Genomic DNA, 66188 nt, shown 5'->3' with positions numbered 1-66188 from the left:
GTAAAATGTGTATCATATCGCATATTTCATAATCAAAAGGACATTTCTCGTATTCTATGTGCACATTGGTGTGTCTGATGTGCTCTCAGGTCCCACAAAAATACTGTGCAAAGGTGGGTCTCAGAGCCTTTAAGGTTATTAATTATTTTAAACTGTTGTGATTTGGTAGTTCACAGCATCTGACGAATGGTAGTGAGCTTTGGCAAAAACTGCATTGCTCAATTTATAGCGAGCGTGTAGAAGAATCCAAATATTACAGACATATTTTTGTAGGTCCTGTGGTTCTTGAGTTATGTTGTAAAAAAGGCTGAAACAACAACACTTTTGCAAAACGTACATAATTCATTAGCAACAATAAATTAAGCACTTTTTCAAAGTATATTATTTGTAAAATGCACTTTTGCAAAACATCAAAGTGTTATTTTTGAATAATATATTGATTTAGATAATGACAATCGATTTTTTGGTTGCTTCGACCAACAATACCTCGTCAACCCTTAACATCTTTCGAAATTTGACAACTTTCGTCATAGAATTCAGCTGCTTGTAATATCCCATTCAATTAAGCACTTTAAAAGAGCATCTTTCGATGTGTCTGAAAATAGCAGTATTTTATGTCCAGCTGAATTTATACTTCAACATAGCCATGAGCGATTAATTTTTGATTAACGGACTGGATCGCACAATCTGGCCTTGATAACGAATGAATAATAAAGGTAAATGCAACATGATATAAATCGAATGAAGTATTGCGCGAGAAAAAAACGACACTGAAGTAAGCATCGGTTTGACAACCAAAAAATGCATGCAAACGATTTTACTCGCACTTTGCTACCTCAATGCTTTTGATGCACACGTATGTTGGTAAGTACCATCTTTGCTCTCATCATCATCATCATCATCATCATCATCATCATCAATAGCAGAAGTAGGAAAAGTTACTTATTCGCCGTCGAAGTGACGTCATAATCGGATTTACTACCATAGCAATTGATGAATACAATTTTTGAATAGATCACTCTGCACTACAAGCAGGTTGCACTCATCACCTGTGTAAGTCAGCAAACATAGATTGAATACAATACCGCTCTTTTCAAAGATACTAATCTTACTGGTGCTAGTGATCAGCCTTTCTTTGACATCTATGGTTCAATGCATCGGTACCGCGTAAACGTTGTAGTGCAGGGCGATATAGTCAAAATTGTATTCATGGCAGTTAATCTGATTAACTACGTCACTTAGAAGGCGAATTATTGTGCTGCGCTGTTGTTGTTGTTGTTGCACATGTTGTAAAGCGGTAGAAATAGAAGTAAACTAAGAAACAAAATTAGTAACAATTATTCGCTGTCGAAGTAACGTATTAATCGGATTAACTACCGTAGTAATAGATGAATACAATTTTTGAATAGATCGCCCTGCACTACAGCGTTCACGTGGTACCTATGCATTGAACCATAGATGTCAACGAAATGCTGATCACTCGCACCTGTAAGATTAGTATCATTGGAAAGAGTGGTGTTGTATTCAATCTATGATTGCAAACATACACAGGTGATGAATGCAATCTGGTTGTAGAGCAGGGCGATATATTCAGAAATTGTATTCTTCTATTGCTATGGTAGTTAATCCGATTATGACGTTACTTCGACGGCGAAGTGCTATGGTAGTTAATCCGATTAATACGTCATTTCGACAGCGAATTACAGCACGTTATTAAAAGCATTGCTTTCAAACGTCTTCAGAATTCTTGTATTTCTCCTTTACGAGCTCGGTCACCCACATTTGCACAGTATTTTTATGGGACCCCATGCACATCAGGCACGCCCAATTGCGTTCTGAACACGAGAAATGTCCTTATGATATCAAAAGACCGAAATATTTAGGTCTTTTATGAAACTTCATGTATATCTTCAATAAGATCGGTCGGCTTTTCATCCCAGCTACATACACTTTTAAGTATATCATTAGATTTATAAAGTTTACTTCGAAGATGCTTGAATGCAATTTTTAATAATTTGCAATAAAATTTGTATTATATCGCGAATTTCACAAAATCAAAATTATTTGATATCAGACGGACATTCCTCGTATTTAGAGTGCAATTAGGTGTGTCTGATGTGCTCTCAAGTCCCACAAAAATACTGTGCAAAGTTGGGTGACCGAGCCCTTAATGAGGCTAGTAAGCTTAATCAATTTTATATTGTTTTCGCTATTTCAGGTTTATAATACCACTTCGATTCCAGTACTTACGCTTCCCTTCGAATTAATGTTATAGAGGGCCATACTGCGGGCTGTGTGTATTGTAATGTACAAAAAGTAGCCTGGGTTCGGAACAGTAACCTCAGATCGAGCACTATCTATGGCCTTGTTATACATGTTGTAGGCAGCCTGTATGCCAATCATGGGTTTGTATTTGAAATATGGATTAGGGTGCATTGTTCTTCTATCGTTCATAACCCTATCTTGTTCTAATTACATTCCAGATGGTAATTCTGCTTTTGAATCTGTTTGGGACAGGAAAAAAATCTTTCAATATTTTGATATGCCCGTTAACATAAAGACTGTCAATAATCATTGTTTCAAACATATCTTTGTATATTATTATAACACTCTTTATCGACTAACAGCAGAAGCCGACAAAACACCGTGTACTATACAAATAGACACGGTACATGATTCGCGGTTTTCGTTTGATATTCTAGACGAGTATCTTAGTACGAATAGATCTACTTTTGCCGTTGAGCAAATTGCGAATAACAAGTCTAAAATTGTGTCGTTGTTGGGTAATGAGTGTAATGCTACTTTAGTAGGGAGCTCTCTGATATTTCATTTGATGATGGGATATGTTGAATTTGATCTAGAAGCGCACGCATTTTGGGATAATGAGACAGAGATTTGTAGTGTTAAAGATTATGCCGAAATTAAATGGTACCAACTTAGATGGGTATTGTTATACCATGTTGCAATTACGGATCCTACGAAGCCGTACCCCCTTCATTTGTCTGTATATGAGTATACCACAGTCTGCCCGGACAAGTGTTTTTGTACATTGAGTCATAAAGAGTGGATAACAAAATGCTCGGAGAAAACATCTCATTTCTTTCTTGGTTGTGACCCAAACATTGCGGGATTGTCTTTTATGAAAAATGGTCTAAACGCTATTGAACTGGATGCATTCTGGTGTTTTCCGGAATTACGTAAGTTACTGATGAGACAAAACAATCTCGAATTATTACCAAAGCAATTATTCAGCTCCCTTGAAAAATTGATCTATTTAGATATGAGTAGAAATAAAATAATATCATTGCCTGATGGAATTTTCCAATACCAGAGAAAATTGAAGTATCTGGTTTTAAGCCACAATAACCTAACGTCAATCACACCTCTGGTATTGTTTCCCCTTAAACAAGTTCTTATGTATCTTGATTTGGGGCGTAATCAAATTAACATGATATCTGATACTGCTATGTATTTAGTGAACCTTACGGATTTAGTCTTAAATAGAAATGAATTAATATCATTACCCATAGATTCGTTTCGAGCTATGTCGTCTCTGAGATACTTGCATATCAAACACAATAACATAGCGGATATACCAGATGATATATTTGCCTCATGTGATTATCTTGAGGTATTAATAATCGCTCATAATTTTATTTCGGACACTAAGCTTTATAATATCTTTACCAATTCGAGTTTTAACTTGTTTGTACTTGATATGAGTTCTATCAATCTAATTGGGTTACAGTCTACAATGTTTAGTACCCAAACCAGATTGGTACATCTTTTTTGAACAAGAACTTGTTTTCAACATTGCCGAGTGATGTCTTTACAGGCCTTGTAAATTTAAAACTCTTAGATTTGTCGAGAAACAAGATAAGTACTTTACCGCAGACGATATTTAATCCGATTTTGAATCTCCAATTACTAACACTTAACGACAACAAACTGACTACAATAAAGGCAGGGTTATTTAACAGTATTAGCAAACTATCGACTCTCTATTTGGATCGTAATCAAATAACAAATTTACCGGATGGTGTGTTCGACAATCTGTCAAGTTTAATTGCTCTTGACTTGCATCAGAACAATTTAACAAACTTGAATGCTGTGTTCGGCTTAATGTTTCATCTTAAGTACCTATTCTTAGGGGCAAACGGATTAGTTGGTGTTCCACCGGGTGCGTTTATCGGTCCCATAGAATTGTTTACTCTTGCATTGGATTTTAATGACATCAATAATTTGCCATATGATGCTTTCAAGAACATTTCGTCTCATTCACTTTCTCTAACCTCAAATCGATTAGTTATATTACCATTAGGCATTTTCAGCAACCTTACGGAATTGAGATATTTATATTTGGATAACAATCAGATAAGGGAATTACAATACGGGCTATTTCATGGTCTTGATAATCTATTGCAACTTAATCTACGAAACAATTTCATTGCCACGTTACCATCCGGTATATTTAGTAACCTTACACAATTGGAAATGTTAGATATCGGGAAGAATAAAATCGAATATCTACCAGATGACATTTTCAATGGCTTCAGGATCTTTGAGTTGAAACTCGATCTGAATTATTTGACGCAGTTACCTTTGCTGAATATAGAGACTTTGTACGTTTTTACTGTGCAAGGAAACCTATTAACGTCACTTGGTGTGGGAACCTTTAACTCGACCTTTAATTTACAGGTTCTAATTTTGTCTTATAATTATATACAAACTTTATCCGTAAATGTGTTTAGATCCTTAACACAGCTGCAATTTCTTCGTTTGGAGCATAATCAAATTGCATCTGTACATGATGAGGTTTTCAACAGCCTTGTTAACTTAGTTTTTATTAGAATCGAATACAACCAAATGACGGTTTGTCCAAATATGTCGTCATTAACAAATCTTTGGGGTTTCATAGCTTTTAATAACAAATTTGTCGAAATAAGACCGAATTCCATACCGCACTCGGTGACGCAGGTTTCAATGGGTGGTAATCGTTTACATCACCAGTTACCATATAACATATTCTACCAGATAACAAACTTGACTTATCTAAGTTTATTTGAAAATAGAATTTCTGTGCTGCATCAAGATTTGTTTGCCAATATGTTCGAACTGCGGGAATTGTTTTTGTCCTTGAATATGTTGGTCGAACTACCAATTGGGATATTTAATTCCCTATCTAAGCTAACAGATCTTCTTCTAGACTACAATTTTGTGTCTGCCCTAGATGTCACAACGTTTCAAAACTTGACTCAATTAAGAGTCTTAGATTTGTCAAATAACAATATTACCATGTTACCGCCAGAATTATTCATATCAAATGTTGCGTTGCATCAGGTTCGTTTAGGCTTCAATAATTTGACGACATTACCACATGGAGTTTTTGACACCAACGTTAGGCTTAGTGCGATAACATTGGGTGGGAATAACTTGTTAGAACTACCCAATGACTTATTGGATTCATGTCTAAGACTAAGGAGTCTAATTCTATCGATTAATGATCTATTGTACCTTAAGGAAAATGTGTTTAACGCGACTTCTCAACTACGGATACTAAGCATTGGATACAACCAGCTTGGTAATTTGCCATCGGATATCTTCAAACCATTGGCGTCCCTAGAAGTCTTATCATTGTCCAGCAATATGCTGATTCAAATACCTTCGCTCACATTGTGCGTAAATCTGATAGTTTTGCAACTTGATAATAACCAGCTAACGGAGTCAAGTTTTAAAAGTGTGAAGAATATGACAAAATTACGGTATTTGGTTTTGCATCGTAACGATATCAAACTGATACCTAATCATACATTCGATGATATTGAAAATTTGGAATATCTATTTCTTAACTCAAACAATATAAGTCGTATTGAATCCTTCGCATTCAAAAACTTACACCGGCTTACTGATCTGAATTTATCTGATAATAATATTGCTTATGTTGAACATGAGACTTTTAATGGCTTAAATAATTTAGTTACGATGGAATTAAAACATAATAAGCTTAGTAAAGTCGGTATGGAGGTATTTGGACATTTTCCGTCATTGAATCTTCTGATATTATCTGAAAATCTTATAGAAACTGTAAATTTTAGTGGCACAACAGAAATTGAAGAATCTACGCATAAGAAGCCGATCACATGCGATTTAAGACAAAATCCTCTTCAATCTTTAACATTACAGTCATTTACAAATTTGACAAATATTCAGTTTCTGGTAGATAAATTTGCAGCATGTTGTTTTATCGACGGTAATGCCACTTGCCTACCAACGACCGCGTCACGCCCTGCATTCTTAACATGTAAGCGTATGTTACCGTATAGGATACTGCAACTTACAATGTGGATTGTTGGTTTAGCTGCTGTTGCCTTCAATCTTTCTGTCGTCTGCTGTCGAATATCTAAAGGCATGGGAAATAAAGTACAAAATGTACTAATTTATAATCTTGCTTTGTCAGATATGTCAATGGGAATAAATATGCTAATTTTGACATCTGTTGATGTGTATTATGGAAAGCTTCCTTACGATGATTTGCCGGCCATTCACAAGGTCAATTTAACGTCATATCCAACTCAAGAATATAGCCTTGTTTCCGAAAGTTACATAAATGAAATTCCCTACAAAATTGCAGAAGTAACCGGTCATAGAGTAACAAGTTACTTAGCAATTATCATCTACATCGGCTTAAACTTGTGCTGTTTTGCTACCATACCTGTATTCTACATCAGAATTTTCCAAATCGCCCGAGCTTCTTCACAATCGGTTCAGAGTATGCAGAAAACGCTAGAACTGCGAATGGCCTTTAAAATGGCAGCCGTAATTTTGACAGATTTCATGTGCTGGGTACCATTAGCCTTGGTATGTTTGTTCGTGCAATGTGGTTTATTCACTGTTGGACCAGAAATGTATGCGTGGACGGTAGGTTTAATATTACCTATCAATTCAGCGATTAATCCGTTTTTGTATACTCTTGCCACTGCTATTGAGGATCGTCTTGAAAAGATCGAGAAGAGTTCCACAATTTCCCAGTTGCTGAACTGAAGTCATATGGAAAGGTTTCTATACAAAAACCTTCGATACACATGAACACACATTTTCGTCCAAGAGCTCTCAAACAAGCAGTGAATTGTCTCCGCACAGTCTTTGATTACATTATACTACGGTTGAGTGCATAGCAATGTAAGAGCTGTGGAGCTTCTAGCTGAGAAATGGGCCTCTTTGATTGGTTTTTGTCGAAACCTCAAGTGTCCCCTTCATCCAATCAGAATTTTTTTATATCAAACGAAAAACACTCTTCGTCACTAAGTCAACAGATGTTATAACAAGGCGAATGTGGAAAATCTATTGAAAACTACCTATCCAAGCACATTTTTTGACCAAAATGTAGGTTTTAAAAGTCAAAACCTCAAGTGTTGCTTAAATATTTTTCAAATATTATGTCATTAAATGAAAAGGCACACTTATATTATCCATATACTAGCGTCACTAGAATGAGCAATGGCCGATTCTCTTTAAATTGCAAATCTTGTGCAAAAAGTTACTTTTTTCGCCTGTTTTGTCATACGGTTGTAAATTCAATGAACTATGACTTTGCTAAAGAGCGCTTACAAATTGATATGTTATTCACATTTTTGAAACCATCATTCCACGTAATCTGAGCAAGATATGATATCGTTGGTTTTAAAATTAATGTTATCAATCATGTTGTATTTTGACACCCACACACACACACCCACCCCCACAGACTTCAAGGTCTACTGAGGAGGAAGTGCAACAATTTAATTTTTCATATTTTTACTTGATGAAACTACACAACCTGCGTTATATTGTGCATCACCGTCACACCTACGTAGCCCTCTTTGCAAACTTCATGTTGTACATGTTTGTAACTATCATAATCATATCTCACATAACCTCATAATTATAAACACAATTTTTACATCAAGATCGTTTGAAGACATTGCCTCATTTCAAATATATAGTTTTAGTTTTGGTTTTGGTTTTGGTCACGTGGTTTCCTATTGTCCTGCCTAACCACTTGAATCATAAGATATCGAACTCATTGTTTCTACCTTTTGTTTAAAACCGAACATTTGTGTCAGTCAGTTTCGGTTTTGGTTTCAGTTTCTTATAAGTGGTGTGGATCGTAAAATTATTTGATTTGAAGTTACTTACTCTAAGTATACAAAAGAAATGTTTAAATTTCGCAGTGCAATATTCACGAGCAGAGAAGTCGAACAAAGCAGTCTACATTTGAAAGCATTGATTTAGTTTGAAAGCATTGACTTGAGACTACGAATTAGCCTAAGCTGATTTCACTGTGAAAATATATAGACCATCGAAATATTTCCACAGACATTACAATAGCCACTTGACAGATTATGACTTCATTGATATCAACACTATTATACACAGCTCTATTTATGTGCATGTCGCATGACGGAAGATCAATATCATAGGAAGCTGGTTTAAACTAACTTTTATTCAATTTACAGTTAGCAGCCTGCACAACCGATTCTTTTGTTTGGCAAGGCTCACTCAGTCATTTAATGAGGCAATACAAACGATCGAATTTGGTGTTGAAATGAGCTAAATTTTTAGTTACACCTTTTCGATGTAAAATTAATTTTCTCGGCCAAATGAAAAGCAATCATTTTCATTTTTTCAGTAAATGTCAGGAAAAATTGTAGTGCTTGATACTGTATTTTTTTTTTTCAAATTCTAGTGTTAAACTTAGGCGTGAAATTTAGTCATTTAGTGTAAGATTTTCGATTTTGATAGGCTTAAACTCTGTCCGCGAGCCTTTTTGGGATCAACCTTTTAGCTTTTCAAAGTAAGATAGTTCGCTAATGAAGGATTTTTCCCAACTTTCTAACGCACATCACCGTGAGCGTTATATCATAGTTTTGTCAGAATTTGCGTTTTCATTTCACTATTTTAACTGCCGGCTGACCATTTTTCAAAATCAACGAGTGAAATCTAAGGCTAATACTAGCATTGTGGATCGATATCCCTGGGTTTAATAGGAATACCGGCATGGCTACAGTGTTGCTAGAACTTCAATATAGCAAAGAAATTCCCAGGCCTATAGCGCTCCTACTGATCATGTTTAACCAGAACACTCAATTGGGGATTTGGGCTACCAAATCGCTGGTCGGGCAATTTGCTTTCAATGGAAAATTGACCTGGATAAACAACAAAGGAAATATCGACTATTTCTGTTGGTTGCTCTCGAGATAAAAGTACTGAGTTAGACATTTTCGGAGTAGGAAGGGAAAAGGGTAAAATAAAAACGGAAATTCTAACAAAACTATAATATATAGACCCACACGATGTGCTTTACAGAGGTGGGAAATATCTTTCTTTAGCAAACTATATTAGTTTGAGAGGCTAAAAATGAATTCCGTAAAAAGCTCGCGTGCGAACTGAAGGCCTATAAAAATCAAAAATATCACACTAAAAGACACAATTTGATGCTTAATTTTAACACCAGGATTTGTAAAAAATGTATATCCAAGCACCAAGTTTTTAACTGACATTACTGAAGAAAAAAAATATTGCTTTATATTTGACCGAGAAAATTAATTTCATAGCAAAAGGTGTATCTCTGAATTGTGCTGATTTTAACATGTATCGATCGACTTTCAGCGCGACTAAGCATTTCTAAAGAATCGGTTGTCCAGGCTGCTAACTGTTTATTTATTGGAGAATAGAGAGAGAGAGAGAGATAGAAGAGATCGCCAGGGAAAGAGGGTATGTGTGTGTGTGAGGGGGGAGGGGTAAGGGTAAGGGAGAAGGAGAAACAGAGGGGAGAGAGCATTGGAAGTGGGAAGGGAAGGAGGGGGAGAGGGGAGCTCAAGAGTGGGGTGGAATAATAGGGAAGAGTCGATATCGAGTGTGGGGAGGGGGAGGAGGAGGTTATATATAGGTGGCGGAGGGAACATAGGTAAGAGGTATGGGTTGTGCTTTCCGGGGAATAATCTAATTCATAATCAAATCATCTACATCATCATGCATCGTATATATTTCAGACAAATAAACAAAACACCCCCACCCCTCAATATATGCACATGATTTCTACATGTAGGCCTAGGTCTCGTATATATCCAACGATCTCGGAACTCGGTGTAATTTTATGGTGTCATGGAAGTGTGCCATCTACGGCAAAAGTCGCCCGCGTTGATAGATATCGATAATGAAAATGTGAGCACAATAGGCTATTATATACGTATGGTTATAGGCCATTATACTTTTGATTATATATACCCTCTTGTGTCCTCCCAGCACAATAGTGTTATGATTGCATACCACTTCATCTCCACATTTTAATCCCTTGATTTTTGGTTTCTGAACAATAGAGAAACCAAAACTATATATTTGAAATGAGGGATTGCCACGTGGACATTTTGACCACCGTTAGGCTTAGTGCGATAACATTGGGTGGGAATTACTTGTTAGAACTACCCGATGACTTATTGGTTTCCCCGGAGGAGTCTAATTCTATCGATTCAAGATATATCGTATATTCTACCTCAATCGCGTCACCGTCATGCACGCCCTCTTTGCAAATTCACTATCATATTCATATCTCACATAACTGTTAAAAATCTCAGAATCATAAACAAAATAATTACAACAAGAAACCTGTTGAAGTGTTTATTAAAATACGTTTTCTTGGTATAGGTCTTTTAAACATAATCGCCTCCTTACATCCACTTGAGCAATTTTGAGATAACATCAAAAAAAATTATCAAAAAAGACCTGATAAATGGGGGTTTGCAGCAAAATTGGCGGGATGCTTGGGTAGGAACAGCATCCCGTCAAAATTTCTTTTGTTGAAAAACCCCTTATATCAGTGACTTTTTGATGATTTTTTGATATATTCTCAAAATTGCTCAAGTGGATGTAAGGGGTTTGTAACAAAGCTCTTCATATTTAGAGTAGAATTTATAAAGTAATAAGTGTATAATCATAAATTACTATCATTAAGTGACTATATTATATACGGTCACATTCATGAACTCGATATACGAGTACTATTCGCCGTCGAAGTGACGTCATAATCGGATTAACTACCATAGCAATAGATGAATACAATTTTTGAATAGACCGCCCTGCACTACAAGCAGATTGCATTAATCACCTGTGTATGTCAGCAAACATAGATTGAATACAATACCGCTCTTTTCAAAGATACTAATTTTACAGGTGATCAGCATTTCTTTGACATCTATGGTTTAATGCATCGGTACCGCGTGAACATTGTAGTGCAGGGCGATTTAGTCAAAAATGTATTAATCTATTGATATGGTAGTTAATTCGATTAATTACGTCACGTTAGGGCGAATTATCTTTGCACTGTATAAAAGTAATCGGATTAAAATTAAATAAAATAACAATACATTCGTGTTCACACGGTCGGATATAAGTGAGTTATTACCGGTAATAAGCGACTTATAGCCGGTAATAGTGACTTATTACCGGTAATAAGTGACTTAAGTCCGACCGTGTGAGCACGACTTACGTTACAAATAATTCCAATGCGTCTTGACAGTTTACTTCCAAAGAATTCTTTTCCTGTCCCTGAGATGACCATGACGATCATGTTTACCAGTTTGTCATATGACCAGGAGCAGTATGACCATGATGACCCAAATAGGGTTCAGTCCTCTTGACGTAAGATATTCATGAGGGTACATGAGACACACTACAGTCTATGGTCACACTAGAGTAAAGACTTCATTCCGAACTTTAAAACTGTATAATCAATCAATATAATATTTCTTGGCTAGGCTAATTCCGTGCAGTTGTGCACGAATGATACCTCAGATAGGAATCAGTTACATCATAATGACTTTGTTCAGTCCCGCTCCAGCTTTCCAGAATGTGACCTTCGTTTGAGGCAATTAGTCGTCAAATGTGGACAGTTGGTAACATGTGTCATGCTGGAACCATTTTTGAGCTAAACGTTGGTAAATTAAATGCCATTGTTTGTGAAAACTATAACCCGCCGTATTCGTGTTGATTGACGTGTTCTATCGTCGTATTATTGTGTCTATTTGATAGAGACTAACTTTATTTTTAAAATCTAAAAAAAGGTAATGCATTTTAGTGTAATAGTGTGCAAATGAATAATGATAAACAATAATTGAAGACCTGAGCGCAAGTGGACTTACGGTCTTCTTGCGCTCAGGTTTTGAATTGCTGTACCTTTCTGTGGCGGGGTATGTGTATGTTGGGGTGTGGTGATGTACGCAAGCTTTTGTGTATGTTTGGGGTGCAGAAACTCAGTAATATTTATCAATTAAACACTACTATGACTTTGGTGCTGGAGTTCCGCAACTTTACATCAAATGTCTTCAACACGGCCCAGAACAAGTGAGTCCAGTACAACATCTATAATCTCTGTACAGCTGGTAGCCGCAATGGTCATTGGTTTGCCCACACCATGAGCGTGTTGAGCAACATGCTGCAGGACATTTGGCTTCTTGACCATTGGCAGAGTGATAAGAAGGTCCACAATGTTTATCGGCACGACACCAGTCTCCTGAAAAGTTATAATAAAGGTTCTTCGATAAAGATTGCTTCTCGTTTACGAGTATACCCACCTCTCTCCACCCAACCCCCCTACGAAATCAGTTCAAATCTCTATAGACCACTTGACATAAAAATAACAATTATTATATGGAAATGTATAACGCGCAAGTATCCGTCAGAGCCGCGCACTGCGCAACAACAAGAATTGTTACGTCATTGCCCGGCAGTATGCGCTCGAATAATGGCAATTTCCATTTTTCTTTGCCCTGCAGTGTGCGTACGCATCGTAGTTTGCTCAGGGCATGTGCATTTTAAATCGCCCACCACGTTTCATATAGTACAAGAAAGCCATTGAGCAGTGTAGTGGTTCGTTCAAGCGTATCGATAGACCAGTCCCTCGCCTTTTTTGATAAACAATGATGTCAAGCGATCTATAAGTAGATGAATAATCACTAGTAAAAGGAGAACAACATAATCCATGTTACTATCATTTTCTTTGAAAACGAGTGTTGTTTCTAATTTGTACATGTACCGTTATGAAGCAAATTATGATCATTCTTATAAATTCCAACGATTACAGCAATAAATTGGCTTCTTCATATTTTGTGGGGAATACTCACGTAGAATACACGATGATGATTCACTATCTTTACTAACTGATCCGGGACACGAACCAGGGCCATGCTTTTCACAGGTTCTGGTTCTTGTTCGAGTTCCCCAGCCACACCCTGCGTTACAGTTGCTCCACGAACCCCATGTGCCCCAAATCACTATTGAAAGAGAACATTTTAACAAGTGTTTAAGGCCCAGGTCTCATAAACCTGAGGTCGTGGGTTCCATTCCGGGAGTCACTTTTTTTTATTTGTCTCCTTTATTATTTGCGACGGCGAACCTGGTGGAAATTGTGTTCAATATATTAATTTCCGTACTGTTTTTCCTGTAACATTGACAATATTACAACATTTATATCCTATTATAATGACTCTTCATTTTAACCATTTTAGACATTTTCTTTAAGGTGGTACTACACCTCTTGATAAATTTGTGACTATTGAAATAAAAAAAAAAAATAATAACACACAGATAATTAAAAGTTATGTATATTATAGGGGCGAGTAATCCAGTTACTACACTGGAATTTCAGTGACTCAAGACAAGCAGTACGTTATTTATGATAAGAAAAGAGGTACCGCTAGAATGTACCTCATTTCTTAAACCACTTGTCTTGAATCACTGAAATTTCAGTGAAGTAATTGGATTCCTTGCCCCTAATATACCTACATGTATATAACTTTTGTTACCAGTGAGCAGTTACTTTTTGAGAAAAATGCAAAATTAGTCACAAAATTTCAAATTTCAATTTTGAGTTATGGCGGAAAAGGTCAACTGTCGAAATTTGGATTGCACAGGGGGACAAAAATTGAAAAATGCTCTCATTTTGATACAAATGGTTTCATATTGCTCCGCTTGCAGAAATATTTTAAAAAGAATAGTTTGCCATATCTCAGGTGGATTGTTACCTTGGTAACATGACAAAGATGATCGAATTCCATTGAGCCCTGTTGACCTTGACCTATTTTGTGACGTTACCTATGTAAAAAATCCAAGAAATGCAACTTTTCTCAAGGGAACGATTTGAGACCAGTTTGATTAAAATTGGAGCATATTTCCATTGTAAACGACTGTGGACCCCAAAATTTTACATTTTTTTAAAATAAGAATTTCTTCGGAAATACATTAATTTGGAACATGAAATTTCAGGAAGATAATAAGAATAATATGACATATTTATATGATATCTCATCGCTTACAATAAGGTAAATCGGGGGTGCGGTCGATCGGGTCACGGGCCGTTAAAAGATGGATATGCCCAACGCTACTTCCACAAACAGCAGGTGTAAAGTTACATTTTTTTATGTCAAGACATATCAATGCATTAACAGCTGTTATCATTACGATAAAGCTGACGGGTTGTCGCCTAGATAGCTATTAACCTCCTTGGTGAGCACTAATTGCGGGTTAGTGCAGTGGTCTTCTCACCACTGTGGCCCGGGTTCAATTCCCCGCGGTGCCACATGTGAGTTTGGTTGCCGATCCATGCTCGTCCTCGCAGGTTTTTCTCCGGGTGCTCCGGTTTTCCTCCTGCTTCTAAAATCGGACCTCTTCCCATATCCCTGTCCCGTCATATCTGGAGGCATCCCTTGAATTTAGTAGCCTCTGAGCACTATTGGGTTTAGCCTGGCTTCGGCCGAATGATATAAATAAAAATAAAAAATTGAATAAACTTACCACATAACCCAGTTCTTTCCAATAACTCATCCAGTCTTTCAACCGTCCAATTATCTCTGAAGACTAGAGGACCGGGATCATTGGTATACCAAAAACTGTCAGGGTTGTCATTTCTACAGTCACTTAAAATATCAGGCGCTACCACACCTTGACAATAACAGCGTTCTTTGCGTGAAAGAGACCATTGCAATTCACCGGTTTGGTTGTGTCTTTTTATCAGAAAACATACGTGACCTTTTGATGAGTTTATGGGAAACACTGCGATAATAAAAAAAATTCAGTTCAAAGTCGATTTAGAAGCTATAATGGTAAAGGATTTCGACTACAACCTTAAATTTTTACGCCATTTTAGGGTAAATGGTTTTGACCTCAACCTTAAATTTTTAGGTCTAGGGGGGAGGAACAACTGTGTATCTTCAATACGGATGATCAAAAGGTTCATATAATGGACGGTTTTACCTCCCAGCTATTTACACTTTAAGTACATATCTTTAGATTTCTAAAGTTTATTTCGAGGACTGTAAAATATCAAAGTTTAAAGAAATAGAAATTTTGATAATTTGCCATTTTTCAAAAAACTTCAAACTTATTTGATGTCAGAAGGACACAATGCAATGTCCCACAAAAATACCGTTCAAACGTTGGTATCCGATCCCTTAATGATTTCCTGTCGCTAAAAATAAACTATTGGAGAAAAGTATTTTGAAAATATAAGTGTACTTACGTATTTTATTGATTTGCTGGATGATATAAAATCATGAAATAGACTTTGGCTGTGTTGACACCATGGAATGTATATTTCGAGGGTTGACAAACAGAAGGCCTTAACTCACTTTTGGGCATTTTGAGATTTTGGTACCAAAATAATCTGTAATACCCACAGATTCTTAAAATCATAAAGCCTTAACTCAATCAACTTCCTATTGCATCTATAGCACAATAATACTTGGTCACATTTCAATGCAAAATATTATTTTTACTCATTTTTCTCAAAAAGGCACTTTTTGAGTTAAGGCCTTCTGTTTGTCAACCCTCGATTTATTCACATTCCCAAGAGATGGTAGTCCCACTAAAGCATTTCACCGTGTCGTCTGACGATTGCCTTTTTGGCTTGAAACTGAGACTAACAACTACCTATCCAGGAAGGTATTTTCTCTGGATATTTACGTTTATCAGTTTTAAGCACATAACGGGTGTTATTTATAATTTCTGCATGAGACTAACTGAACGAAGAAAAAGTTTTTTAATAAGATACAAACTTACCAATGATGATTGTTAGAATTAAAGAAACGTTTAAGTCCATTATAACTTTCAATTCTATTTTTCAATTTCCACACAGTGCGAGCGTCATAAAAAGAGCCGAAAATACGACTCCCAATTTTATCCTTTATTTAAGTACGACGTTGCAGTGCTTGTTTAATGTTGAAAACTAGATATATGTTACTTTTTCATAATGACTAGCAATTTTCATAATTTTGGCGGTTGCTATGGTTTTAAGATATGGAACGATGCGATTTAATTTATTAAAAACAGTAGATAATTAAGAATCCGAGTTACGTTTTTGTTATTTTAGCCATTAGGAATATTGATGCCACCTGGTGTCATTTTATATACATTGATCTCTTGAACATTCATGCCAAAAAAAAAAGAAAAGAATCACGATTGTCAATGTCCTCCATTCCACCTTTGTCGATGCCCAGTATATATATCATAATTATTATAGATTTATATTCGGTTAATCAGTCTTATTGGGAGAAATAATTCAAAATTAATGTTGACAATTTGTGATGAAAATTCTAATTCTCTTCTTATGGCAACACTCTATTTTCTATATAGTACATATTAAACTTTGTTTAGAACCTAATCCCTAAATTTACAGCAGAATATCTACCAATTCTTAACATCTAACCCACCTAAAACACATGTTACTGGTTTCGCGATAAGTTGTTTTTGACCAAGTACATTAGAACTTCCATAAGTAAAGTATACAAGCATAAAGTGTAGAAGTTCTTCAACAGATTAACTAAATAAGTTCATCAGGATTGTCCGGGCAGGATTGTCAATAGATATAATTTGTAAAATTTCATGTAAACAAATCCAATTGAGTATTTGGTAAAATGATGTTAAGGGACGGGGTATGAACGTTTGGACAGTATTTATTGTGGGACATTAGAGCACATCAGACATATCGAATTGCATTCTGAATACGAAGAATGTCCTTCTGATATCAAATAATTTTGATTTTTTGAAATTCGCAATGTAATACACATTTTATGGCAAATCATTAAAATTGATATTTTTGATATTTAACAGTACTCGAAGTAAACTTTATAAATCTGATGATTTTCAACTTTCCTGTTTATACTTAAAGTGTATGTAGGTGGGATGAAAAGCCGACGATCAATTGAAAATTTTGACCTTTCGTATTGAAGATATGGATTTTTTTCCCAAAACACCAAAACAAATTAGGTCTTTTTGGGAAAAAAATCCATATCTTCAATATGAAAAGTCAAAATGTTCAATTGATCGTCGGCTTTACCTCCCAGCTACATACACTTTATATTAAGAATATATCATTAGATTTATTAAATTTACTTCGAGGACTGTTATATAACAAAAATATGAAAAATATCAAATTTTAATAATTTGTCATAAAATTTGTATTATATCGTGAATTTCAAAAAATGAAAATTATTTGATATCAGAAAGACATTCTTCGTATTCAGAATGCATTTCGATATATCTGATGTGCTCTCATGTCCCACAATAAATACTGTCGAAACGCTAAAACGCTCATTCCAGATCCCTTAAATATATACCTAAAATGACGTTTCGTGCTACATCACATCACTTTCTCAAATCAACCTTTCAGTTCACTACTGAACTCGCTCCCATTAAGTGAAGACACAGCTTATTTTGCTCTGAGTTTGCTGTCTTGTTTACTACTTAGTTCAATTTGAACTTGCCTTCAATTTTTGACTTGAATTTGTTTTTAAACTACAGTATATAGTTCTTGTTGTTTGTTCTATATTTTGTTGTCTGTCCCTGAAGAAGAGCAGTTTATCTGCTCGAAACGTCGGTTGTGGGTTTTTTTCTGTTTGGTGTTGTTTGACTGCTATGTGCACAGTGATTTTCGTCACTTCCAGTGTACTGTTTTCCTGACACTTTTGTGGCAATTTTTGGCCATCGAACTTTGCCTGTTTTTGTACCTACATTGGTTGTTTGGTTTATCGTATCTGCTTATATGCAGTGATTTTCATCACTCGTTCTAGTGCACTTTTGTATTCCCATTGATCATTGTTGTTTTTGCAGGTTCAGCACTTCTGTGGGCCTTGGATCTACATGGGCCTTGGAATTACATCATGTTCAGTCCAGCTCCAGCTTTCTAGAAAGTGACCTTCGGCTGAGGCAATTAGTCGTCCAATGTTAACAGTCGGTATCATGTGTCATGCTAGAACCACATTTAAGCTAAACGTTGGTAAAATCCCGGCGGGTTCAGTTTGTATTTAAAGGTAGGACGTATGACCGTTCCAGGATTTAAAAATGACCCTTATTTCACGAGGAATCGAGGACATTTGCAGCAATTTTACCCCCTATTTTGCGCGAAATCAAGGAAAATTTGCCCCAAATACCTCCCCTATTTTTATCATTTTGAGGACGCATTTTCATTTCCCCCCCTTTATCACGAGGAATCAAGGACATTTTTTCGAAATAAATACCCCTATTTTTAACATTTAAGGACGCTTTTGAATTTTTACCCCTATTTCACGAGGAAATGAGGACAATAACAAAAACTGTAACGGTAAAACACAGACGAAAGTCCTAGAAATATACCCTATTTTTCATTTCAAGGACAATTTTGCTCCAAAACACCCCTAATTTGGACAATCGCGAACAATTTTGTCCTCGAAAATTCCGCGGACATTTCTTGAAAAGTACCCCTAATTGGAACCATCATGCGTACACATTGTCAGTGAAGACTGAACCCACCAGGGGTAAAATATGGACTGCTTTATAGCGCCGGAAGTGGGTAAGTGCAAATTGCTGCCCCCTGTGAACATTTGGGAATTTACATACAGTGTATTGTACTCATCTAACGCATGGCAGCTATTTCGCCTTACCCATTTCTGGCACTAAGCAGTGACAGAAGTGGATAAGTACAAATAGCTGCCCTGTGAACATTTGGCAATCCTCCTCATTATGTTGTACTCATTATTTTTACACATTGCAGTTAAACATAACAGCTATTTCACTTACCCACTTCTTGCACTAAGTAGTCACAGAAGTAGATAAGTGCAAATTGCTGCCCTGTTTCCATTTAGTAATTTCCCCACAGTATATCTACTCGTTTAACACATGGCAGCTATTCCACATACCCACTTCTGGCACTAAGCTGTCACCACAGAAGTAGGTAAGTGCAAAAAGCTGCCCTGTGAACAATTTGCAATGTCCCCCATAGTATATTGTAAACAGTTAACACATGACAGCTACACATGGCAGCTTTTAAACTGTGGCACTAAGTAGTCCCAGAAGTGGGTAAGCGCAAATAGCTGCCCTCTGAACACTTTGCAATGTCCCCCATAGTATACTGTACTCATTTAACACACGGCAGCTACACATGGCAGCCCTAAAGAATATTCTTTAGTTCCAAAAGGAAATTGTTTAGATTTTTCACAATACTATCAAGTATACATAAATATACAAAAAAGATATACAAGTTTTTCACTATTCTTGTGTGCAGACTACTGTATAACCCACCTTGTTTATTAACGAACTCTATCGTCTATCTGATAGAGACAAACTTTATTTCTAAAATCTAAAAAAAATTAATGCATTTTTAATGTCCTTAACCTATGCCGTTCACTCCAACTGGGGAATGGTGGCATCCGCATCACAGTGTCCCGCGAAACTGTTCTGTCTTCCGCTGTACGGTTGGCATTTACTATGGAGTTTATGTTGGCTCTTTTGCAGTCAGCATGGTCAGCTAGTAGGCAGTCTCTCCACCTCTTTGGTGGTCTAACTCTAGGTCTGACTCCCTGGATGTGACATTCAAAGGCCATCTTGGGAAGGCGTGAGGGAGGCATTCTCTGGATGTGGCCAAAATAATACATTCTCTTCCATGTTATTCTGTCCAAGATGGAAAACTCAACTCCCAGGGTTTTGCGGAGGGTGGCGTTTCGGATCCTGTGTCTCCGTGTTACTCCCATTATCTTCCTAAGGCACATCATCTCGAAAGTGAGCAGTCGATTTTTATCCTCTCTTTTCAATATCCAGGGTTCTGCTCCGTAGAGTAATATTGATAAAACAAAGACGTTGTAAAGCTCAATTTTTAATGTAATAGTGTGCAACTGAATTATGATAAACACTAATGACATTGAAATCCGCCATTTTGTTTCTGACGGTTAGAATCAGAGTTCAATCATCTAGATATAATGAAAGACTGAGATAAAAAGACTAAATCGCGTCTGACGAAGGGCAAAAGCGCGCCGTCATTGGTTGCTGACCTGCGCAGTACGACATTTTCTGTATTTTTTTTTTCTAGTATTTTTGTCACTGTCTTTCATTATAGCAGAACATTAATAGTTATTACATGCTTATAAGGTTTGTTTTTATTATTAGTGTATGAGTGTATAGCGATCCAAGCGCAGTGCATCAAAAATGCTTATAACCACACCTAATAACGTTTCGAGTGATGGTCTAGAAGAGATCAGGCGCTGATCCAAATATTCTTTCTCAAATCATATACAATATCTGCACGTTTCTGTGTCAGGGTGGTACGGGGTGGGGGTGTGGGTGATGTACGCAAGCTTTCCTGTATGTGCTTAGTGTTTAACCTTGCAGAAACTCAGTAATGATCAAATAAACACTTCTATGACTTTGGTGTCGACGTTCCGTCAACTTTACATCAAATTTCTTCAACACGGTCCAGGACAAGTGAGTCCAGTACAACATCTATAATCTCTGTGCAGCTGAAAGCTGCAATGTGTACTGGTTTGCCCACACCATGCGACAGTTGAACAACACATGGCAATACATCTACCTTCTTGACCATTTACAGATGGATAAGAAGGTCCGCAACGTCCATCTGCTCGACACCAATCTCCTGAAAAGAAATAATAAATGTTCATCATTATTTTGTTTTAATTGCAAAGTGTATTAAAGTGCCTTTCGCTCTCGACTATTCGCCAATCGTACGGTCATCTCAGAACGAGGTTCTACTCGCAAAGTGTGTGCAGTGTGTGCGTACGCCTGTCAAACGCATGATTTAATTACCGCTTATGCGTTGAAAAAAGCGCGAGAAACAAAAATGCACATTTTTGCGCATGCATTTGCAGAAAGAAACCTCGTTTTGGTCGTTGGCGGATCCGTTCAAAGGGCGAATGTATATTTTTTATAATCTACAATCCTACAAATGCATCTAAATTATTTAGCGTTTATATATAGTTCGTATGATATCGTTATTTCGAATTACTGTATGAGAAGGTGAATAATCACTAGTAAAAGGTGAACATAATCCACATTACTGTACTATTCATTTCTTCGAAAACGAATTTTATTTCTAGGGTGTAAACATGCTTAACGTCATGAAGTGAACTAGGATATTCTCAACACTTCCAACGATTAGAGCAACACCTTTGTTCATATTTTTGTGGGGATACTCACGTAGAATACATGATGTAGATTCACTAGCTGATCCAGGACATGAACCAGTGCCCTGCATCTCACACGTTCTTGTTCTTGTTTGAGTTCCCCAGCCACATTCTGTGTTACAGTCACTCCACGAACCCCATGTGCCCCAAAATGCTACAGAATAGAAATATTAACAAGTGGTTACGGCACAGGTCTCGTAAACCTGAGGTCCAGGGTTCGATTCCCGGGCGGGATTACTTTTTATATTTCAATCACAATAATACATTGTTCTCTTAGACATGTTAGAACCAGATGTCTTGAGTACAGACGTTACAGCTCCACGTCTTCCAACATGGTAACAGAGTCACCAGGCCATCACGTTGACTTGGACAATGTTAAAATCTTGGACAGGGAGCCTGACACTTTGACATGTTTGAGAGCTAGAGAGGAATTACGGAGGCCATCTAACAGGGCACGTACCAACTATTGAAGTATCTCTGAAAAAGAAAGGGGGCACTATAAGTTACCTAAGGTTCATGACTCGAACATCATGTTACACGACACCAGATGTCCAGCTGTCATGGCTGTAGTAACAACAGCTTACAATTTCGGAGGTAAAAATTTGTATTGAGGTCAAGAGATTTTCTATTGATCATCTTACGTTGTATGACTGTTATTCCAAAATCAGCAGTAGCGATATTGTCAGCACTATCGGTCGCCGTATACGTCACTGTTGTTGTGCCAACTGCAAACAATGTTCCAGAATTGTGAGAAGATACCAGGGTAGTTGGAAGTCCAGAATTATCTATTACGTAGGGCTCCGTCCAGGTAACAGACGCCGTTGGTGCCCCGTCTAAAGTGTATGCAGTGATATCACTTGGTATATTATGAATAATTGGACTCTCATTATCTGTAAAAAATAAATGAAAGTTGTATATAATGCCTGAGGAACGAACAAATGATTACATGTAATGTATAATCAACTATGGTATAGCTTCAAACCTCATCCGCTTGTCGATCACCGGCTAGCCAGCAAAAGCCAGCGGAACACGTCCCTAAATAAGCAACCGAGACTGCCAGAGCAAACTGTTATGGCGCTATTTTCTTTCTATTTTTCACTTAGGCTATTTAAATATATCGCTGCGCGGTTTTTCTATCATCAATCACGCTCGCCTCCGACCTTGTGTAGTCGATAGCCAGTTATTGAAGGAGACGGACCGCAAGCGTACTCAATCCGTAATCTATATTATGTTGTGATACTTTGTTGATTTGATGATGCGGAATTAAAGATTATTGTGAAGGTATATTTTGTTATCCGTCTATTTCTGTTCGAGTATTCAGCGAGTCTTTCCCCGTGAAACTTTGAGATCCATTGGCCATGTATATGGATGATTTCTAAAACCAAATAACTGGCTAGTGGATTTCGTATAAGTTTAGCTCCATATCAAAACTGAACAAACAACATAATCATGCCGATATCTAAAGCATTAAGATTATGCATACTAAATGTCACACATTGGTGTACCTTTCACAGTCACGCTAAATATCTCCTCCACAAAATTTCCCGCCGAGTCCATTGACGTGTATTTTACAATGGTAAGACCCAACGGAAACATCGATCCAGAGTTATGAGTAGAGGTCAGTGTTTGAGATAGTGAGTTGTCTGACGCAGTTGGCTCCGTCCACCAAACTGTAGCACCGGACGCACCAGTGTCTGTGCTTTGTGTAATGTTTGCTGGTATGTTGAAAATTGCTGGATTTTCCGTATCTAATCAGAAAATGAAAATTATATTAAAGCCCAGAAGTAATATTATGGAAATAACAATGTTCTGTGTCATGTACACAAGGTTTTGTGTGTGTGATAAGGTACAGAAAATAACATCTACTGAGAAACCTAAACAATATACCGATTTCACAGACGACGCCTTGAAATCCTCTTGCGCATGTGCAGACGTAACCATCAATTTTATCGTAACATGTCCCTCCGTTCTGACAAGGGGTAGAAGCACACTCATCAATATCTGTATTTGGTAGAAAAGTAGTACAACTGGAATGAATCAATGCCTTGATATCGGCGGTTAAGTAACATAATCTTTAAAAAAAATCGCAAAATGGCAAATAAACACCAAAGAATATTTACATTTATTTGTAGTTGATGAATTTTGAACATTGTCATGAAATTTTAATGCTGCTGTCACTCAATAGTCATGATTGTTTTCTTTGTTGGACACTTGGAATTTACTGCAGGGTGTCTCTGAAAGAGCATTTTGAGTATTTTCATGCCATAAAGAAACATGCATGTATTGAGTAATAAAGCAACTACCACGCACTTTTACCCTTTTTTAATGTATTGTACTACACTACAAGTAGGCTGTACTCATCACTTGTCATGTCTGCGTATGTGTGCAATCATAGAATTGATACAATACCGCTCTTTCGACCTAATCGTTCATGTGCGAAACAATCGTATATGGATTCTGCATAATGTGAAATTTCCATAGAATTGCGAACCAGGCCTTTATGCCTATTCATAAATTGGGCAAATTTTTGCCCGGAAAGATGCTTTTCAGAGGCAATGACACTCAATTTTAGCGTTCCCACACACAATCAACCACATTTCCTTGGGTCACCCGCCTTTATTGATAGGGCCGGATTTACCATTGGACCAGATGGGCCCGGGCTCAGAGCCCCAACATTTGTATGTTCCTTTTTAGCCTGAAAACACAATGTTTTGGACCAAAATATGGCACTGGCCCTTTTTATAGTAAAATTCACCTTCATTTTGGGCTAAAATAGTCTGAAATTGACATTTTTCTCACGCAAATGTCCTGGTAAAATCAAAACAAAATATGCTCGTCGCCCTCTAAATTCCGCTGCCATGTCGATTTTATATGGCGCCAAACTAGCTTAGTTCGTTTGGATTGCGATCCAAGACGCTCACTATCGTGAGCGCATCGGAGCACGTAGCACTTGCGCCGCGTCATGGAAGCGGTAAACACTGCACGCCTATGATACTGGCGTCACATAAATGGATGGATGGCCCCAGCTATGGCCGTCAATGAGGTGTAGGAATGTGGCTCGTCGGATTCGTCTATAGTAGGCCCCTATTTGTATAAACCCAAAACTTGGCCACTTGCGTGCACATGCCTTCCCAAATTTGGCCTGGCACAGGGCCCCAAAAAGATAACCCCGGCCCTGTTTATTGAGTATTAATTATATAAACTTACCACAAAAGCCAGTTCTTTCTAATAACTCATCCAGTTTTTTAACCGTCCAATTATCTCTGAAGACTAGAGGAACGGAATCATTGGTATACCACAAGCTGTCAAGAGTCTCATTCACTGGGTTCTCATTCCTACAGTCACTTAAAATAACAGGCGCTACCACGCGCTGACAATAACAGCGTTCTTTGCGTGGAAGAGACCATTGAGATTCACCTGCGTGGTTGGGTCTTTTTATCAGCAAACATACGTGGCCTTTTGATGAGCTTATGTATAAAACTGCGATAAAATATACAAGAAATTTCTGTTCAAAGTTGAAACTAAAAGGTATAAGGCTTGCAACTATTGAACTATTATACAAATATTGAATGTTTATGAATACAATGGTAAGAATATTTTCATGAGGTAAAATATGGACTGTTCCATTCAATGAGGCTTTGCCGAGTTGAATGGAAAGCCTCGCTGAATGGAACTGTTCAAATTTCACCGAATGAAAATACTCTTTCCATTGAACGAATAAAAACATTAAATTATTTGTTTTATATAACTCATATAAAAATTCTTTTTCTTCCACTTAATTTTGTAAATCACCAGGAAAACAGAATAAGTTAAATAAATATTACAAACTGTATTTAATTTAAAAGCGATATCAACACCTATAATTGGCGAGTCGAGGTGATCACCGTGCCCGCTATACGCTCCCGTCTGTAGCGTTGCTATGGTAGCCTCGCGTGAGTGCAATGGAAAATGGACTATTGCACGGGCGCGGAGTGCAATAGTCTCAAATCTATCAAGCCAAGTAGTAACCGCTTTATCGATCTCTATCGGTCAGCATGAGCTGTGGCACAAATAATAAATCACATTCCCTTGTGTAACGACTGAATTGCCGGCATGTGAGTATGTAAATTAATTACGTACATGCAGTATTCATTTTGTAATTTCCAGCGTTTGATATAACCAGAAATGTAAAAGAGTGAACTAAAAGACGGAGTATTTATTCACTCCAAAAGGAGTGAAAATTACTCAAAAAGAGTGCAATTTTCACTCCCGAAAGAGTGCATTTCACTCCAAAAGAGTGACTTTTTCACTTTTCTAAGGAGCCATTTAAAGGATCATTCAAAAAAGAGTTATCCCTCTCGTGGCTTCCTAAAGTATCACTCTTTTAGAGTGAAATTCACTCTTCAAAAGAGTGAAATTCTAAAAGGAGTGAATTTCATAGCTCCAAAAGTGCAAAATCATTCCAAAAGAATTAAATGACCACTCTCTAATTAAGGAGTCATGAGAGAGACAGCTCTTTTTGGAGTGGTCCTTTGAAGAGTGCAGATGTCATTCTTTTGGAACGATTTTTTTTACTCTTTGGAGTTAAATTAACTCTTTTAGAGTGAAAGTGTTACTCTTTTGGAGTGATTTTTACTAGTTTTTGATCACATAAATATTCACTCTTTTGGTTCACTCGTCAACCCATTTTAAACTGATATCTTCTTCTTGCTCCCTTCTTCTATATCTTATTTAAATGCTTTTTCAATACCAAATCCAGCTTTTATCAAACGGCAAAACAACAAATCGTAGTACTACCATACAAAGAGTACACACTATCAATTATTTATAATGTGGTTAATGAAAATACGAATTTTAAAATCAGTTAAGAGCCTTGTCCTTTAAAAAAAAAGAAGCACTGGAATCGTAGAATTATTTATTATTAATTAAAGGTTAGTGCGACTGCTTTGAAGTTATGACTGCATTATTTATGCACTCTTGTTTCATTAATAGTTAATCAATCACAAAGCATTACTTGCGTTTAGCGTTGTCTTAGGAGTACGCGCCTTTTCTGACTGACAAAATCGAGTTCACAAATATGCCTACAATGCTTTAAAATAATCAAGGTAAATAAATGTCCTTGACTACTCTGGAGATTTCATAAATACATTATACAATATAAGAATATAACGTGGAATCCTCTTGATTTTTAAGAGCCTAAATATGTACAGACTGTGACATTATACAATAATGCATTTTCTTCTCTCTCAAAAAACAATTTATAAACTCATGGCAATAAGAATTACACAAAAAGAATACAGCGTGGAATCTTCCTGATTTAAGGTGGTACTACCCCTTGATAAATTTGTGACTATTTTTGCATTTTTCTCAAAAAATAACAACACACTGGTAACAAAGGTTATGTATATTATAGGGGCAAGGGGAATCCAGTTGCTACACTGAAATTGCTACACTCTGACTCAAGACAAGCGGTACGTTATTCATGATAAGAGGTATCGCTAGAATGTACCTCATTTCTTAACATATATATAATGAACCACTTGTCTTGAATCATTGAAATTTCAGTGAAGTAATTGGATTCCTTGCCTCTATAATATACATAACTTTTAGTTATTTTTTGAGAAAAATGCTAAATTAGTCAGAAATCAGGGGGTGTAGTACCACCTTAGGAGCCTAAATACATGTATACATAAATACACACGCAACATTAAATTAATACATCTTGGTTACTTGTGAGAAGCGTACCGAGCTGGGAAAGGGGGACAAGTATGAGAGAAATTCAGACCTGATTTAGACTTAAAACTAACCATATTTTGGGCCTTTCAGTATCAAAATTGCGCAAGCATCCTGGTCAGCGGAATGACTCGGCAGTTTTGCCCCCTTGTTGCTACTGTTTATGAAAACCAAGCAAGCTTTTCTGTATCGCTTTAAGGGGGTACTACACCCTTGACCAATTTTGTGCCTATTTTTGCATTTTTCTCAAAAACTATAGCGCATTGGGGACAAGTAAGATATGTATATTATAGGGGCAAGGACTACAACTACTGCACTGGAAATTCTATTTCAGCACAGACAACAGTTGTGGAGTTACAGTCAAAAATGAGGAAAACCAATATTTGATCAATAAATCAATAACTACTTGCTTTGAGTTGCTGAATTTTCAGTACAGTAGTTGTGGTCCTTGTCCCTATAATAAACATATCTTACTTGTCACCAATGTGCTGTAATTTTTGAGAAAAATGCAAAAATAGGCACAAAATTGGTCAGGGGTGTAGTACTCCCTTAAAGGCTTAAGGGAGCACGACCTATCGGTTATTGCACTCAAATATTGAGACAAATAAAGCTGACACAGTAATATTAACATGGGTTCTAAACATCTCAAAAAAGTAACTACCCCCCCCCCCCCTTAAATAATAACCATTGTTCAAAAACAGGTGATTATATTACAAATCTGTAAAATGCGTTGGAAGCAGAATTTATTTCTGCACATTTTAATACCTCATTTGTAGCAATTGACTAAATATTGACGTCACAGCGTACATTTAAATCAATGTAGCCCAAGATTTGAAAGTTGCAGTAAATTCTATTGATTTTGCATTCAGTGTAATGAAAGGAAATCTGTGTAATGATATCTGAGTGTTTTTGTATTGTAAAAATTTGTATGTAAGTGCAACTTTAAAATCTAGACCTCACTACATTAAATTGACCGGCGTTTTATTGTTTTCTGAGCTATCGTATCAAATGAGGTGTCGAAGTGCGCAGAAATTAAATCTGCTTCCAACGCATTTTACAGATTTGTAATACACTAGCCCCTTTTTTAATAATGGCCATTATTTAAGGGGGGATAGTTACTTTTTGAGATGTTTATAAAGGAAATCCTAAAGCTTTATATAAGGGGTGTCACACCCGCCCCATGATTTTTCTCGGGAAGGGAAAAACACCCATGACTTTTGTTTGTTTTGATATATCATTGAACTAAAAGAAGTATTTTGTGATTCTAGCACCCCCTTTTATAGTATGTTTCAGTAGATATATTCCCATATAGCCAACTACAGTTTTTTTAGTTAAGGTGGTACTACACCCCTTGATAAATTTGTGACTATTTTTGCATTTTAAAAAAAAAATAATTGCACTGGTAACAAAAGTTATGTATATTATAGGGGCAAGGAATCCACTTATAACTACACTGGGATTTCAGTGACTCAGGACAGGCGGTATGTTATTTATGATAAGAAAAGAGGTACCGCTAGAATGTACCTCATTTCTTAATGAACCACTTGTCTTGAATCACTGAAATTTCAGTGAAGTAATTGGATTCCTTGCCCTATAATATACATTACTTTTGTTACCAGTGTGTAGTTATTTTTTGAGAAAAATGGAAAACTAGTCACAAAATTGATCAGGGGGTGTAGTACCATTGGCTACAAAATAGACAAATATGACTGTTGTTTGTCTGGAGGTGTCACCCCGCTCTTTTGAAACAATAGACTACAATAGGCTCACATAATCGATAATTAGCTATTCGATTCAACAGTTGTATTAAAACTATGAATCTTTCAAAATATAACTTACCTCCTAAAATGACAAGCAATATAGGACTAGTTGACATGCTTTCCATTCTGCTTACAATCTAGATCATAACATAAGTCTATATATTTCTCTCAAATAAATTACTTACACGCTCACATTGAAAACAAAAAACGCCAAATGACAATGGTAATCTGAAAGGTACATTATTATTCTACTTAACTCGTATATCGAGCTGCTATTATATATTGATGTTAATCGACGTCTTCTTTAAATTATTTATAGTTGGATGTTGATGAAGCAAAGGTCGTTTTGCTCTTATGCCGTTTCATATTATTATGCCGCTTGCCGCTAGCGAGCATTTCAGACAAAATCACACAATCAATCAAGGTTTTTCATTGGCTGATACGTCACGCCGCTGCGGCAAGCGGCGTGAAAGTCTGACAGGAGTATTAGATGACAAATGTTCATGTCAAGGGGAAATACGTGACTGAGAGTACAATGGAAGATCAATACATTTTCAGAATTTAAAAAAAATAAATTAATAAGAATATTGTACAAGGGTCGGTCAGTATAGAATTGGCTTCCATATAATTATGTGACCAGCTCCAACAAAACCCGGAACAAGTCGCCAGGCATGTTTTTTAATTAGCCTTTACAGATGATATTCTTATTTTTTTTAAATCAAATTTTGGAATTCTTAATTTCATTGTATTTGACTGTGGGACTAAGTGGAACATACAAAGCGGGGCATCCCTGAAGAACTTGATATTCTTTAGTTCCCAAAAACGAAAATGTTTAGATATTTCACAATATCCTCAAAACAACTGATGCGTAGTAGTCATTAACCTCCAAGCATGCATAATACACAATCATGTTTATTGATGCATACTATCATATCGTAATTTGGTCAATGATACACAGAGAAAACATTATGTAGGAATAAATATGTACATCATTTATGTAAAAATAAAATTGAACAAACACTTTAAATTACTTCATTATTATGCAATCCTGCTAGTGTACTAAATTTAGGTAAATCGTACACAGTATTTTGAAACTGTAAAATGTAAAATACACAATAACCATACAAAGCACGCTTTTACATAGCCTAATTATGTAACATAATTTTTTTTCTTAAACGAGCGACACGTAATTATTTGTGTTGTATAATGTGACGCAGTCTTTGTCCAATGCCGACGGTGAGCAGTTCATATCACCGCTGCGGCGTGAACATTCGCCTCAATGTAATTGATTATAAAGAATCATTTAGAATATCTGGGTGGTTTCAATAATGCCAATGATGGTGATGGTTAATAGAGAGGTTGCGATTTCCATATACCGTGATCGTACGCCCGTGTACGATCACGGTATATGGATATATATATATTCTATCTATATATTCAAAACACCCGATACACACATAATTTTCATAATGTACACGTAACACATTGTGTCAATACGGTCGTATTGGCACGGTAAATACTGTGCTGGGATGATATTGTGTATTACAGCATACGTATGGTCATGGTGTACCCCGTTGTCAAAATACCACGTACAGTAATAACTCCCTCTGTTGGTCATAATTCACTTTAGTACGTATATGGGGTCGCATATTACCTCAAATATTTATTCACTACGTTGAAAATACGTACTAAAGTGAATTATGACCAACAGAGGGCGCTATTATTTACTGTACTTAAGTACGTGGTATTTTGACAACAGGGTACACCGTGACCATACGTATGCTGTAATACAGAATATCCATCCCAGCACAGTATTTACCGTGCCAATACGACCGTATTGACACAATGTGTTACGTGTACATAAAAAATTATGTGTGTATTGGGTCCTTCAAAACCATTCTCCTTTGACGGAGCAAGGTTGCTTATTTAGCCAGTTTTGAACATTTTGCACGTATGAAATGAACGTGTGGACAACATCAAGAATATTAAACATACGAAGGAATGTCTAACAATTCATATGATCCTTTTGTTTATAAGCAATCATAACAATAAAGCAACAGTGAGGTGTGGAAATTTGACTTGGTTCATACGTGCGGTTCATACGTACAGATTGTCCATTGACATGCGTGTGAGATCGGCCATATGAAAAAGAGATTGCGATTTAAATCTTTGATGCTGCGGAGTATATAATATACCCATGGTGGACATTGAAATTGACAGTTTTTTACGGCGTCGACGTAACGATAGTTTATGTAACGCGACTAATTATCACCACAAAAAATAACCAATTTGAGAACAAAGTCATGATTATGCATGTAGTGGTCCTTCATCCACCGAAATATTTTCGAGTTTTTTTTACATCATAACATTCGGCAAGCACTAAAAACAATTAATTTTAAGCGACAAGTTTATAGTCCTATTTTATAATCAGACTAAATTAAAAGAAACCCTGTTTGTCGCCCTCTTGTGACCAAATTTTGAGGGTCAAACGCCGTACTTAAAATCGTTGTTTGAGTATGTACAGCCTCATGCGATACATGAACGCACGTACCGCGTATGGAACATCGCAATCTCTCTTCTGAGTTCATTAAAGAATTATGGTGAATCGTAGTTTTCGTGAATTGCGACCATGTCCTGAAGTACTGCATACATGTGTGACCAGGCATCACGCAACGTTTTGTGTATGTATGGGGGTGCTTAACATAATACAGATTGCAGAAACTACGCATGTAAAATGATCAAATAAACACTTTGGTGCCTGCGTTCCGACAACTTTACATCAAATTCCTTCAACACGGTCCAGTACAAGTGAGTCCAGTGCAACATCTATAATCTTTGTACAACAGCGAGGTGCAATGAGACCCTGACCCACACCAAGAACGGGTTGAACAACAATGACCAACACATTTAGCCTCTTGACCATTATCAGATGGATAAGAAGGTCCGCAACGTCCATTCTTTCGACACCAGTCTCCTGAAAAAGTTATATAAAGGTTCCTCGTTTGTTTTAATTGCAAAGTGTATTAAAGTGTCTCTGCTCTTATCGAGTGTTCATAAATACTTTGGTGGCAGGGTTGGAAAAGTTGGAACCTCTGACATCAAAAAAGGTTAGATCCCCTGAATATTTTATCCCACTTTTTATGGTCTATTTTTTAATCCCGCCTCCCACCTTCATGTCCTACAAAACAAACCAAAAATATATTTTATTAACTCATTAGCTAAAATGACCATTTGGCGTTATTATACATTGGAGTTATAGTGTTACATTTTAATTTTAAAGTGCGCAAATTTTGTTGATTTGAAGCTTGAAATAAAATGTATAATATGTACTCATATTATACATTTTATTTTATTTTACCATAACATTTTATTAAGGTCCTATTAAGAATAGAATTTTTTTGATCCCCTCTTTAGGACCCAATTTTTTTTGATCTCCCTATTTTTCAAGTATTTATGAACACTCCCTTATAATGTATTATTGGGCTATTATTATGGTTCAATACCACTAATTCTATAGACGAATCCAACGAGCCAAGTGATGGTCAGAATTCTTTCGGCCATTACTGGGTCCCCCTTCGCACCAAACTGGTGTTGTGACTGCCTAATTGGGTGGATTAAAGCCGCTTAAAATCTATTTTATATTGTATTATTATGTTATAAACGTTCATCATTCTTTTGTCTACGTGCAACACGGGTGATGGAATGCAGTTTAAAATTCCCGTTAAGGCCTCATCATTTTACATTTTAGGTGGGATGAAGCCAACGGGGACCCAGATATGGCTGCCATTGAGGTGTAGGAATGCGTGAAATTGGATTCGTTTATATAACACAGTTTCATTTGAAATATGTGATGCGATCAAGCAAAATCAGTCGGAACTCGAAAATATCAAATTTTCAGTTTCTTATAGGATAGTCAAAAGCATCTATAAAGCTGCATTTTGCAGAAAACCCCATTGAAATTGAACAACCGTTTCCAAAGATAAGAGTAATTAAAGAGTTTCCAAAACAACAGGAAACTTAAAGGAAATAATTATTTTCTTTCTTTGGCTATATCTCAAAATCAATATTCCCGAGTTATTCCCTGATTTTGCTTGATCGCATCACATATAGGTAACTTCAAGCACGATTTGCTCATACATTTAACTCTCACAGTGAAAAGGACATTATTATCAACTAGAGCATATGAAGTTGAATCCCCAAAAATTTCAAATTATGATGACCTGAGCTTGTTTTTCTTCTTTTGTTTTTGGGACTAAATGGGAGTACACAGCCTGAGTGGGGGAAATCGATGTGCAGCGGATTAATTTGGCGGAACTTTTTATCAAAACTGCAAAATATTGGCAGAAAACATGTCATTTCTGCAGGTTACTCTGAAATTGGCATATTTTGGCAATACAGCTTGGTTTTTTTCAGTGATTTTTGAGCACCTTTTTTCAGATACCATTCAACATGTTCAAGAAAATAGTCCCTCTCTTTTTTCTTTTTTCAAGCACTGTCTAGCTCAAATTAGTGATATTTAACCATATTCAGGTATTATACATTCGGGTATAATAATTGTACGAATTCGTTGCAGTTAGAAGAGATCACTATTCAGAGAAAGTGAACATTCACTATGAAAAAATGTTCAAAATAATCTATATTTACTATTCATTTAATTAAAAACAAATTTTGTTTCTAGTTTGTACTGTGCCGTAATGAAGTGAACTACGATCTTCTTAAAAGTTCCCAATAATTAGATTAATACGATGGCTTATAGCTCATATGTTGCGTGGAATACTCACGTAAAATACATGATGTAGATTCACTAGCTGATCCGGGACATGAACCAGTGCCCTGCATCTCACACGTTCTTGTTCTTGTTTGAGTTCCCCAGCCACATTCTGTGTTGCAGTCACTCCACGAACCCCACGTACCCCAAAACGCTACAGAGTGGAAACATTGTTAACAAGTGGTTAAGGTACAGGTTCATATTAATTTGTAAGCGCTCTTTAGCAAAGTCATAGTTCATTGAATTTACAACCGTATGACAAAACAGGCAAAAATAGTAACTTTTTGCACAAGATTTGCAATTTAAAGAGAATTGGCCATTGCTCATTCTAGTGACACTTTTATGGAAAATATAAGGGGCCATTTCATTTAATGATATAAAATTTGAAAAATATTGTAAGGAACAGAGGTTTTGACTTTTAAAACCTTCATTTTGGTCAAAAAATGTGCTTGGATAGGTAGTTTTCAACAGATTTTCCACATTCACCTTGCTATGACATTGAATTGCGTTATCTGTTGACCTAGTGACGAAAAGTGTTTTGGGGGGAAGTGTTAGTTTTCGTTTGATATAAAAAAAATTCTTGATTGGATGAAGGGAACACTTGAGGTTTCGACAAAAACCAATCAAAGAGGCCCATTTTTCAGCTAGAAGCTCCACAGCTCTTACATTGCTATGTACTCAACCGTGAAGTGTAATCAGAGACTGTGCGGAGACAATTCACTGCTTGCTTGAGAGATCTTGGACGAAAATGTGTGCTCAGGTGTATCGAAGTGGAAACTGTGCGCATGATGGTTTATAAGAGAATCGTTTTTGTATAGAAACCTTTCCGTTTAGAATAAAGTTCAACTAGGACATTGCATCAATTTTGAGTGGGATCAAAAGACAAAACAGAGAAACAGGACGTCATTGGTCCAGTGTATATGATTCCGTGCTAGGGACATATCACAATACATCAGAAGCACTGAACGCCCGGGGATGCACTCACTAAAAATGGGTGACGGGGATGTGTGGCCACATTGACTCCCATTTTTGAAATCCCGCTCACCCAATGGCCCCTTTTTTGTTTTACTGAACTCCCTCTCACCCTATGACCTCTTTTTTGTTTTCCTGTCACCAAAAGACCCCCTTTTTTCAAGATTTTTGGACAAATTTCTGATAATCTCTCACCGAATGACCCCGTTTTTTCATTATTTTTCTTCCAATTGTTCAAAAAACTTTAAATTTTGATGATGTTTGACAATTTTGTATCAATTTTTATATTTTGACTAAAATATTTTCACAGTATTACGGAAAAAACCCGTTTTTTGGTAACATACCGTAAAACCTCGTAAGCATATTATAGTGTTTTGATGAAATTTAAAATACGTAACATGCGTAAATATACCAATACAATAGATTGGTCTTACAATGTTTGTATATGCTTGGATCTGTAATTTATTTGCTCTAATTCCATAATGGCGCCTGGAATAATTTAGCTTTCATCAGAAGCACTCTATATGCGTATGCGTGTAGACGAGGTTTTGCGGTGTTAACCAGCCTTCTCACCAAAAGACCCCCTTTTTTGGTGTCTAGGCTCTCACCGAAAGACACCTAGATTCGAACTGCTGTCGGCACATCCCCGTCACTTCCGTTCCAAAGTCGAGTCCCCCCGGATTGAACGTTCTCTCAGAACCAGATATTTTGAAAACAGACGTCTGAACTCCACTTCGTCCAAGGTCATCCAACTTATCCACGGAGTCACCAGGTCATCACGATGACTTGAATAAAGTTCTTGGATAGGGCGCCCGAGTTGCGGAGGTCATCTACATCAGAGCTCGCGCCAACCAACCATCCATAAGGACGGCGGCACTTCCAAGTTACCAAATGCCTCTGACCCCATCATTTCGTCACGCGACACTAGATGGGGTCATTCCGATGAAGAATGCTGTAGTAACAATAGCTGAGTGACAATAATTTCGGTAAATATTTTGTATTGAGATCAAGGGTTTAATTTTCTATTCTTAAACACTTTAGAAAGTTCCTGTGTCAATCTTATCATGCTTATTGGTTTATAACCGTGTGATATGACACGATATAACACGGTTCAGCGCGCGCATATCGACGTAATACGTGCACTCAGTATTTGAACCAATCGGATGGCAATAACGAGACTGGTCGACTCTGCACCTTTGTTTCCAATGGACATTTTATTGTGAAATGTCATTGTACAAGGAATACATAAAAAAAAATTCCACATAGCCCCCGAATGAAAAGTATTAAATTATCTTTGTAATCACTCAAAAAGCATTTTGTGTGAATTTTACATCCGAACTAGAGGCTATTAAATTTTTACGAGCCTTTTTATTTTACATGTAAAGCCTATGGGGGTGACGATTAGAAATGGACGGCAATATTGAAAAACCCTCATTTTGGGCCATTTTAGACACTAAAATGCCCATAAAAAAAGAATAGCCTCTAGTCCGGATGTAAAATTCATACACAATGCTACCTGAGTGAGTACAAACATAATTAAATAAATTTCATTCGGGGGCTATAGCAAAAAAAAAAAATGTCCTATACCTTCATGGTTATGAAACAAAGGTGTCTGGCTAAAAACAATACCTTTATTATATAATTATCATCTTACGTTGTATGACTGTTATTCCAAAATCAGCAGTAGCGATATTGTCAGCACTATCGGTCGCCGTATACGTCACCGTCGTTGTGCCAACCGCAAACAATGCTCCGGAATTATGAGAAGATACCAGGGTAGTTTGGAGTCCAGAATTATCTATTACGTTGGGCTCCGTCCATGTAACAGACGCCGTTGGTGCCCCGTCTACAGTGTATGCAGTGATATCACTTGGTATATTATGAATAATTGGACTCTCATTATCTGTAAAAATACGAAAGTTGTATCGCGGGATATATGGTTGTATAAAAAGCCTGATATTAGCATGATGAACGAACAAACAAAAAAGCGCAGTGACCTATATTGCGCTACGCACAGGCACAACGCCTAGACGTTGATCCACCAGCCTCGGCCCACTTTACAGGTTGTCGCTGACCACTACGGCCCCACTTCATTCCATAAACCAATAAACAACAATTCAGGGACTTTGCTGCTTCAAGAGCGTACGACATTCCACAAATAACTTTCGCAACCAGGATCAGCTTCCCGAGTTTCGTACGGGTTACAACGAGACAAATTAGCAGTAAGTTCCTTGTCCAGGGGAATTTCAAGCTAACTCAATATTTTTCACGAGAGCGTACTAGGCACCGCCAGGGTTCGCACTATAGTCGAACGCCTTATCGATTGAGCTAACTTGACTGCTTACATGTAATGTATAATCATGTAATGTAATGTATAATCATGTATAATCATATTACATGTAATGTATAATCAGCTAAGGTATGGATCCCAACAGGAAAGTTGAGTCAACTTTCCTGATCCCAACCACACCCGCCTGTGGACCGCCCGGCACCCGAGCAGAAGCCAGCGGAAGCCATCTCTATAAAATTTAACCGAGATTTAACTGAACGTATGACGATATCTAAAGCATTTTAAAGATAGTTTTTGTTGTTCTAAATGTATACTAAATGCCACACTTCATACCTTCTACAGTCACGCTAAAAATTTCCTCTACAAAATTTCCCGCCGAGTCCATAGACGTGTATTTTACAATGGTGATACCCAACGGAAATATCGATCCAGAGTTATGAGTAGAGGTCAGTGTTTGAGATTCGGAGTTATCCGACGCAGTTGGCTCCGTCCATGAAACTGTAGCACCAGACGCACCAGTATCTGTGCTTTGTATAATGTTTGCTGGTATGTTGAAAATTGCTGGATTTTCCGTATCTAATCAGAAAATGAAAATTATATTAAAGCCCAGAAGTAATATTATGGAAATAACCCTGGTCTGTGTTATGTACACAAGGTTTTGTCTGGGATAAGGTACAGAAATTACATCGACTAAGAAACGTCAGAGAATGAAAATGATAATATAAAAGCACAGAAGTAATATTATATAAATAGCACTGTTGTATGTTATGTATACAGGGTTTAAAAGGTATATTCTTTGGTTCACCTGAAGTTCGGTAGTGACGTCATTGCTCTTTCGCGGTTGCGCTACAAGCGTGCCGACAAGACGCCCTTGTACGCGTGCTTGTACACTGTGTGCGATTAACATTACAGCGAAATACGCACCTTCGTCACTACCGAACTTGAGACGGACCAATCATAACACCGATAAGAAACGAAAACAGCCTACCGATTTCACAGACGACGCCTTCAAATCCGCTTGCGCATGTGCAGACGTAACCAACAATTTGATCGTTACATGTCCCTCCGTTCTGACAAGGGGTAGAAGCACACTCATCAATATCTGTAGAAAAGTAATAATGTACAATTGGAATGGTTCGATGCCTTGCTATCGGCTATTACATTATCATAACGTAATACATGCTTGTGGTGATTTTTAGTTTATAAACAGTATAATGGTGTACACATTGAGGGCGCTATTTACTTATATATTAAATTTGATTTATCCAAATAATAATTATTAGTTACTCCTTACATTTCATGATAAAAGGTTACTTGAAAATGTCCTTCCTATTTATTACTCTTTTTCTGATGTTTTAATTAGCGTTTTCGAGATATGGCGTACACAATACGAGGCCAGTCTTCAATATGGGTTAAACCCGGCAAATTCAAAAGACTTAATCCATTTCGTGCAGTGCTATCCTTTTGTGTCCGCCATATCTCGAAAAGGCTAATGCCATTTTACCAGTGTCTTTCCCTTGATGAAAAGACGATTTAAGATAGCGCCATCAGTGTTCACTTTTACTTTAAAATGAAGTAGGTTTACATACCATCAAACAACCGTGCCTGAAGTTCGGGTGTGACGTCATTGCTTTTTCACGGTTGCGCTGCTAGCGGCCGACAAACCGCCCTTGTACGCATGCGTGTACACTGCGCTATTAATATTCGATACTGCGACCAGCGAAATACGCACCTTCGTCACTACAGAACTTGAGGCGAACCAATGTATAGAAATAACACTGATACGAAACGAAAACAGCCTACCGATTTCACAGACGACACCTTCAAATCCTCTTGCGCATGTGCAGACGTAACCACCAATTTTATCGTAACATGTCCCTCCGTATTGACAAGGGGTAGAATCACACTCATCAATATCTGTATTTGGTAAAAAAGTAGAAATGTATAACTGGTATGGTTGCCGTTAAGTAACATTATCTATTCATACCCTTTTGGATAGAGAGAACCAATCAAGGCAACCGTTAGAAAAATGCAAAACATGCATTAATTGTATTACAGGGTGTATCAAAATGATTGGTATCTATGAATATCCAATGAGCATGACAAAGACTGCCACATCAAAATGCAGGATAACATCCACCTTATTTATAGATTATGTTATTTTTAAATAAAAAGGTCATGATAAAACTCTAGATATCAACAGGATCTAATGTTAAATGTGGAAGAAGCAGGCGTTTCATTCAACATCAAAGCTGATGAGTACCAATCATTTTGATACACCCTGTATATGCACGGGCGCGCACTCCTTGTACTACTTGCAGTGCTTTCGTATGCGTTCATTTTTCTTGTGGGTTGATGCATTTGTATTTGCTTGTATTTTCCAACATTTTTAGTGATAATTTGTACTGAGATGTTGATGCGTAGTGCACGAGCCCTGACGGGGAGTGCATTAGACGCATCAACATCTCAGTACGCGTGCATTATTTTGTATAATTTCACTCTCAACAAGTGATACGCATTTATTAAGCTATAAGTAAATTTCGCAAAATATTTACATTTATTTGTAGTCATATTGTCATGAAATTTTAATGCTGCTGTTACTCAATAGTCTTGATCGTGTTCTTTGTTGGACATTTGGAATTTACTACAGGTGTCTCTGAAAGGGTATTTTTAAGTATTTTAATCCCACAAAGAAACACAATTTGAGTAATAAAACAATAACCACGTACCTCTATCTTTAAAAACTCGACAATTGACCCCTCCGTTCTTAAATTATTACATTTTGAAAAAATCCATACCTCATTTTAATCCAGTACAAGTGAGTAAATTTTTTTGCCCAGAAAGTTATTTTTTCACGAGCAATGTCACCCAATATTTAGCGTCCAACACATAATGATCCCCATTTTCTTGGAGCACCACTAAATGACACCTTTTTTGGACAAAAATCTCCACCGATAGACCCCGGTGTCCTACTACAGTAGGCACAGGTACCACAGTTTCTTATTCGAGTACCCCCGGGCTGGTGACCACAATTCGACGTTTTTTCACGATTTCTTAGGAAATACATAGATTTGGAAAATGAAAATTCAGAATGGTAAAAAGAATAATAAGATCTATTATAATGATATTTCATCTCGTACAAGGTATATCGGGAGATGAGGCTGTCAATCGGGTCACTGGCCTTTAAAAGTTGGTTAGGCCAAGTAAAAAATAAAACATGTTTCACGTCCGGGTTTTCAAAAAAGGAGGAAGAGGGGCTTTTTATTTTCTATTTTTTATCGCAAAATTGATGTAAATACCCATAATTAGAGCTGTTTTAGCGTACATACAATAATGCCTGAAAAAGGAGGAGGTCCTTTTTATTTGTTGATATGAGAGTTACACCCCCTCTAATGATCACAAAACCTTCCTAAAATGTTTCTTGTATCTTAACAAGGCTACAGAAAGCATCCCAACTTCCTAGACATATTTTTTTGAAAAGTTATAAGTGAATTTCAAAAAATAAAAATATATTTCAGGAAACCTCAAAAAAGGAAGCGGGAGGGGACGTGAAACATGTTTATTTTTTTATTTGGCCTTATATGCCCGACGCTACTTCCACAAACTATAAAACTACCTTTGGAGAGTAAATTATATAAACTTACCACAAAAGCCAGTTCTTTCTAATAACTCATCCAGTTTTTCAACCGTCCAGTTATCTCTGAAGACTAGAGGATCGGGATCATTGGTATACCACAAACTGTCGAGTGTCTCATTTCCAGGGTTCTCATTCCTACAGTCGCTTAAAATAACAGGCGCTACCACGCGCTGACAATAACATCGTTCTTTGCGTGAAAGAGACCATTGCAATTCACCTGCTTGGTTGGGTCTTTTTATCAGTAAACATACGTGGCCTTTTGACGAGTTTATGGAAAACACTGCGATAAAATAACATAAGAAATTTCAGTTCAAAGTCGATTTAGAAATTGAAAAGGCTTTTGACTCTGTGGACTACAACATAATAAAGGAGAAGTGGTACCGAAAAACATGGACTGGAAACTTCCGGGTCATGATGCAGGTCTGAGACGAATATTCGTCTCAGATGAGGTGGCGTCTACAATCAGTCACTCTTTCAGGCCAGGTAGTAACTGCTTTATCGATCAGTATCGCTCTCTATCGGTCAACATAAACAAACAAACAAACAGTGAAGCAACATGTTTGTTAAAGTGCAATCGTTTAACTACCATACAATGAGTAGACACTATTAACATCAAATGATCGATATAATAATTTGCCTGCGGACCTTGTCGACAATCACGGGCCATAATTTTATTGAAAGTGGTTACGAAACGATACAAATTGCATATTTTTATATTAAAATGAGAATTTCTAAATGGGACCAAGTTCGAAAAAGGATGAAGACACACATACTATTTTTCAACTCCGCAGTTGCATCGGCAGATAGGCGAGGTCTGCTTGTTTTCTGTTGACAAGGGCAGTCTTCAGTAAACGGCCCTTTTCAGAGCCACCAAACCTTTAAATTTAGCAGATAGGCGAGATCTGCTTGTCCTCTGTTGCCAAGGGGCAGTCTTCAGTGAACGGCTCTTTTCAGAGCCATCAGTCATGTCAGTAGGCAAGGGCGGCCTACATGTCTCTTTATTAGGTACTTTGTCCTGAAGAAATCAGTGCTACTCCTGACGAAAGCTTGCCAGTTCTAAACTTGTCGAGGGCGAGCTATTAAACCCAGTAATTGTTATGAACTCCCGTCGTAAAAGCCTATCCCACAATTTGGCATCTTTTATGCTTATGTGTTTTTTATTCGGTAGATTTTGTTACTTTTTGTGAAAACGCAGTGACTGAAAGGCTCTTGCCCAAGCACCGTCCGTTATTTCATTCCTTAGCCAAGTGGCATTTGGCTAATTTTTAATTATTTCATTTTAAAAACCTATACGCTGTGTGTCATGCATGCATGCATGCACAATGCTCATCACATTCTTAATCACTCAGCTATTCAATAAATTATGTACGAAGTAGGAGGTAATAATTGCAGTAATGGAGAGTCCATCATTAATTGCTATACCAATATCTTCATGCAAATATTACCACGCATCTAACGGATAGGTATTAACCGTTGCGGGAGAATGACGTCAAACATCAAGCAAGCAAAATGGGATGGAATTTGTTCACAGCGGCATTCGTTGTCGCACACCGACATCGCCCGGTTAATAATTACATTATACAACCAGAGACACTGAAATGAATACACGGGATCGATACACGTAAATATGCTATGCACGATTGATATTCAGACGATAAATCTTTGGATACCGGGGTAGAAAATGATGAATATCTCCCGTAAATGATTTCGTATAAAGAAACCAGATCTGGTTCCTTGCACTTGAACATATATGTTCAACGGATATTATCGTCGTTAGCTAGCGTCTTGAGAAACTAGCGTGCGTCTTGAGCTGAAAAAGTGACCAAAATTCAGATTTTAAATAGCGCAGCGTAGACCCTCGTGGAGGTAGTCTCGGGCCAGACTGTATGTGGCTATCACGAACATACAGGATCGACGAGTGTCAGACCGACTGACACAAACTGGCTGTGTAGGAGACTATCGTAGAGGCAGTCTAAAAGCAGATGACCATGGCGTATGTATGCTCGCTGACCGTACAAAGGTCAGTCACAGGCTAATGTCATTAGCCTTAGTCGGATGTCCTTCAGCCCATTATGCGTTTAAAACTATTAAACAGGTCGGAACACAATGGCCATCCTACTTTACTGAACCGAGTACCCACCGGATAAGGCGTATCGAAGGTGTTTGCGCTCAAATATTGTAGACAGATAAAGCTGACACACAACAGGATTGGTATCGGCTCTATAAATGCTATTTTAAAGATTGATATAAGGGGGGGAAACGTCCATGACTCTCATATCACCAGCTCTCTTTAAACGACAGGAAAGCAAAAACCAAGTGAAACGGAAAAGCAAAAAAGTACTAAATTAATACTTTTAGGACAATAAAAGACCTTTTTAAATAACTATTTTAAAACGTTGATAAATCCATCAAAATTTGACTTACCTCCAAAAATGACTAGCAATAGAGTTGATATGCTTTCCATTCTGCTTATAATTTCGATCAAAACATGAGTTTATATCTCTGAACCAAATTTCTCACATTGAAAACTACAGTTCTACTTCAGAGCTATGACAAAATCCCAACTAGTCAAACATCAGTCAACATCAATTGCCAGTAGTGACCAGTCAGAGATACGCGCTCGGTGCTTGCTCCCGTTAGTACAACAACCTTTTTCAAGGTTTTTACAGAATTAAAATTAAAAGAGAACATTAATAGATTAATAATATTGGCAACATTATATTGTTGTCTTCATGCTCTTGGCTGTTATTAAAACAAGCGAGTGGAAGTGACAGCGACGAATTATGAAACTTCTATAGTAAAGACTTGCATGCTTTTGCTGTATGTCTAATTCTAGAAAAGCCCCGCAGGGCTATAGTAATGCCAGATGACTTAAATAATGCATCGGATATCTCCCTCCGCGCGACCCACACGGCATCTGCGCGGTTTGTCCTACAAATATGGCACCATACAAACCCTTTTCGCACCTTTTCCTTGAAGTCTCCAATATCACCGTCGAGTTAATGCCCACATTAACACCAGGCCTTTAGGTTTCAAACTTATAGTCGTCCCCTGGGGTTGCGCTTTTTAAACTTGCAAATTTTGCAATTTATTTTTAATTAGAAGTATTTCATTAATATAGTCTTTTAATAGCTTTACTTTGCGAAATTAATTAAACCATAGACAATAAAACATGCATGATTTAATATTGTCTTACTTCAGGTTGATGGAGGTGAATTGTGTAAGCCTACACACTTAAAAATACGGGGTCAAAAATAACCCCAAAAGGGTCATTTTTGACCCCGCAGCCGACTGTCAATTATGCACCGACTAAAGAAGGGTCAAATGAAATTTGACTACGGTGATCTAATGAAAAATATGACCCAAATTGTTGTTAAAATGACTCTATTTGGAGTCAAAAAATGATTTGACCCCTAATATAGTCAGTTGAAAAATAACCCTTTTAGTGTCAAAAAATGACTATATGCAGGGGTCACAATTAGAAAATGACCCCTAATGAGGTTGAACCGACTATATCCAGGGGTCCAGGTTAGAAAATGACCCCGGAACGTGGGTCGAAAAATGATTATATTTGGGGTCATTTAAATATGACCCTTTTAGGGGTCAATATGATATGATGCCAAAACACAGAAAATAACACCGACCGTGGTAGATTTAACCACAAATAGGGTTAAATAAAACTGACCTCGTAAAAGGGTTGATATTTTGACCCCATCGTTTTAAGTGTGTACAGGTACGCCGATATATGCACTGGTTTGCTGTGGGTACCTATTGCAAATTACACATGCGAAGAACTTCAATACCGAACAAAATTGTTGGGAGACTTTGACATGGGTAGGCCTACTTTAAATGTGTCCTTCTCCCCTGTCCCATTGCCCCATTGCCCCCGTTCAATGTTGTAACCTGTTTATTTGGTCTTGAGATATCCAAACGGGGAGGGCTGCACTAGTAGGAAAGGGTTCAGACCAAAGAAAGTGACATTTTTAGAATGTCAAATATATAACGGAAATACGGTTTAAAACAGTCCTATTTTTCAGTGCTGTAGTTTGAGTTAATGACTTGACTCGAGTCACGATTTTGTAGTGACTTGACTTGTTCGAGTTCGTGAGTCTAAATGACTTGACTTGACTCAAGTGGAACACTCATATTACAAGAACAGTGAATTTAAACTTATGCACTAAAGATACTAAGGAAGCCGCCACAACAAGGCCCCGGGAACAAGGCATTGGAAAGGCCTACTCTAACTACTCTAGAATATTGTTCCGGGGTTTTGGATCCCCACACCAACTTAATAAAGAAAGTGTGTAAGATCATGCACGCAGCGAGGATGGTATTAATGACTTCGACTGGAAGACGAGTGTCACAGATCTACTGATCTTGATTGGGAGATCCTTTCCACAAGAAGAAAGATCCATCCGGGACTCGTACTTGTCGCCAGCTCAACGGCATAGGCGTTCAAACGCAAATTCCTTCACGCAACTCGCACCGACATCAATCAATTTTCATAATTTATGTGCTATGGATAAAGATAATGATCTACTCCTACCATAACTCTAAAAAAACATCTCCCAAAACGCAAAATCTTTCTCTATCTCTCCCTCTCCTCCTCTCTCTCTCCCTTTCTTTAAGATTGTCTAATTCGCTTCTTCTGTCTGATTGTCAGGTCTCTTCCCTTCTTGTTGCACTCCGTTTTCGAGTTTGCGTGTGTAGAACTTCATAGGCCTACCCCTCTTTGATTTATAAAATCTTATATTAGGCCTACCTTCATCAATTGAAAGTGTATTTTCCTCCATTTAAATAATAAAAAGCTATGTTCCCCTTTTCAATGAAACTTTTCGAAGTCGGAGACGTCAATTCCCCTCCTCCGTGTGCGTAAGCCATGCCTAGTAAATAATGGCATGTAACACGCGTTATACGCCCTAGTAACACTTACACTTACACTTACACTTAGGTTGATGGGCAATAGTTAGGTTAATTAGCCTTTATGACCCCATATCCAAATATCTTATTCTTGAATTCATTTACAGATTTTGCCATCACAACATTTCCTGGGAGACTGTTCCAGTGTGGTTGACAACTCTTATGGAGAAGAACTTGCTCCTACAGTTCAGCCCTTTCTTCAGTGCTGGTTTAAACAGCTTGTCACTGTGTCCCCGCAGATGATTCTCGTCTCTTGTGAACATAGTCTGCTCCTGAATGCCCTCCAGACCGTTTAAGATTTTGAAGGTCTCAATCACGTCTCAATCGTCTCCATTCTAGACTGTACAACTTCAACTCTTGATCTTTCAGCCTTTGGGTGTATTCTTTGGTTCTCAGACTTGGAATCAGCTTTGTTGCCCTGCGCTGTACTTTCTCAATCATGTCTATATCCTTCCTGTAGTTTGGGCACCAGGCTTGAACGCAATACTCTAGGTGGGGGCGGATGTACGTCTTGTAGAGCAGACTAAAGCTCTCCTTGTTGAAATACTTAAAGCTCCTCTTGATTATTCTTAGCTTGGTCATTGCTTTGTTGGTTGCTGCAGCACACTGCTTACTTGCCTTCCCATCTTCTGTGATTAATACTCCCAGGTCTTTCTCCTCACTATCATGGGGTATTTTAATAATTAAATAATTAATAGCCAATGGCAATTGGGAGAACTTTGTTCTTGGCCAAGGATCAAGCAGTACAGTCACCTTAAATAAGCTGCGATCGTGCCATGACCTAGTTGCTGTCAAGCGACTCAATCCAACGGAGCACATCGACATCGCCTGGCTAATAATTATTTGGTGCAGCAGAGACATTAAAATGAATACACGGGATCGATACACGTGAATTGCTATGCACGATTTTGATATCAGACGAAAATCTTCGGATACTGGGTTAGAAAATGATGAATATCTCCCGTAAATGAATTTTTCTCAAGAAACCAGATGTGGTCTCATACACTTGAAAATACGTGTTGAACAGATATATGATAGTCGTTAGCGTGCGCTTTGAAAATTGGCCGTGCGCTTTGAACTCAAAATTTGACCAAAACTCTAATTTTATATTGCGTTGGTCCTGTATGGACTACAGCGCGCAGCAGGCTATAGCGGCACTCACTCAAGTGGAGACAGTATAGTAACCATTGACCGCAATGTCGTATACAAGCTTACTCACACAGCGAGAAATCAATTACCCCGTCTATTGTCAGTAGCCTTAGTCAGGTCACTTCGCTAATTATGCATCTCATAAGGTCCGAATAAAATGGGCATGGGTGGCTGTGGATTCAACCTACCATGGCGATTTTTACCATGAAGATATCGGGGCGATGTCACTGTGCGGAGCCTATAGATCCATACTGATCAAGGAAGCCGAAATTCTGCGGAAGTTGCATCACTGCATTGCCTTTCCCGAACTGATCGGCTTCATTGACCACGATACTTCACCGGCGATCATTCTTGAATTTGTTGGCGATAAGAGCACACTTACATCGACTTCAGGGAAGAACATGGCATGCAAAACTCATTGACTTTGGGTCTGCAGAGCCCTTGGATACTCCGTCATCGTCAGCTCCGTTACAATTATCTGACCAGGACAAGGCTGTATATAGAGAGAGCTTACCTTTCAAAGCACCAGAATTGATCGACGGAATAACAGGACAAACCGAGGCTACTACTGACACCTACGCCTTCGGGTATCTCATCGATGATATAGGGCATTTCTGCAAGAATGACATCCTAAGGGCTCTGGTCAAAGGATGTATGGATAAAGATCCAAGTCAAAGGAAACAAGTAGCAGTAGTTGCCAGCGAGCTGTCATATATTTACGCAAAGCGATACCAGCAAAAAGAGAAACATGAAGAAAAACCGTGTGGCGGTGGGCCATTCGGTTATCAGTATCTGGGTTGGGTGGATGCATGGGAGGCGAGGACGGGGCGATCCTGGAAGAGGAGCTGTCAAACACGGCAGTGACATGCATGTGCCACCATAATGTAAATAAAGACAATAAAATAGGGGTCATTGGGTGACGCATAAAAGTGGAACATTGTAATTACAGCGCCAAAAACAAAGTCGGGGTGTTATGGGGAATCTGTGAGGGAGGGGGCAGTTCTGCCGTAACATTTTGTGACCTATGTATAAACCATAACCGTATAATATTCATCTGATCTTGAGTAAAAAAAAGATTAAAAAAAAATGACAGAATTTAGTTGTCATTGTATAGATTCTTTCTAACCTGTGTGCCTAAACCAGAAAGAAATTTTGCTCATTCCAATTCCAGAGGATCCAATGTTGCAGTTGTATTTATAGAAGAAACTGTCTTTCACCAATATTTTTAATTTGATTTGTTCGGGTTTTGACAACCCTGGATAACCCAAGAAAGCCTCTATTGAAGCTTATTTCCATTGGGGTCCATTTGAACACCGGGGTGGGTTGGGAACAGTCAGGGGTTAACACCCTACTCTTTTCGAAACTGACTGCGAGATACATGTGCAGTTATGGCTCTCTATACACGGGACCGACGGCTTAACGTCCCCTCCGAAGGACGGAGTACTTTCATGATTCATTTACCCAATTCTAAATGAACCATGGGGAGAGCGGAAATCTGAATTTAATCTACAGAAGTTGCCAATTAATTTCAGACTTTTTTTTTTTTTTAAATATCCCAGCAAATCACGACCGCCGGGAATCGAACCGGGACCTCATGCACTAAAGGCAAGTACCCTAACCATTGCGCCAAGTACCCTATTCCATTGTGTGAAAACTGATCACAGAAGTTAATGATCGAAATGGTATTAGGTGATACGTCCTGTAGTAGGTTTCCTAAAATGACAGATACCTATTATATAGGCTTTTGAAAAAATAATATATTCATTACCGGTACTGGAGTAATACAAATTCATGAAATCTTGGTTGCTGTTCTTGAAACGCTCAATGCTTTGTGTAAATCCTTTGGTTGCCAAGTCATATTGCAGTTGAAATCCATAGATCCTGTGTAGAAAAACATTGTCTTAGTTTCCCATGAAGCTAAATCAAATATGACTTTTCGTGTGAGTGTCGGAGAGACCTACTGTAAATTCCCATTCCAATTTGCAGTAAAAAGGGTATTTGTTTTTCATTTGAGGACATGGATTAAAAACAATAAAATAACGCATTTCGCATTTGACTTTTTAGACCTGCTATACAGGAAACAAACATGTTTTTTTAGGCGGGTTTTTAGGGCCTTAGTCACAGTAACCATGGTAACTGTAACTGCATATAACGCCACTGACTTTACAAGAGGATGGTATACGATCTTGGCCCTCATCATACATCAGCCCTTCCCCCTTTTTTGAATTTTGCGAAAATGTGTCCATTGGCAGTGTTTCCATCAGAAGTAGATAGCATTATGCTATACAGACCGTGTACTATATTATACCCATAGGGAGAAAGACTGCTGGGTACCTCACTTCTCTCGGCATAGCATTGCTAGTAAGTTATCAATGCCGCCATCAGTAGTAGATAGCATTGCCAGTAAATCATCATTATTAGATAGTATTGCTAGTAAGTCATCAATGCACCCATTAGCAGTATATAGCATTGCTAGTAAGTCATCAATGCCACAATCAGTAGCAGATAGCGTTGCCAGTAAGTCATCATCAGTATATAGCATTACTATTGCTAGTAGGTCATCAATGCACCCATTAGCAGTAGATAACATTGCCAGTAAGTCATCAATGCCACCGTCAGTAGCAGATAGCATTTCCAGTAAATCATCATTAGTAGATAGTATTACTATTGCTAGTAAGTCATCAATGCACCCGTCAGCAGTAGATAACATTGGCAGTAAGTTATCATTGTCACAATCAGTAGTAGATAGCGTTGCCAGTAAGTCATCAATGGTAGATAGCGTTGGTCAGCAATGCCACCATCAGTAGCAGATAGCATTGCTAGTAAGTCATCAATGCCACCGTCAGTAGCAGATAGCATTTCCAGTAAGTCATCATTAGTGGATAGCATTACTATTGCTAGTACGTTATCAATGCACCCATCAGCAGTAGATAACATTGCCAGTAAGTTATCATTGTCACCATCAGTAGTAGATAGCGTTGCCAGTAGGCCTAAGTCATCAATGGTAGATAGCGTTGGTCATCAATGCCACCATCAGTAGCATATAGCATTGCCAGTAAGTCATCAATGGTAGATAGCGTTGGTCACCAATGACACCGTCAGTAGCAGATAGCATTGCCAGTAAGTCATCAATGGTAGATAGCGTTGGTCACCAATGACACCGTCAGTAGCAGATAGCGTTGCCAGTAAGTCATCATTAGTATATTGTATTACTATTGAAGTCATCAATGCACCCGTCAGCAGTATATAGCATTGCCAGTAAGTCATCAATGCACCCATCAGCAGTAGATAGCATTGCCAGTAAGTCATCATTAGTAGATAGTATTACTATTGCTAGTAAGTCATCAATGCGCCCTAGCAGTAGATAGCATTGCCAGTAAGTCACAAATGCCACTATCAGTAGTATAATAGCATTGCTCGTAAGTCATCAGCAGTAGATAACATTGCTACTAGGTCATCGATACTTCCATCAGCTGTAGATAGCATTTATTTGTAAGTCACCCTTAATGCTCCCATGCAATAGACAGCATTGATGTTTAGAGGTTAATAACTGCTGACTGCGCATCAGTTGTTTTGAGAGTATCGTTAAATATTTAAAGGGACACGGCCCAAACATGAAAAGCATCCTGAACTTTGAAAAGTGCTACAACAGCAAATTTGGTATCAGATGAGAACACAACATGTTTTTTTTTATATTTCAAATGAGCCATGTTAGTCAAGTTAGTGACAATGATCATGATGATACACAACGGCGTAGCTGGGATTTTTTTTATAGGGGGGCCTGCATGGGGTGGGGGCCCAAATCCACCAAATTTCCATGCACTTGGGGGGGGGGGGCGGGGCCCAAATAGACAATTTTGCCAGGCTTTTGATAATAATCGTATGGTATTGCATATCGTATGGATTCCCCATCTCTTTGCCCCTCCTCTCCCTCTCTCCTCTCTTTTTTCCTCTTTCACCCCCAGTTTTCCTCTTTTTTTTCCTTGCACTAGAGGGCGGGCCCAAATAGGCCATTTTTGCCAGGGGTCAATTGCCCCCCCTCCCCCGGCATATACGCCACTGATGATGCACGTATATGCGCACGTTTACCAAGAAACTTTCGTCAACCCTATTTTAGTCAACTCTCTTTAACACATCCTCATGAAGGTTTTGTTACATGTTTTTGTTCAAACTTGTTCTATGCGAGTTGAAAAATTATATATTCTGTTTAATATAGGCCTAATTATAATGTACCCAGCAACCACAAAAATGTTTTAAGGGGGCATGTAGGATCACTATAAAAGTGGGAAATTTAAGACATTGTTTTGTATTGTATCTTTGAAAGCAATGATGGTACGTGCATTTTGTTGTTTTTGAGAAAAGCGCCAAATTTGATTTTCCATGCCAATTTTTGTTCGTTCACCATAAAACTTTCCATAAACTTCCAAATCGTTGATAACAAAACTAGAAACATTTTTTTGTTTAAAATATTAGAATTTTGTCTTCTTTAAAAAATGGGTCAAAAAGGATCAAAATTTGATATGCTCCAATTTGGACTAAAATTGGGGATGAAAACAGTATACTGTCCTGATTTTAAAAAAATTGAGAAAACTTTTTCTAATTTTGTGTCTTTAGAACATAAAAATGCTGTTTTCATCGATTTGGAAAATCAAATTTGGTGATTTTCTCAAAAACTGCTCATTTTGACAGAAATCTATCTCGTGCTGGCTGGATTCCTTGTATATGGTCCTGTGTCATAAACTGGGGTACCTTTGTGTTACATTTCACAAATTGTTGAAAATCAGAGGTGGTGTGGCATAAACTGCTGTAACATTTTTTCCATAAATCTGACAAAAAAAGTATATATTTTCGGATAGCTTATAATATAGGGATAATAACTTTTTGAGTTTCAAGTTGATATACAGGGTTGCCCAAAATATATACAGGGTGAAACAAAATAAAGTGCTTGAAAACTTGTCCATGTAATTTACCTAATTATTTTTCACTGAAATGATTTTAGCAATAATTGTGATATATTTGAATAGTATACTGACAAAGCTTTCACAAAATATACAGTTTGTTTAAGTTTTACCTAAAGTTAAAATATACAGGGTGTGCCAAATACCTGTACAAAATTTATATAAAATATTTAGATAACTGTTTATGTACACATTATTTGGCCAAGTATTAACAAATGAATACCCAAATATACTCCACAATGAATGTTGCAGATTACAGTAAAAATGTTTAAAATGCCAAACAAAATTATACAGGGTGTCATTAAAAAGTAACGTAACGCAACAAGAACCCTAAGAACCCTCCATTATTATTATTATTATTACATAATTTCTGCTATTTTAAATGTAGGACATACAAATATGTTGTAAAAAGAAAAAACAGGTTTAAAACATGAACATGTAATAAAATGTATTAAAAAAATCTCGGAATGGTTCGAAATGAGCTCTCAAATTGAGGATTTCCGATTTTGAACTATTTTTCTGCTGGATATTTTCGCCTTTGGGCACTCTAAAGGTTTATTTCCAACAATAACGACTCGACAAAATGTCCGGAAATCCTAACTCCTCTGTCATGGATAAGGGGTGTGCATCTATTTTCTGGAATAGTCCATTATAGTTTCAGTGTATAGCTTTTGAAAATTTGTCAATAAAACTGAATCTATAAAGATATCCAAAATTGAAGTTTAAATTAAAATTGCAGTCCTTATAGGCCTACAAGGATTATGTAAAAATGTGAAAAATATTGTCACGTAGTGCAAACATAGCGTAAAATGTGCTTTTTAGTGGAGACACTATTTGGTGGTCTGCGCCCTTAATGGGAACTCCGCTGACGCTGCTGGGTCATTAAAGGGACAGTCAGTGATTTTCTAAATCACATTGTTTTGGATCCGGCATAAAAGTATTATTATGCCTTTCAATTGACTATTAAACATAAAACATCTATGGCACGTATTTTGCACAAATAAAGGGAAAACCCTGATTTCTCGATTCGAAAAATCTAGTTTCTAGATTTGAGAAGCAAAGTTTTTTTGAAAAACAATTTAAGTTATTATGTAGGCTATTTTTTTTAATGTATTTTTCTCTCATAAAGTAATCGAGGCTGTCGTATCAAAAACACTATATAATTATTTAGCATGGTTATTAAATTAATAACATGAAAATAAGTAAGGCCTATATGCAATGTAATGCAGTGGCTCCGGAACCGGGGTGGGGGGCTGGGGGGCCGGTCCCCTCAATAATTTTGGTGAGGGGGCCCAAGTACCCTAGAGCCCCCCAATAATCTGAGGTAAAATTCATAATTTTAAGGTAAAATTCATAATTTTAAGGTAAAATTCATAATTTTAAGGTAAAATTCATAATTTTAAGGTAAAATTCATAATTTTAAGGTAAAATTCATAATTTTAAGGTAAAATTCATAATTTTAAGGTAAAATTCATAATTTTAAGGTAAAATTCATAATTTTAAGGTAAAATTCATAATTTTAAGGTAAAATTCATAATTTTAAGGTAAAATTCATAATTTTAAGGTAAAATTCATAATTTTAAGGTAAAATTCATAATTTTAAGGTAAAATTCATAATTTTAAGGTAAAATTCATAATATTAAGGTAAAATTCATAATTTTAAGGTAAAATTCATAATTTTAAGGTAAAATTCATAATTTTCAAAATGTTAGGTACAATTCATGTAAAAATGTATGCATTTCAAAAGATAGGGAAGCCCCCTCCCGCACCCACCCCTTTAGCGTTTCGCACCTTGGAGCGGACGAAAAACTTTGGGCCCCTCCCCCATATTAAAAATCTTCCGGAGTCTATAATATGATCAGGCCTATTCCGATCTTGATCAATTGGTGAAGAAATTGATAAAGCAAAATATTCTGCATTGAAAGTAGCTAAGTCCTTTCGCCCTTTAAATCACGCTTGACATGCCTAACAAAGTTCAAGTTCAACAAACTTTCAGTTACATGGTACGTTTCCTAGGTTTCATTGTATTTTTACTATAAACTGAAAGGCCGGTATATTGTAGTGCCTTGGTATACAAGTAGGCCTATGCGTGGTAACTCAAATAATAATATTAAATACAACCTGCAATTTGAGCAGCAACGCGCAGTATTATGATATCTGCAAACAATCAGACAGTGGCAAACAATTCAGGTAAATATGATGTTGTTGTATAAAGATTTTAAGCTATCATGGCTTGAAAACAAAGTCCATGGGTCAATCTGTAATCGATAATCTTTATATGAAGCAACTAAAGCAGAACAAGTACATGTACCGGAATATTTAGCACGTAACTCTATGCATATAAAACTGAACTATTTTGGTTTGCATTATTCGCAACAGAACTTCAATCGACCTTTAAACTTGAACCACTGAGATTGCTTTGTACCATCGACCTCGGACTCTTCTACACCGTTGCGTTGGACTTTGAAATCAAAACTTGAACCCATGGAACCTGCACATACCAATAGCACTTCAAAGAGCGAGCATCGCACAAACTGGTTTCTCCAATGCGTCAATTTTTTCAGCGAAATGTTTAGCGGACTCGTGAAAACAGCTGCGGCTGTTGGTATAGGAGCGGTGGTAGCACAATGGTCCGCAATGGATACCAAGTCCAGCTCAATCTTGCTGGCTTCTCTAGGAACAGCAGGAGTTGCACTGACTGTGGTGTCTAGAGGGCGGATGTTGAAGGCTCATGGAAAGGCTGTGTTTATCACAGGTAAGCTGACTGTACAAGTTTGTTGAACTGAAATTCCCGGCTGCAGTGGCGCGGCGTACCGTGGGTTTCAGGCGGAAGCGCCCTGAAAGCAGCACATTTTGATGTACTAGTACCATTTTTTCAAATATTTTTATGCTTTATCAAATTTTTCCGCCCTTTTTATTTACTAATTCTTTTTGCCCGCCCCTTCGTTTTTGCCGCCCCTGTTTTTGCCGCCCCTTCTTCTTCTGCCGCCCCTTCATTTTGGCCGCCCCCTGCTTTTTTACCCCGGGGCTGGCGCCCCAAAGCCCCCCCAAAAAAAAATACGCGCATGGGCTGGGTAGGCCTACTTGTAGCACTACGGGTGAACACAAAGGCCAACTGCAGCCCTAACGCATTCTATTGTGTGTTATTAAGGAACACTATGTATGGATTTCAACTGTAATACCTGAGACCATAACACCATAATTTAGGTATTATGGTCTCAGGTAATAACTGTTTCTTATGATTGCGTTACCCATAGGTTGTGACAGTGGATTCGGTAATGCCCTTGCTAAACAACTCGACAAACAAGGCATGCGCGTATTTGCCGGATGTTTATTTGCTGATGGTCCTGGTGCACAAGAGATGAAGGAAAGTTGCTCTGACAGGCTAGAGGTTATCCAGCTGGATATCACCAAGGATGATCAAGTGAAGAATGCAGAAGCAGAGGTCAGAAAGAGACTCAATGGTGAAGGTAAGCGTTAGTCAAGGAAGATCAAGTGAGGAATGCAGAAGCAGAGGTCAGAAAGAGACTCAATGGTGAAGGTTAGCGTTAGTCAAGGAAGATCAAGTGAAGAATGCAGAAGCAGAGGTCAGAAAGACACTCAATGGTGAAGGTAAGCGTTAGCTAAGGAAGATTATGTGATGAATGCAGAGGCAGAGGTCAGAAAGAAACTCAATGGTAAAGGTAAGCGTTAGTCGAGGAAGAGCGAGTGAAGAATGCAAAAGCAGAGGTCAGAAAGAGACTCAATGGTGAAGGTATGCGTTAGTCAAGGAAGATCAAGTGAGGATTGCAGAAGCAGATGTCAGAAAGACTCAATGGTGAAGGTAAGCGTTAGTCAAGGAAGATCAAGTGAAGAATGCAGAAGCAGAGGTCAGAAAGACACTCAATGGTGAAGGTAAGCGTTAGTCAAGGAAGATCAAGTGAAGAATGCGGAGGCAGAGGACAGAAAGACACTCAATGGTGAAGGTAAGCGTTAGTCAAGGAAGATCAAGTGAAGAATGCAGAAGCAGAGGTCAGAAATACACTCAATGGTGAAGGTAAGCGTTAGTCAAGGAAGATCAAGTGAAGAATGCGGAGGCAGAGGACAGAAAGACACTCAATGGTGAAGGTGAGCGTTAGTCAAGGAAGATCAAGTGAAGAATGCAGAAGCAGAGGTCAGAAAGACACTCAATGGTGAAGGTAAGCGTTAGCCAAGGAAGATTATGTGATGAATGCAGAGGCAGTGGTCAGAAAGATGGTGAAGGTAAGCGTTAGGGACAGACCAAAAGAAAGCTTCCCACTGATCGAGTTAGCTCTTGTTTTGAATTATACATTTGATAATTGATATCATCTTAATTTATAGGCGTGGATTCTGCATAACGACTCAACATTTACCTCTACTTTTTGGGAAATTGGCGATATATAAAAAGGTCCGATTTTCGTGTGTTTACCTGTGGCCTGCTGACCACGTTGACATCGTGTGTTCATGCAGATTATCGCAAACATCACTCCAATGTTCGCGTTTTCTTTTCAAATAGATCATTCATCGTATGCTATCATTGTTATTTCCTCCTCCTTCTGTTCCTCCTCCTCCTCTTTCTTAACCTCCTTTCCCTTCTCCTTCTTCTCTTCATCCGCCTCCTCCTTCTTCTCCTCCTCCTCCCGGGCCTTCTCGTCGTCCTCCTTCTCCTTCTCCTCTTTTCCTTCTTCTCCCCTTCTCCTCCTTCTCCTCCCCTCGTCCTCCCTCCTTCTCTTCCCTCCTCCTCTTCATCTTCCTTTTCCTCCAGCTGAATATTCCAATGCTTTTCAACAACTTGTTTTTCCAGATCTTTGGGGTCTTGTAAACAACGCCGGTATCATGTCCTTCTGTGACGTCGAAGTGACACCAATGAAGGAATGGCAACGTCTCTTTGACATCAATTGTCTGGGCCAGGTCCGGATGATCCAAGCCTTCCTGCCTACCCTTCGACGTAGTAAGGGACGTATTGTTAACATCGCCAGTACACACGGTAAGTATCTGAATCTGTAAGATCAGACATAGCTGGGCTTCTGAGATGTTAAAGCCAATAGGCCAGTAATATTATAGTTCGTCATTTTTACGGGCGCTTTGCCGTTAATTAGGTCTTCAATGGTCTCTATCCTCGACTATTGCGTTTTCCGCGGTTGTCCGCAGCGATTTCGGTTCTCCGCCGAGAGCTTCGGTTCTCGACTGCGCGCGATTTTCCACCTAAACGATTAGGTTATGTTCTCCTCCTGGACGTTTTCTGCAATGGAAGACGTTGTGAAAAATGTTTGCCGCTGCCAAAGATGCTGGCAGAGAGTTTGCCGCTGGCGTCCCCGGAGGGGGTTCTCCTTGGTTGAAGGTATACGGGGATGTGCCACAGTTTTGGGTTACCTTTTCAGCAATTTTGGTATATCAATGGGTGGGTTTTCAGTGGAGTCCAATGCGCCCAATTTGGCGCATTTGGGCAAAAAGTACCCCTAAAAGCACCCAATTAGGGCAAATTTGGGTGCTTTTTGGGTGTTTTTTGTGGAAAATTGGTATACTGATGGGTGGCAAAATCAACAAAAAGTAGGTATAGAGAAAGTTAGCATCCGAAAGTCTACATGGCACATCCCCGTAAAAATTTTTCGAAGACCCCCCGGGCTGGCGTCTGTCGCAACGGAAAATGTACCGTATAAGACTGACCTATCTATCAAATCCTTGGATCTTTTAGACGACAAACTTTAATAATGACACTTACACCTTGGGCATCCAGAAAAATGAGAGGGTAGTCCTCTTTGGACTTTCATCTCTGTATATAATATCTTATTGTTTAATTTCATATTAAACATGTTTAATAAAAATTAGATCATAACATATTGTATAGGAGATGTAAGAACTTACCTCGTATTAACTAAATCATACAAAATTCTTGACTCACTTATTCATTTATTTGCATGCCGTTCTTTCGCCTTCCCATTTTGCAGGACGTTCCTTCATGCCTCTGTACGGTGCGTACTGTGCGTCTAAAGCAGGTGTGGTCATGTATTCAGAATGTCTACGACTGGAGCTCATGAAATGGGGAATGAATGTATCTATCATAGAACCTTCTGGATTTGCTACCAGTAAGTTAGTTCTATTCACTATTAGAAAAAAGGTGCAACTTAGAACCGTTTTGGGGATGATACAGCACCCTGAGCCAGGTTCAACAAAAAAAACCATAGCCAAGCAAATGAATCTTGAAGAACCTTAAGGAACCATTAACAAAAAAAAACCTCAAAGGGTTCCAAGTAGAACAGAAAAAAGTTTTTTAATCAAGAAACCTTTTATTCTAACAGTGTTGGGCTATTCCAGAAAATAAGTGCACACCCAATAATAGAGGAGTACCTTTTCAATAAAAGAAATATCGATTTCCAAGTCTGGTTTCTGAAAACGAATGGAATTCCAGTTGCCAATGTTATTTGAAAAAGCTTGGAAATGCAATTAAATTAATGAAAAATCACGGAAATGTTCAAAATGAGCTCTTTGGACACTTTTGGACACTTTAAAAGTCTGGATTTCCAACAATCACGACTGTACAAAAGTACAGAAATCTCTATAGGGTGTGTGCATCTATTTTCTGAAATAGCCCAAAATGTCTTTCTGGTGTAAGTCTTGGCCCTTTTTGGGGTTTTTTTTCCAATGTTCAGGAAATTTTTTCAGGAAATTGGTGTAATCTTGTCAACCACTCTCTAAATTCCAGGGACTTATTAAAATAACAAAACTTTGAAAAGACTTAAAATTCAAATCTAATGGATTTGAATTATACTCTAATAAAGATTTGAATTTTAAGTCTTTCAAAAGTTTTGTCATTTTAATCGAGGTTATCCGTGTTCTATAAGCTGCATATTCTATCAGCGACTGCTATACCTTGTTTAGGACTTTCAAAAGAAGTACCTGCATGTGCAACCATGACTGTTTCAAAATAGCCCGCCAAAGTCATGCAGGTAACTCCGAGGTCATGCATTGAATTGTTGTGAATAAGGAATACTATACGGGAATCAGCGCCTTTTGTTAGAAGTCACACATGAGTGAAGTGGATAACCTCTATAAAGCTAGCTTCAGACTCCGTGTATTGTACGTACAATATTGTATGCAACATATCTACGTTATTTAATCTATTGCCATTCTATTTCCAGTAATGTTTAAGTTCTAACGAATGTATAAAAAAAAAAAATCGATAATATGTTACATGTAATATCTAGTAGAAATATATTATCGATTTTACGTCATCAAACATTCGTTAGAACTTAAACATTACTGGAAATAGAATGGCAATAGATTAAACAACGTAGATATGTTGCATACAATATTGTACGTACAATAAAAAGTCTGAATACTGCTTTAGTCTCTTAGACTTATTTTTAAATCTTAGGAATTTAGAGAGCATGAGCCAAAATATACAAACATTTAATATTAGAAAATGTGTTAAATTAAGGAGTATAAAAAATGTGTTCCTTTTTGGCGAAATATTCATATAGATCCCACTTTCAGGATCAGAAAGAGGACTTTTGATCTTGCCGAATAAAATAGTTGCACATCTACCTCGTGCCGCAACATCGATCGAAAAAAAAATCTAATAAATGTTGTGTCACAAGAATCACTATGGACCACAATAGCCTCATCCCAATGACATAGTTCAATAACCTCAATTAAACAATCATAGTGCAAAATATGACCTCAAAGTTGCAGAGTATGAGTTTTTGTACCTAAATTTTCAACAGTCATTCAATAAATGTACAAATATATTGTGGTTAAAGAACTGTGCCCTTGGTAGATGAGCATGTTGTGGATCCTAGTGAATATACCACACCCAGCTTTTATATTGTTTAACTTTAGCTTATATCATTTATATTTTACCCTACACAGATCTAGTGGCCAACTCAGGACGACAAAAGGCCTACTTTCAAGAAATCAACGACAATCTTACGGAAGAACAGAAACTTTTTTACAACAAGGACTATTTCGATACCGTTGTCCAACGATTTTACTACCCCAAAAAGCGACACGTTTCGGAAGATCTTCCCACTGATTTCTCCCCGGTAACTAACGCAATAACTCACGCCCTCCTCTCTACAAAGCCTCAAGTACACTATGTAGCTGGTAGAGGTGGGGGATTTTTAGTGTCTTTAGGAACAACTTTCCCATATTTTCTGTCAAATCGTATTCTTTTGGACGTGGTAGAGATCAACAAAGCGAAGGGTTTGCAACCGACGGTAGAGCAGGTTTATGGTAAAAAGTAGACTCTGGGATGACACCCGAGATGACACCCGGGATGACACCGGGATGACACCAGGATGACACCAGGATGACACCCCAGGATGACACTCTGGGATGACACCCGGGGATGACACTAAATAGGCTTATAGCTCGATGTTTAACCATGTTAATATAGCAAACACAAAAATGTTATCAAAACGTTACAAACGTGTTATAAACGCGTTTGGTTTGATTCAAAACGTTTTAATAACATTTAAAGGTCTGGTAAAACGTTTTATAAAAACACTACAAAATGTTGTTGTAAAGGTATTTTTTGCAAAATATTTTGTCAGCTCTTAAATAACATGTTACAATATTTCGCATCAAGTTTTCAAAAATGTTTTTGCAACGTTATTTAAACGTTATACCCTTCATATAACCCGACAATAAAACGTTTTCTGTTAAACATTTTATATTTGCTGGGAAAATTCATTACAACGTTTTAAAGCAGATTGAAGAGGGTGTTTGTTGCTGCAAAAATGCACCAGCATATTGTTTATAATTATAATCAAACGAGGCTCAGCGAGCAACATCAATGCAATTGCAAACCATGCATAGTATTAAAAATGATTGTAATTACAGTGTATAATAATTTTTAACTGCAATATAAAATTCAACATTTTGTGTGCCTTGTATTCCATTTAAATCTACACTCTCCCTCTGGAAGATTTAGGAAATATCTCCCAGGGGGGGGGGGGAGTATGAATTTCAAATGGAATTAACACATTAGCAGCTCCCTTGTAAACTCACTCGCCCTCATGGGTAGATTCAGATTGAATATTTTCTCAAAGGGTGTATGAAATTCAAATGGAACTGCTAATGTGCTCTTTCCATTTGAAATTTATACTCCCTCTGTGGCAGATATTTCCAAGTCTTCCACAAGGGTAGCGTGGATTTTAAATTGAAAAGCCCATTTCGCCGTTGCCACATACGCAGCGGCAAAATATTGTCGTAGAGTCTAAATGTCAAGAAAAAGACTTAAGGCTGAACATCTTGTGGGAGTTTTGATGTTTCCCAGACAAAATAATGACAGACGCAGCGGTTTACAAATCCGTAGCGTCTCTTCTGCAGCGGCTACAATATCCGGCAACGTCTTTTGCTGCGGAAGTTGTCAAATGAGGCGAGCGAACAAAGCCCAAAGCTGAACATGAGCACTAAGCAGACACAACCGAAGCTCGTAGCGGACAACCGAAAAATCGACGTCAGGCTTATGGTGGTATATGAGGATATTTCTGGAAATTAAGGAAATGTTCTGAGCATGTCGGGCAAAGAAAACTGATCAAAATGCCTTTTGTTTGAAGCAAATCGTAATATATCATCAATTTAAATTGTATCTTATTGTTTTTATCAATGATTAATGTAGTTAATGAGCTAGAATGATTGAAAAGGCTCATTTATATGAACATTTTGCCAATATTTTCCTTAAAATCCATGCATTATGTTCAGGGTTTTGCATATTTTTGCCTTGAAACTTGGTCCAAGTGTTTATGTTCTAATGTATTATCTTGGAACGTGTCAAAAGGCAGCGGAAAACTTCCCAAGTCACCAATCCATATTTTTCAATGTTGACCCCCCTGTTTATTTTCTTACAAATCGTATATACCTAACCCAGCGAAAAGGCATGCACATGTGACGTCTGGTTTTTCCGCTGCCTTAAGGGTATACGATGTATTGTTGGTCGAAGCAGCAGAAAAAAAGTAGTTCACAGCATCTTGCGAATGGTAGTGAACTTTAGCAAAAATTGCATCGCTCAATTCATAGCGAGCGTGTATAAGAATTCAAATATCACAGATATAGGCCTACTTTTGTAGGTCCTGTGGTTCTTGAGTTATGTTGTAAAGAGGGCTGAAACAACAACACTTTTGTAAAACGTACATAACTCATTAACAACAATAAATTAAGCAAGTTTTCAAAAACAATTTGGCTGCTTCGACCAACAATACCTCGTATACCCTTAAGTAGGTATTATATTGTCTACCCGCCATCTAATTTGCAGAATTGCATAAATAATGAGCTAATTTATATAATAAACGTTTTATATCAAGAGGTCAAGTTGACTTAAAACTAATAAACACACAAAATAATTCAAACACAAACTGATGTCCTTTTTACCGTCTACAAAGCACCATTTAATAGACACATTCACCAATATAAAAACAGAAAAGGTTTATAACCAGCACAAGTATTGAAAACAAAAAACAATACAAAAAATAAACCAATGAAAGACTTCTGATGACAAAGGGGTATGTACGAAAGTGCACAAAAAATAAGACATTTCAAGTCATATTTCGCACAGATTTTTTTTTTTTAAGTGAGAGAATATTGCTCTTTTACCCTGAAAATTCTTGCATAATTCTGAGCGGAGTAGTTTCATACGAATATTCACCATACTCGTTTGATATACCTGTATCTTGCCGTAACTATTATGATAGTTAGTGAAAAAGAAAGACGTGGTGTGGTTTCAACCTAAATTCTTTCATTGAAAAGCCATAAAAATATTCTTATATTCAGCCAAATAAACAAAAAAATTCCCTTCTTTGTATTGCGTATTTTGTTGTTTTCATTCAAAATAGTTTCCTACAAAAGACTTGCATTAAACAGTGCTAAATGCTTATTTACATGCGACAATAAATATCTTGCTTTAAAGCCGAATAATTCCTTACTGAAATAAAGTTTTTTTAAAGAGGAAGCCCCACCAGAGCAGTTCTTCTGGGGCGATCCAAACCTGCCTGGTTATCATATTAATCAGTGACAAGGTTATCTCGGAATTTGACAAGTGCTAATTGATGTTTTATAATGTTATTGCATCAATTAATACCTGTCAAAATCAGAGATAACCTTGTCACTGATTAATTTGATAACAAGGCAGGTTTGAAATCAGATTATAAGGTGCGCTCATAGTTTAGTGTTCGGATTTTTTTCCAAATTGAGTGCATTATGCCTACTTGGATTGCCGAAAGCTGAAGATAGGAAATACTTCCCATCTAAAATCCCTCAATTTTGAATAACTTCAGGATTATCCAGTGGCCTTATGAGTAGAAACTGCGAGTTATCATTTATGCAGGATTTCCGCCTAAAAGAACATTATTTCATTTTAGTCAGAACTATTTCAAACTAAACGTCAAGATATTATGCATGAACTAAATTAGGCCTACTCTATTCTATCTTAACTAATTCTATATGTAAAATATGACCTAAACTCAAAATGACTTCCAAAAACATATCAAAACTTTCTTGCGCTCTACAGAAAACAAAAGGTTGGTTCAATATCTTCCCAGAATGCATCATAATATCTTCCCAGCATGCAGCGTGATAAACGGTCAAAAAACACAAGGATGACAAAAATTAGTTTAGACATGTTAAAGGATATTTTAACAATTTTACATTAAAATGAAATGGATCAGAATGTTTTTTTAATTATTTTTTATAGTGATGCAAAAAAAAACATGTTATTTTGGAAAAAATCTCGAACATAAAATGTTGAAAAACATTCGATAAAACCAATAAAGGTTCTAGCATGTGCATACATAATGCCTATACAGACAAGTAACGTACCTTCCTGATGTAAGTCATCCTGATCAACATGAGTTTGATACTACCCAAATAACATTCAATTAATAACATGTCTTCAAACTTGTGGTTGGCGGCAGCAATCGCAACGCATTCTGGGATTCCATTGAACCCACCTCTGACATAAAACGGTGCTTTTTAGTCTCTTTATGCAATGAGATATGTGGGATATGATGTATAAAAATAAAAACATGTGCTGATGGTTTCGAATACATTGGAATATTGAACAGATTAACATACACACATAGACACGGACAAAAACGCGAGCTAGGCTATATAGGCCTATACCATGTAGGCCTACATTGAATGAACATTATAGGTAGGGCCTATAGCAAGTTGCACAATATCTATTCATTCCTGATCTATCACTAAGCGAAACCACTGTTTTATTTTACATGCGATGTAAATATTTTTTATAATGAAAAATTATTACATTATATCAAGATTGATAATACATATGAACACATGAAATATTTTAGTTTTTAGTACAAAGCAGGATTTTGGTCGACATTCCACGAGATCTCGCGAGGATATTCGGCGAGATTTTACGAGAACCCGTGAGTTAATCAATAGATTCAAGATTCATTCCGGTCTTGGGTTTTGTTAAATTCAACATGACCTCCAAAATGACCAGGAAATCATTATCTTTTTCTGTTACCATATCATTAAACTCGCAAACCATTCAATCGATTCTAGAATGGAGTACATATTCATACTCAATGATGCTATGTGGTACCACAGGGTTCAATCTTCGGCCATTAATTAGACCTTATTCACTTACCGTCTCAATAAGATTCAAAATAATCAAAATGGACCTAAATCCTGCTTTGTGGATTAAAGTCTTGCATTACATTTTTACATATTCCCATAATAAATTATGCTACATTGTTTTCAACATTTTCACTTATATATTTACATATTTTCATTATCTGAAATCTAAAGTAATCAAATTGTCGGTAACCATGGTAACGAGAGGGTCGTTCGCTTCCTTATTCATCCATTACCGTTTTTAAAAGCATCATAACTTTCCAAAACAAGAGACTTAATAGTTTAATATTAGTACTATAATTGGTGCAGTATTTGGTCCCCGTAACTGTGCAATGTTTAGGTAACTGTTTAAATAATGTGGTTATACGTGATTGCAGTATGGTCTTTTGTCAAAAATAGTGTCACAAGCAGTACTTGGGCATATTTATGCATAAACATTTCAATTGAAACATCGTCAACAAAAGACCATATTTTAATAAGGTGAAGTGTACATCTGTGCTTTTTGATAACTGAAGTAATTCCACAAAATCAGGAAAATTGAGATCGCAAATACTTGATACATCACATCGAATTTAAAAAAATTGGTATTTAACATGTTTACTCAAAATATTTCACTCCGTGTATATTTGCTACAAGCAATTCTATGCAGTGATGCACATTTATATACAAGTCTGAACAAATTGTATAAAAATTTCTGCACGCTAGAAAAGTTTTGCCGTTACCTGCTACTAAATAATTAACATGTCAAAATCTGGGCCAAAATGCCACTTTCTCAGTCATGAATGTATCAAAGTTTTATTGTGTTCTGCTAATACTTGACACAATAAATTCTCTCTATCATAGTCAAGCAATATAAACCAAAATTTACTTTTTTGGCAAGTTCCTGATTTTGTGAGATTTTGTAAGAAGAAAAAAATCAAAATTTAAGTCAAAATGTACACGAATGTTAGTTCACCTCAATTCATTTCATTCTTATAGTCCTTTCTCTTCATCGGCAGCAGCCCTAATCAAACAACATGCAAAGATTAAGGCCAAAATCTGTGAACGAAAGAGAACAAAAAGAAAGGACGTGTTCAGAAGAAAACCAGAAATAGCCCTGTGGTAGTGTGATTTGTAGTCAGAAAAGGTGGAGTTAATTCTAAAAAATATCATTTTAAAGAAAGTTGATGTTCACTCACATCAAGACGTAAGAGATTATTTTTTTCATTCACAATTAACTCACACCATAATGTAAATCAACTCGTCAAAGAGAAGGAGTAGCAACTTTAGTAAATCGGTTTTGACTTTTTTTACACGAGGTTTGAAATTCGTGAACTCAGTATAGATTATAGTAGGCCTACTTCAATTTGCACTCGTTCGTTACTGATCAACGCAGGTAAAATACGTACAAAAAGAGCTGCTCATTCCCTTTTCAGGGTGGTATTTACACCCGATTTAATAAATAAAACGATCCCTTCATGCATAAACCCATCATGCAATACTCCCGATGCTCTTCCGGTTCATTGACATACGTTGAACCAAAACAAATCCATACAATACATTTCATGCGTAGCGTTAACCATGTCTCCAATATAAGAAAACAAAGATACCGTAAAGCACGGAATATAAGCCACTCCTTGCACGACTTTTATCCGTGTATCATAAAAGTCCATAACGGTACGTGTCTATGGCAATTATCCATATAAACCGTTTATTATATAGTTCTTGAAATGTACAGCCAATTTGGCCGTTTTAAAGCAAACAATACAATGTACAATAAATAGTAAAGCATCAGAATCTGTTAGAGTAAAGCAAGTCAGTAAATAGATATTAAAGCATGTCATTAATAAAGCTTGTCATATAGAGATTAAAGCATGCAATAAGATGCGTATAATGAACAGAACAGGTAAATGAAAAGCATGAAGCAGTTTGGGTTAGGGGAGGAAGATGCTTAAACCAAACTTTAAGAT

The 66188-nt window shown here is 37.3% G+C and overlaps 5 protein-coding genes across 6 annotated transcripts in view; 1 reads left to right on the top strand and 4 right to left on the bottom strand.

Annotated features, from left to right (window-relative positions):
- Positions 1 to 11851: 11851 nt before the first annotated feature.
- Positions 11852 to 16227, bottom strand: LOC140167289 (uncharacterized). Its single transcript, XM_072190620.1, has 4 exons — positions 16090 to 16227; positions 14827 to 15084; positions 13158 to 13307; positions 11852 to 12547 (listed from the first exon to the last, which is right to left on the bottom strand). The coding sequence occupies exons 1-4, from the start codon at positions 16127 to 16129 to the stop codon at positions 12360 to 12362; spliced, it is 636 nt and encodes a 211-aa protein (XP_072046721.1). The 5' UTR covers positions 16130 to 16227; the 3' UTR covers positions 11852 to 12359.
- A 3360-nt stretch (positions 16228 to 19587) lies between these two features.
- On the bottom strand, positions 19588 to 24792 carry LOC140167288 (hyalin-like). The gene is made up of 6 exons (XM_072190619.1): positions 24684 to 24792; positions 23364 to 23477; positions 22982 to 23224; positions 22118 to 22366; positions 21490 to 21630; positions 19588 to 20929 (listed from the first exon to the last, which is right to left on the bottom strand). The coding sequence occupies exons 3-6, from the start codon at positions 23070 to 23072 to the stop codon at positions 20742 to 20744; spliced, it is 669 nt and encodes a 222-aa protein (XP_072046720.1). The 5' UTR covers positions 23073 to 23224; positions 23364 to 23477; positions 24684 to 24792; the 3' UTR covers positions 19588 to 20741.
- Positions 19653 to 20033, bottom strand: LOC140167669 (uncharacterized). Its single transcript, XM_072190968.1, has one exon. The coding sequence runs from the start codon at positions 20031 to 20033 to the stop codon at positions 19653 to 19655; it is 381 nt and encodes a 126-aa protein (XP_072047069.1).
- A 29204-nt stretch (positions 24793 to 53996) lies between the features above and the next one.
- On the top strand, positions 53997 to 59922 carry LOC140168370 (retinol dehydrogenase 7-like). The gene is made up of 5 exons (XM_072191745.1): positions 53997 to 54397; positions 54900 to 55112; positions 56447 to 56629; positions 57591 to 57728; positions 59512 to 59922. Exons 1-5 carry the CDS (start codon positions 54127 to 54129, stop codon positions 59883 to 59885), a joined length of 1179 nt encoding a protein of 392 aa, XP_072047846.1. The 5' UTR covers positions 53997 to 54126; the 3' UTR covers positions 59886 to 59922.
- A 2084-nt stretch (positions 59923 to 62006) lies between these two features.
- The window catches only part of LOC140168369 (CD151 antigen-like), a 28410-nt gene continuing 24228 nt past the window's right edge, over positions 62007 to 66188 (bottom strand). For both annotated transcript variants that reach the window (XM_072191744.1, XM_072191743.1), the window contains one exon: positions 62007 to 65277. Coding sequence is in view for 1 of the 2 variants with exons in the window: in XM_072191743.1 (XP_072047844.1) it covers positions 65212 to 65277 (66 nt within the window). In the remaining variant the exon portion in view is untranslated. The remainder of the gene's footprint in view (positions 65278 to 66188) is intronic.

The sequence above is a fragment of the Amphiura filiformis genome, chromosome 13 (assembly GCF_039555335.1).
Source record: "Amphiura filiformis chromosome 13, Afil_fr2py, whole genome shotgun sequence".
Classification (NCBI taxonomy): Eukaryota; Metazoa; Echinodermata; class Ophiuroidea; order Amphilepidida; family Amphiuridae; genus Amphiura; species Amphiura filiformis.
The sequence above is the reverse complement of the archived record's forward strand: the minus strand, read 5'-3'. Positions and strand labels throughout refer to the sequence as shown.

What these genes read in the sequence shown, in the direction of transcription:
- LOC140168370 (XM_072191745.1), top strand. Translation starts at nt 54,127, where the DNA reads ATGGAACCTGCACATACCAATAGCACTTCAAAGAGCGAGCATCGCACA. An exon ending in AAAGAGACTCAATGGTGAAG is followed by an intron (nt 55,113 to 56,446) that starts GTAAGCGTTAGT and finishes TTGTTTTTCCAG; the next exon opens with ATCTTTGGGGTCTTGTAAAC. An exon ending in TAACATCGCCAGTACACACG is followed by an intron (nt 56,630 to 57,590) that starts GTAAGTATCTGA and finishes CCCATTTTGCAG; the next exon opens with GACGTTCCTTCATGCCTCTG.
- LOC140167669 (XM_072190968.1), bottom strand. Translation starts at nt 20,033, where the DNA reads ATGGGAGTAACACGGAGACACAGGATCCGAAACGCCACCCTCCGCAAA.
- LOC140167288 (XM_072190619.1), bottom strand. Translation starts at nt 23,072, where the DNA reads ATGTTTCCGTTGGGTCTTACCATTGTAAAATACACGTCAATGGACTCG. An exon ending in ATTTAGCGTGACTGTGAAAG is followed by an intron (nt 22,367 to 22,981) that starts GTACACCAATGT and finishes TATTTTTTACAG; the next exon opens with ATAATGAGAGTCCAATTATT. An exon ending in TGGAATAACAGTCATACAAC is followed by an intron (nt 21,631 to 22,117) that starts GTAAGATGATCA and finishes TCTATTCTGTAG; the next exon opens with CATTTTGGGGCACATGGGGT.
- LOC140167289 (XM_072190620.1), bottom strand. Translation starts at nt 16,129, where the DNA reads ATGGACTTAAACGTTTCTTTAATTCTAACAATCATCATTG. An exon ending in AATTCTAACAATCATCATTG is followed by an intron (nt 15,085 to 16,089) that starts GTAAGTTTGTAT and finishes TTATTATCGCAG; the next exon opens with TGTTTCCCATAAACTCATCA. An exon ending in ATCATCATCGTGTATTCTAC is followed by an intron (nt 12,548 to 13,157) that starts GTGAGTATTCCC and finishes ATAACTTTTCAG; the next exon opens with GAGACTGGTGTCGTGCCGAT.